This window comes from Diorhabda carinulata, chromosome 7, assembly GCF_026250575.1.
Source record: "Diorhabda carinulata isolate Delta chromosome 7, icDioCari1.1, whole genome shotgun sequence".
NCBI classification, from domain to species: domain Eukaryota; kingdom Metazoa; phylum Arthropoda; class Insecta; order Coleoptera; family Chrysomelidae; genus Diorhabda; species Diorhabda carinulata.
This window is the reverse complement of record NC_079466.1, coordinates 2,454,288-2,526,376: the sequence shown is the minus strand read 5'-3', so window position 1 is coordinate 2,526,376 and position 72,089 is coordinate 2,454,288. Positions and strand designations below refer to the sequence as shown.

Here is a 72,089-nt window from a genome sequence, read left to right as displayed (position 1 = left end):
AGGAAACTTATTTTGTTAAATCCTTGAATATTTTCATCAGCTACAAAATGAATCTTCAAGTTCAACATATTTTTAAGTAAAGTATTTCTATATATCTAACCAGAAACCTCATACCTATGGTTTCCACATTCCACACAAATACAATAAGCCTTTCTGGAGAGTCGTACTTATAATAATAAGGAAATGTTGTGAGTATTACAAGGGACTATTTGCCTTCTGGATATCTGGGCAAACAACATGTACCGAAATTAGATTAGATTAGATTAGATTAGGTACTCTCTTAGTTCAGGTAAATAGTGCGTCGAAAACTGTAATATGACAGCGTGCCAACAGACAGAAATCAACTTCCATAAATTTATTAAAAATAATCACAGGTATTCTATCAAGTATCAAAAGAAAAGTTATGAATGACGTATTTCAAATCAACCCAGTCTTATATATACATAAATGTGAACTCAACCAAAGATCTTTATTGCTTTTCATTCAAAATTGAATTTATCCACGAAGTAAGAAGGACTAATTGAGATCTTAGATTATTTTCAAGGAACTACATCCTTCAATCAAAATAGCACAAACACATTTAGGCAACACAATAACCAATAAAATTAATAAAGTAGAATAATGTTTTTGTATAAACTGATTCTATACGAGAAATCAAAACTAATTAACTGATGAATTATAGGATCATGATAATACTGGATAATAGTAATTATATTTTTCATAAATAAATGTTGTTGATCGTTTCAATTTTTTATTGCCAAAGAGCAGACATATGTGACAAATATAGTTATTCAAGCACTCAGTAATTAAAACTAGGAATCTTCAAATTTTACATTCTCTTACTAAGAATATGATTGAGTAGTTGAACTTTCAAAACATCACTGTATTCCAACTTCCAGCTCTGTTTGCACAAGTTTCGAGAGTGTATCAGAAATTTCGCTAAATGCGAAAATGTAATACGAATGTCTGTTAGGATGACACAAGAGTAGTCGGTGACGTTCACGTTACAACCCCTCTCGACTACAACATCGCGATGATGAGATGAGAGGGTGGTAATCCACCCCTAAGGGCTGATACCGAGACTCGACTCATTGTTAATATGAACGAAGAAAGAAATCGTTACTCTTTATTTCGCGCGATAACGTATCGATTTATCAAGGATTCGGGAATAATTATTTTTAACATGCTTTTGTTAGCTTGGTATGTATTTATGTGACGAAATTTTTGAGCGACATCTTTAAAAAAATTAGATTCAGTTGAAAATTTATTAATGACCTACGACAATACAAATATTTCATACATGTGTCCAATTATCTTCATTGGTATTAATGTTAATCAGCTCACTGTTAAATAAGTAAATAACAGAATCTTTAAACTTCATTTTGCAGCTTATCGAAACATCAGATAATACCTGGGATCACCAGGATAGCATGTAACGTAATCTCTAGACTAGATACTTTCTACCAATAACTGTAAACGATAAGATAAATACAAAACGTTGCAAACTTGCCAATGACAGACTTTTTGACACAAAACTTCTCAGGTCTTGGAGAACCAGAGTGTCGCCATTCCATCGATTGTTGATTTGTTTCTGGATCGTAGAAATATACACAAGTCTCATCCATAGTGACAATTCGGTTTAAGAAGTCTACATCGTTTTCAAATTGAGTACATATCGAACGCAATGCTTCTACCCTTGCACACTTTTGGTCAATATGCAAACATTTGGGGATCCATTTTGCAGCAACTTTTCTCATACCCAAATTTACGTGAGCTATATGATGAACGCATTCGTATGAAATATTCAGTGCTTCAGATATCCGTTTTAGTCCAATTCGACGGTTGGATAAAATCATATCATGTACTGCATCGATATTTTCGGGGACTGACACAGGAACTGGCCTTCCCGATCGGTCATCATCTAATGGAAAATCTTGCAGTCTAATTTTTCACGGTCGCATACGAAGGACAGTGATCACCAAGGGTATTAAGTAAATCGTAAATCTGCTTACCTCTTAACCCTTTTAAATTCAGGTACTTGATGATGGCTCGATAGTCCAAAAGACGTGTGAATCATCTAAAACGAAGCCTCTATTCATCTACTATAGATATTAATGTTACGCTATCACATATGGAGTAAACAAGATTCGTGTTATAGTACCATTGGAGGATTGGACAAACTGTGCAATTATTTGATGGTAATTTGTTGCAATTTGAAGGTAAAATATTTCGTACATTAGGTTGAGAACAACTATTAACCGGTATCTAAATATAAATGAAAGTTGTGCTATTAACACATTTGATCGTTCTTGGCAGTGTTGCCGGATTGGATGAAAGTATGATGTCGCCTCAACTACCATTCTATAGAAAGTTTGTCGATTGGTGGTGGCTATAACTGGATTCCAAGGGTAGTTATTATATGTAGGTGGGCAATACTTCCAGAAAATTTATTCACTTTTAACGTTAAACAGTAATAGTATTTCGTATTTTCTAACAACTATCGCGGTACGATTCGCTGGTATTTACCTGAATATATACAGCAACATTTATGGATTGTAATTCGAAATAATCAACTGGTATATCCCTTCTCACATGAAAAAATATTAATTGTGTTTAACCAGATTTTTATTATTATATGATATATGGCGCAACTACATTAGAAAATTCACGTTCTTGAGGAATTTGTTAACAATGATTACTTATGGGATGGTCAGATATACTATTAATTAATCTATTAGTAAATATGCTAGGAATTGGATAAGTTACCACACTGTTTTTGATGCTGATTTCTAGTTATCAATTTCTTTAATTTAGCATTTTGTTCGATTGAAGATGTTGATCGCCCAAGCGACGTATTTTTACCTTTCCCGCGCTAATCATTAATGCATATACCCATAAAGTATAGATATTTTAGGCACTTCTCTACCATAATGTGCTTTCGTCTTGTTCACTTTTAAACTTTTTGTCGTTCAGGCAATGAATACTTTCATCTGACACCGATTATTTTGTGATTGCACTTGACTCTTAAAACATTGAGTCAAAACTAGTATGAGACTACATCAAAACTCACGGGAAGCAAGCAATAAAGTTACTCTTATTTGGGTGGAATGGCTACCTGTAGCTACCTGGCTAGTAAATAGTGTGGGGTACACAAAAGATGAATATTATTAGCGAGATTTACTGCATTTACGCAGTAGTTCTTCTAACCTTATCTTAATCTTACCTAACGTCATTACGTGCTATAGCAATGCAATAATACAGTTTGACTTGTCTAGTTGTGTAAAGGAACAACAAAATAACGTATTCTTAGGAAATTTTCATTTGTTTTTTATATCAGAAGTTTTCAGTAATAGCGTTCTTGGGTATAATAATGTCATGTAAAAAGTACTTTATAAATCTGACTTGTTGTTACTCTACTAACATTCAAGGTTATTCAAATACATACTACAACGATTTTGATATAAATTGCTTATCAAGTGTTATTCTCTGTATTCTAATTGGCCTGGTAAAATCTGAATTGAATTTTTTATCTCAATATTAATTAACAAAGCTTCTTGAATGCATCAGAGATGAGCTCTTGGACTTTCGAAAAACTTGGGGCTGTATTGAACATATAAATTTCATCTATGCTCACATGGTAATGATAACGCTGTACATGGTAGGTCTCTTCAGGTAATTAATGTTAATAGGGACTCACAAGAATCCAGTTCAAACGTATAAACATATTATTCGATTTAATTCTTCATATCTATATTTTTCTTACGGTCTTTGTTTCATTTTTACTAAATGAATGTTAAATAACTCAAGTCTTATTTGGATATATGCATTAGTTTGTTGACGTAAATTCCTAAATATATAATAACAACTTCTAAATTGTTTATATATTTTATAAACATAATTTGATTTATAACGACCCCGTCCTCGGTCTGAATTGTAGGTAACTAAAATTAGAACTGTTTTCTTTTAAATACATTCGCTTTCCTAAAACTAGAATATGCATCTCTTGTATGAGATTCCAGCGCTCAAACTCATATTAGAAAAATGAATAGTATTCATAGAAAGTATTTTAAATATGTCTTGAATTGCTATATCATTTGAAAAGACATTCTTCTCAGGATGTCACCCGGTCACCCTTTTGGTCATCCTTGGAATTTTGCCAGTTAATACGTGGGTGTATAATTCCAGCGAAGTTTTCGATATAAACCTTATTGTTCAGTTTTCTCCTTTTAAGAAGATTATGAAAGACAGTAGCAAATTACAAACAGTCCACTATCGGCGTTATAGATAAGTATTTGAAAATTCTTTGATCAAGTTAAGTTAATTTTTGGCGAGTCATTAACGCCTGTTTTATCGATCAACTCACGCATATTCGGAATTTCCTCGTGTAATCTAATCAATTGTGAATGTTATTTGTTCGACCAGGTTTCAAGATTTCATATTATGTAATTCCTTTTCAGTTCCCCCATACGCGCATCCATTTCTCATCACCTCTTATTGATCTCTTAGGAAATGGCCTAATACTATTTACGGACGGTACGATTAAGTACAGTATCTTCATCTTAAAAATTACAAATTTCTCAGGATTATTACGAAACAACAATCTCAAATACTACCTGTGAAACTTGCATAAATTTGGCTCACACGGATTAGTGGTTCTTGATATACAGTAATCAACACCATACATAATCGGAAAATACTTTTTTTAATGTTTTATTTGTCATATCCAGATATATAAGCACAAGAATTTTCCTTTACATTCTTTATCTTTAAAGAATAAATACAAAACATACTTTGGAAATAACTATTTTTCTTCGGAAGAAATACTTTCAAGAATTTTGATCTCAAAAAGGAAAAAGAATCTTTAGTTGTTGTTGTGTTGCTGATTTATTGTGGTAGTAACAAATAATTTATAACATATAAATTTCCCTGTATAAATATCTACGTATCTACCTACAGTGAACCACCGATCCGAATTTAGGTTGAAGCTGTAGCCGACTGCGAACCGCCATGATTAATGATTTCTTGTCATCCGGGCCGATCCTAACGGTAGAGGCTTTAGACATGTCTTTCGGACCATTCTTGGAATCCCCTTTCCCTGCGACACTGTATTATAGAAGCCCACACCGGCTGCACACGATATTTAAATTTTGATATAAAAGACGAAGGTACTGACTGTGTTTTTGATTATCGCCGTTTTGAGCATGAGGGATTTCGAATAAAGAATCAGTGAACTAGACCTATACAGAAAGCGTATCTTGTCATAATGGTCAGAATAGAATTCTGCTAAGAATCAGAATACTGAGAAAACAGCACACTAATAACAGAATTAAAATGTTGGGTGGTTCAAACGTTGATAAAATGGATCAGAGTTAAAAGGAATAAAGTGTTTATTTAGGAAATTTAGGAATAAAAAGTTATTTTGTTCCATTTGTCACTTCATGCGATTCAATAAAAATGTTTCTGAGTGCTCCTGTATATTATGAAGTAGCATGGACAAAATATTATCTTCAGTATATGTTCATCAACTTTTTTACAACAGGTTCTTTCAATAAATATAGCTAGTGGGTTGTCAAGGTTTTCTTGGTAGTAAATGGAACAATGAAACAGAGAAGAATCTTTCTAAATATTTGTGTATATATAAATTTATCAAATTGCCCCAAGTAGATTTAACTTTCCTAATATTCGAGGTGCGTCATGAGTCAGGAATTGGTAACTAGCGTCACTTAGTCTCCAGGAACCTAAGGAGAATCTATTTCAAATTCCACACCATTGTACTTGGTGCTTATTTTTTTCAAATGGTGTGAAAATAGTATCCCGTGAAAGAGCTATTATTTGATCGTAGTCTAACCATTTGTGGGTTTTCTGATTAGATAAATATCATTATAGAAACCGTTCATAAGATGTTGTGAAATATTTGTACACAGATAATGCTGATCACCTAATACGACAAGCGATCTGAAAGGATTTCTTGTGCCAAATTCAGCGCGACGACAGAAGTCAGGTAATGACTAGAGATGAGTTATTCATTTTAAATTGACCCAGAGACTCGTAAAAAGCTTCAGCAATGAGTAAAAATGAGTGGGAAACGTTCAACAAAGTTAAAATTGACCGGATTGCGAATGAAAGTGATGTTTATCATTGTTTTAATATTAACAACCAAAGAGTTACTGCACATTTTTATGATAATCCTGTAACGCCTGAGGATACGTGTTTTTGCGGCTTGCAAAATTATACTTATAGTTTTCTCCTATTCATGAAGCAAAAAACCCGATAGATTAAATATCCTTCAGTATACTATAATAGGTTTTTTAATTACTGCTCCGATCAGTATCTATGAAGATGCTACATTCTAGTGTAAGTACCATGGAATGTTATCAAAATTATTGTTTGCTGCTTTTTTTAATGTGACTATATAACAATAAAAAAGTGTATATCCTCTCGATATGCAGATTTGAAGGGAACTATTTGATTTTAATAGTGTTATTGTGAATTATTATACGAAAAAAATAGATAATATTCTACTTTGAGATACTTTGAGAAGTAATTATAAGAAATAATAGTGGTAAATCAACCAATCAATTGAGTTCAACAATTTTTTGGAAATTGTTAAACCACTGACACTCTCGAAAAATTTCCTAAATGTCATAATTTTTCATCTAAAAAGGGAAAATTGAAATTTGCAACAGAAATTATCAGTACCGTGGTCACTTTGAGAACATTGATCAAGCCATAGTACTTGCCTAATATCCTGTTAAAAATTGGTAAAGTGTTTGATATTAGTAATCAAAGAAAACCCTTTTTATATGCAGTGTTCGATAGCACTATCATCTGTAATGAATAAAGAGGTAACTAACATGTTTTAGTCACTTCCCAAATCAATGAATCGTGTTAGTTTCGACTCAAAGTGGTTCTAAAATATCTAATCTCCAGCTCAATTACTTTTCGTCCTATAATATTTATTATATCTAGAGTGATTTTCATACGAGGGTGGTCCAAATGTAAACCGGAATTTTTCTAGAAAAATTTTATTCTTAAGTTACAGAGCAGTTTTTCTAGATAGTATCTGTCACACTCTATACACTTTTACCACCGCTCCGAAAACCTTTTTCGTAAAAAAATCTTGGCGTGTGACGTACCCATTCGCGCACGAAGGATTTTACCTTCACACTGCTTTCGAATCGCAGTTCACCAAGTGCTTCTTTTAATGATCAAAATTAATAATAGTCGCATGGCGACAAATCGGCATTATTACGAGGGTGGTCCAGTGTTTTCTAGCTTTCATTCAACATTTCCATCATATACTAAGCTGTATGCGGTCTAGCGTTGTCTTTCAGGACATGTTTTTTAGGAGGTTATTATAATACTGCGCATTCACAGTTCGTTGTGTAGTCAGAAGACCAATCGGGATTACTCCTTTCATGTCTCAAATTATGGTACACAGCATCTTCTCCGCTGAGAGTATAATCTTCGGGTTAACTGGCGCGCCTTCGTCTTTATTCCTCAAATCAGTAGACGAGTTTTCTCTCCGGAATATAGAGTGGGAAATTCTGCTCAAAATTCGAAAGTATTTGCACCAATCTGGCTAAAATTTTGCACTGATACATCCTTCTCCCTAGTGGGTATGCGTCACTTCAAGCAAGTGCAGCCATTTTTACGACACTAAATTTTTCACGATTTTATTCCAGAATTCCAGGTATATTTGAACCACCCACATGGCTATATCGCCAACGCTTGCTCATGGTGCTTTAGATAACCATAAACCAAATTGTTTTATTGGTATCTGTAGTATGTTTGATTATGAACTGCTTTCAAAATTAAATAAATTTCTTAAAATAACCAATATTATATCTTTCATGAATAATTTACAAATCATTTGAATGTGATATGTTTAACAATGTTTTACAAGTTTTATTATAATAAAATATCTTATTCTTCTTCTTAGTAATCAAGCCAATTTAAGCCATGATTGCAGAATATCTGTATTATAACATCTACATTGCATTTTTTTACTTTAAATCGCGGATGATCGTGGTGTTTATTCTATTTACCAGAAAATATATCATTTAGCAAATGATTAAATACAATTCTTGAATGGAATAATAATCCTTCAACCCCTGACTGACCGATACCTGACCCAGGGAATTTTTAGCTAACTTCTTTCAGGACTCAATCCTCTCCGATGTACTTAAGCGAACCTACACCTTTAATTTTATGTTTTGTATATATTTTCGTGGAAAGAACAAATAACTATATACAGAAATTATTTGGAGAAGCAGAGCTGAGCAAAATAATAAGATCCAAAAGAATAAAAGTAACTGGGCCACATCCAGAGAGTGCCAGATTATAGAACAAAAAAATGCTAGACATAGAATAGGGAGGAACAAGAAAAAAAAAAGACCGAAGAAGGTATGCAGAGAAGAGAAAGAGGTCTGCAAAACAAAAGCAAAAAATAGGAACGAGCGGAAGAGAATCACTTTCATGTTATGAGCTTAATAGGGCTGCGTGTTTGGTTATCAGTAAATGGAATATAGGGAGATAAAGCCATGATTTTACCGCAAAATTGAATCCCAGTTCGGAAGTTGTGGTCAAAATGTGTTGAAGAACATTTTATACGGGTTAAATATATAGAGTTGAATTGCTTCTCTTATTGTTTGGTAAGAAATTCATAATTCAAGTACCACACTTCAAACTTTCTACAGTAAAGTTTCAAGGTGACTTTCAATCTTTCGCTACGAGAGTTTTTATGGTTACTTATGTTTTCTTAGACGTGAACTTGATTATAAAATTTATCTCCCGAGCTAGGAAACGTAACCAATTTACGCGATTTAAATTTAACTTACTATTCGTAAATCTTCTATGGAACATTTGACGTTCCTTCAACGCATTTTCCACATTCACCATAAGTATAAGAATAATTTCAGCTCTTTGATGAAGTGTAAATAAAATTTAACTGAAATAAGTTAATTTTGGTGACAAGAATCAATTCATAGCTTCTATGATTTCTATTACTTAAAATTTCTGCCATCTGACTGTTGGATTTCATTTGTTGACGATCTTAAAAATGGTGATGTACCATCAAATATTTATGAATTTTCTATGGAGCCCTCTAAATGAAAAGTGCGGAATTCATTTCACTATCAATCTTTTATACTTTCAAACATAATTTCAATTTCCAATTAAAGAATCATCTTTGTATTTTGCATCAAGGCGTCTACAATTCAATTGTTGTGTACAAAATGAACGCTTATTATTTTCTTCTTCAATTATCTTTAATAAAACCCGTGAACAAAGATTAACGTTAATATTGAATAGCTACTATAATTAAGTATAGTTACGAGTATCGGATATTAGTATGCACATAGGTAACCTTGTAGATAATTGTGTCGTTTTTCAAATATTTTTTCATTAACGCTCTGTTACCAATCTAATTCAGGATTGAATTACGTTAATTATAGACAAACCTGAGCTATTAATTCCATTCACCAACAAAGATTGATAACTTTTTCGGTGAAACAAAAGTATCGTGATCAGTAATCATGCTGTGAAAAATTTTTAATAGTGCATTTATACTCCCAACTTGTCATTCAAATAGTCACAGCATGTCCAACGGCGATTTAATAATGGTACATTATTTTAATTAATCATTTTTTCAAGTGTACATTCTTAGTTTCGTATAGGGTCATAAAATTCCTCAATTTTTTACCAACAATGAAGTAGATAACAATTTGTTTACAATTACTTCAGGATTAAAAGGATACTACTCCGTTAAATTGCAAAGAACTTTGATTTCAGTATGAAACGGGACTGAATTTTTTTCTATATACTGCATGATGAGTAAATGTTTGAATTTTGCTGTATAATCCATTTATTAGAGAGAATAAATCGTGGTATTTTCCCCAGCAATAACAATATTCACTAAATAAGACTACCAATGATATCAAAAGAAAAAGTGTACCAGAAAAATATGCAGCTCAAAGTCAAACTAGTTATATTTGATCACGTTTTTGGAAGTTAGTGTGTTCACCACGAGATCATTGTGCCCGTTGTCTATAGATAGGAGGAAATATGAGTTAATCGATTAATGGTGCCATTTTTTTGATCATGAACATACTCACCTTGTATTCTATTATGCACCCTTGCATTCGAGCTTTATCTTACGGTATTAATATCAGTAAACTCTCTTAGTTACTTCTACTAAGCATGTAACTATGTATATAATAGAATGGAATGTTTCTTACTGACAATATAAATTTCAGTGTCCAAAAATAGCTTTGGAATAATTTACACGACTTTACATGAAGTTTTAGTTATCCAACGCAATTATTTAGGTTAATACAAACAAATATTTCTGGACAATATAAAAAAATGTCGGATGAATCTGTTTTTTTAATTAGAGCGACACATATTTCGCTGATTCTTGCCAATTTCCTATCAATGATGTTAATTATTTCGCGAGGATACTTTAGTTCATATTCTTGATTGTTTTTAATAAGTTTCTCGAATCTATATCCTTTATTCATTAACTTGACAATCACTTCCTAAGTTTGAGAAATGAGATATGCAAACCCTATTATAAAGTAATATTCCGCAGTGTCTAAAACTTCCAATTTCGAAAGTTGTCCCCGAATGTCAGCGAGCTTAACGAGGTTTGTGGCATGATAGAACCGAAAACGAAGCGAAAGCTGAAGGCAAGGGTATCAAACTCAACCCGTCTCATTATCCTTGAGTTCGTATGCAGGGCGCCATCTGATCTCTCGATAAAATATTACTGTCATTTTTCATCCTCCTTCAGCAGCCTTTTACTTGTCAGATAGACTTGATCATTGGGGTATTAAAAGAGTCCAATGATTACGCACTTTTATCATATTTTATTCAAATTTTTTACTACCAGATTTATTGATGAATCTTTCAAGTGTGTGCTATTGAAAATTATACGCGTAGTGGATTTTGGCTCATTAATTTTTCCTCGATATTGAACCTATCAAATAATTAGATGTATCATTTGTATAGATGATAAGTGTCTTTTTTTATGTTATTATTATTATAAAGTTCTCCAATAATTGAAGTTTATGAATCATCACTGGCGCAAAAAATTATATCTATTTCAACGCGCCTACTAAAAACCAATTATTATATTACGTGTAGTGAGACTCAATTTGAGCGAGTCTTTAAACTACAGCAAAGAGTTGTTAGATATTTATTCAAACTAAACCGCAGGGCTGACAGCAGGGACTTCTTTAAAAGATTAAAAGTTCTGAATTTTCCTTCCTTATTTACATTTGAATCCGTTTCTAATTCGTAAGGACGCTTCTCCAATTTCAGAAAGATCGCTGCACGGTTATCCACTTAGAAACACGGAACACGACCGTTACCTACCTACTCCACGTTCAGAATTATTTGAGTGCTCAATATTTTACAGTGCAACAAAATGCACAATCACTTTCCAATTGAAATCAAATCGATATCATCTTTTTCCACATTACCCAATAATTTAACGCATATTTAATTCTATTCTATTCTAATAATAATATTTAAAGTTATTTCAGAGTTATACGGTTCGAACCAAGGAGTATTGAACATAACTCTTTCAATATTAAATTTATTAACATCATTTAATTTTACACCAAAAAGGAAGTAGTAGCCGATAAAACTCGATACTCTGTACCGTTTACAGATTTGAAAATTATGAAGTAATAACCGATGCTGCTATAAAGTATTCACAAAGTTATTAATTATTTTTAATTAGTAACCATTATGTGTATTGAAAATTTTTCGTGGCGTAAATGAGACCCCATCATTGAAATGGATACATTCAAAAAATTGGGATTGAAGGCTTTCCTTTCTTGTAACGTATTGGATCATGTTTACTATCTATATAGAGACAGGATCAATTTTTTTTGTATTGTTGATGCGATGATTATTGTCGATAGGTATATTGTCGTGAAAAAATCTGCGGAGTTTTGATACCTTCTGTAAGTGTTTTCAATAAATAATTACAATTTATGATAATTTTCTTAAGAATGTCTCTTTATAGAGCACGGTTCCCTTGGTATGTACAACGATCTAAACATCTACTTATTTCCTGAACCATTAATTACATCGAGTTTACTGTAGAGTACCTTTTTGTTAAATAATCTAGTGAAAAATACAATTTTGCTATCTTTAGATTGTACAGGTTGCTCCTGTAAAAGTTACGGATTATTATCCTTTGGACATGAGTCGCCCCTGGCCTTCAGATAGTAGTGTAGAATTATTTATTCCCTCAAACACACTATGTGGACATACGCAATCATCCATTACAAATTCATAATGTTTGAATACATAATTTAGAAAATATACTTTAATATAAGTTCTGATTTTGCAACTTTAAATGCCTATAACTCAGAAAGAGGGGACGTATAACAATTCTGTATATGACAAATTCTTTGCATGTTTAACCGATTTCATTAAACTAAACTTTTTTCAATATTTTTCATTAATATTAGACGTTCCTCAGGATAACAACTTCACAATACAAAATAATTGGCAGTAGTAAGTTTTTTTGTGAAGTTCTTTTGTGAAACCATATAGTTATCTGCCCTTGATGGTTTTCAAAAAGGCACTTAGCTGGGAGTCGCTTTTTAATTATTAAAAGTTTTGATCCTTTTTTGTCGAGTTCTTTAGATACTTCAATCGAGGCAAAATAATTGGCAGTCATGATACGATTGAATCTACGCAAGTTCGGTAGCAAACAATAAATTTATGTCTTAATCGTATTAAAAATCAACTGGTCAATGCAACTAACTATATAGAATCTATATCTTTCAATTCAGATTTAAAATTGACGCTTCTTACTGTTAATAATCAGCATAACAAATAATTAGGAAGGTGAACTATTAGGTGGAAAATTAATAGTAGTTAGTAGACTCACGATATTGTGTGGTTCTAGTTGGTCCTTCTGCAGATCACTGCGTACAGGTTCTTATGCCATAAATCACTTTCTGCGATATTGTCTCCCTTATCAATCGTATATCTACGAATAATAAACTAGCAGTCAGTTCATCTTGCAATATGGGAGATTGGAATGTCGTATTTAGAAGATGTAGAATCCAAATCATCAGCACAACGGCACGGATTTTATTAACCATTTCTGGAGTGGATATAGTTTATGACAGGTCAGCTCAATGCACATTATCCCATCAGGAACACTTTCACAATATTTTATAGGTACATAACTTTTTTAACCCAGAAAATAATGTTCTATTTACACTATAATTTCTTATATGAATATTAAATATTCTCAATATTTACAATAATTACTTCATTCTCGCTCACTAGTGAATAAATTCATGCAAAAGTCACTTAGGTTATATGAAAATTACAAATAGTTACGCCATTCTGTATTTGTGTGGTATTATTAATTTATATACTAATTCAAGGGCCGCTTCAATATTCATCGAATTTTTCCTGCACCATGGAACCAGTTGGGCAATCCAAGCATAGACTAGAGACCGTCACAAATAATTAACTGACAGCCGATATGAGATAGATACCGTAAAAGGAAGCATGACAAGTGTGTGGGTCTATGACATGTGTGTGAAGCGCGCTTTTTAGACAGGTAAAAATAAGCTCCTGTCCATTGTTGTAGCTTTAATAAAAACACAAGACGAAGGAAGATACAGGCTATTACAAGACTAACATCTACCGAGCCTAGCGGTTTAAAGTGCTCATATTTCATCTTAGTAGACAACAGATACTCATATTCTTCGTACGAGTTGTTAAGTATACTGAAGGTGTAATTTTTTATCAGTTTATAATAGACTAGGCAATCAATAGTTGACAGTACAGACACCAGTGTACACATTTCAAATTTTAATTTTTCTAGCAATATGAATAGACGTACAACAGGTGCGCTACGATGAGTAACCGTGTTTGAAGTTTTTTTATTAAATTTATAGAAAATAAAATTCGAAATTGACATTATAAAACCAACAGGTAAAAACAAATTCATAAACTAGAGTACGTAGAAATGGCAATAGAGTAATTTCAATCAATTAATATATTGTATATTGAGCAAAATAATTTCCATTAATCAAATCTTATTGGAATACATATTCTAAAAAACATAGTAAAGTATGTTCATGTTATTTTTGTTACAATTTCTGCGATGTGGCTATTAAGGGATGTGGGATCAAGGTAGAAATCAAATTTCGCTATAATTCATGTAGACTATCTTTTCTTCAATATTATTACAAAATATGTTCTCAAATCACTTTCGTTTGTCTATTATACAGACTTGAACCAGAGTTTCATTTATTTTAACGTGAATAATTCTATAATTTTAAATAAACTCTTTGAACTCTTTGGAACTTAGGTATTATTTTTTTAGTATTAGATTTTAGGACGAAATTTTTCGCTCTGGACGTCTTGGAAAAATATCTTAGAATCAGATATTTTAGAGTCATCCTATGAATAGTGAAAATCATTCTGTCATTTTTACTTGCTTTGAAAATGGTTATTATAAACAAATAGTTTTCATTGTGAATTTTCCAGAAAAAAAGTTGGGATGTCGCTTTTTATATTTTCGTATTATATTTTTTTTCTGTATCTGTAGTATAAACTATAAATATATGGCCGAGAGCCATTTTTATTCGGATACACTGTACAATCAATTAGTTGGGCAGTTGATAATCATACAGGATATTTCTAAATTCATGCGACCGGCCTGTATAATGAAACAGAAATATTGAAAAAAATAATCGTGGTTAGTGCAGGAAAATTTAAAAAAAAAAATAAAAATTGAATTTTGTCACCACTTTTTAAATATATTTCTTATGTTATTGATTTTCTTACCTCTGCTGTCTGTTCTTCCTTGATTCTTAGCCTCATTCCTTATCAAGATTTAGAGAAACTGTATCTTCAAACAACGCCATATGATTCATGTTTTTGTTAAATTTGATTTTAATAAATGCAGATTTACAATTGAAGCCGAAGTGAGCCTAAGTATTATCCTATTCAAAGCCATTGAAAAATGATGGAGAATTATCAAAGTGAATAAAGATAATGAAAACTGCATCCCCATCGTGACTTTTCCGTTATTGTTAATTGTTAATATTGAATATCTCAGCAATTTGATCTTTTGGATAGTTATACAATTTTTTGCATGATACACAGAACACATACACGAACTTATTTAAGACTAGTCTCAGTTGGACTAATTTGCACTTCATATTTTGGATACGTAACGACTTGGTCAATGATAATTCCAGATTTTTGTCCTCATTTTTCCAAATTTTAGATATAGTTGAGATATGAGATTTTAAACATTTACCTTATTATTGATTTAATATAAAAACAAGACAGAAGTAACACTTCACAAATTATAGAAATGTAGTTTTTAATTATCTACGACTGTTGTATAATGTACTCATTATACTTTTAATTTTCGACCTTAATAATACCCATTTATCACGGCACTGATTATTGCATCATTAATCTGTGCTGTCAAATTCTTTCTAAATTTAGCTATATTATATTATTTTGCTACAAAAAATCGGTTTTCATAATTTTATCTTGTGAAACACTACCAAATATTTCCAATTTAGCTCTGTACAAAAAAACGCATTTTAAAAAGTTTAATTTTTTTAGACCAGATTCTAACCCGAGACTTTTATCGATCCGAGAATTAACACAGAGCAGTCAAAGACATTGAATGTGTTTGTCGTATATTTGTTTCTCCACGAATCGTGGTTTTTGAAGCAATTAAATTAAATAAATAAATTAAAGCACCTTTCGAAACAATATAAATTGGACTCAAACCTGCTAACATTATTGTATGCTCACATTCCTCAGAGTTTTAATATTTCATATCAAATTATGTTAACTGAAAGGAATATAAAAAAAGAAAGTAGTTTTTCTTCAATACCACCACAAATTAGAGAAGCTGCTGAATAATAAGATAAAAATAATAGTGTTTCTAATAAAGTAGCAAATTTTTCAAAAAAAAACTTCAACAAAAATATTCAATAGTCGTTGATAAAGTAAAGTGTTCTACTTTTTTTACTTTACTTTCACTTTTGCTACAAAAATCTGTTTTTATAATTTCCTCATGTGAAACACTACTGGATTAATTGAAGCACCTTTCGAAACAATATAAATTTGATTTAAGCTCGAACAAATTTCGATTTCTCAGTTTTTTAATATTTTATATCAAATTATGTTAAATTATTGCACAAAAAGAAAGTGGCTTTTGTTTAACACCACCAGAAATGAGAGAAACTACTGAATAATAAAATCAAAATAATAGTGTTTCTAATAATGTACCAAAATTTTCCAACCAAAATATCTAGTAGTCGTGGATAAAGTATAGTTTTGTACCCCCTATAATGAGTATTGGTGATTTATAACCTCCCTTATACACTTGCTAAAGACTAAATAATATGACGTGGTTTAAGCAGGTATAAGTAATCCAAATTAGGGATTATCTTGCAAATAACCATCAAATAGGTGATTTTTACTTCGAATTTCTTGAATGTTGCTTCAGTTTTTTTTTTCAAAATAATTCACCTTTTAGTAGTATATTTACTTAAGTGTTTGTCGGAGTTTCCACCTACAATATTTGAGAAAATAATAACAAGAAGTCGTTGTTGATAAAATGAAACATGTTAACCGCGATCTAGTTATTCGATAATTTAGACTGTATATATTATTATCGAGATCCAAGTGTGGTCCTCGCATAACAACATTCATTATCAATATTGAAATGAGGTGATCACAGGTAAGAGCATGTTTGTCGCCTTGTCCCAGCAGCTGACACGGCCACCTGGGTGCTAGAGCTGTGACACCGTCACCGTCATCGGAGCATCGTGCTGCCGGTGACTAGTCACACCCACATAGCGTATCATCTATTGCTGAGTCATGGGTGTTATTACTATATGTCAAGGGTGTAGGCATAGGAAGAGAGTACTGAAGGGATGATTAAAAATGTCATATAGCGTTTTACAAATTGTATCTAGAATGTTTTTTTTTTTCTAAATGAACTTGATTCAATTTATATTGAGGTTCGGCCAAATTCATTCAACAAAAATTGTCTCTTTTAATAACATAAAAATAAAAGAGAACATGAAGACGTCATTGAAAAATTTATATAATCATACAAAATTTTGGAATAATATTTATCCATTTATATAATGTGAAACGGTAAGAAAGACCAATTCCCAGATTTTGACTTAAGCTGAGGTCTTATTATTTTTCGCAATTTCTTGGCAACCATTTTATAGAGACTGCGTTTTACGTTTTTTCACAATACTACAAAAGGTATGCTTGGCCATCGGTATTGTGGAAGTCGTAATATGTTATTTTAGGTTTTTCTTATCGGGTGTAAATCTTCAAGATCCAAATATTCAAGGTAAAAAAAAAGAAAACACAATTTTTTATCTCAAAGTCGTTAGTACTCGATTTAAAGTTACCGTCAAATCGATATACACTACTTGTGTCAAAAGTTTTTGCCCAGCCCATAATCCATTCGTTAACTTTCAAAATAATACATTAAAAAATTTCTCTTTCATATCGCACCTCTGCTAAAACAGAGTCATAAGTCAACAAATGAGAAAACCTGTGTTATTGTACTATTGGTGCCAGAAAACTTGGCATGTAAATAGTTACTGTTGTGGTAATTCTGTCGGTTTTTGAGTTATGATCCGAAAAGAGAAAAATATAGTTAGGATTAATTTCAAATCCTTATTACTCGATAGTTTGTTTTTTTGAGTTATGACACTATTTGAGGGAATGTGCGATATGGGTCAAAATAATGTCGTACTAAAAAAACTAAAAATAATGGTGTTCATTAATTGTTTATTAGAGCGCCTGTTCTTATCTTGTCGGTGAGTGCAACAAGTTAAAACTTGCAAGTCCGGCTGATTTGTTCATTATTCTTTAACTGTGAATTATTTCCTCGGTGTTTATGATTTTGGTTTAGTCTCAGTTAACCCTGTGAGACGCAAGAACGTGTTATAATTTATACTTTTTGGGTAAAACCAAGGAACTATCAGTACCATTGCCGCCGAAGTAAAAATACCTTGACGTACCGTGGACTACATCGTGAAAAAATATTCATTCATCAGAAGCTCTGGCAATAGAAAACGTACAGATCGGCCTCTAAAAGCCATAAACGACACAACGCTAAACGTATTGTATTGATCAGTAAGCGTGATCGATGACTTACAGGATCTTCAGTACTGCTTCAGTGAAAATGCGATCGAGAGATGGCGTTTTTGGAAGGATGCATTGAAGAAATACTTTTCAAAATGTCAAAATAAAATACAAAAATTACAGTGGGCTGAAGAGCATAAAAATTGGACGCATGATGAGTGGAAGAGAGTTTTAGGGAGTAATGACTGAATGTTTGAGGTTTTTGGGTATTAGATAAGTTCGTTTGTGTAGGTCAAAGGAAGCACGAAAGTTCGATCCATGTCTAATCCTGACTGTAAAACACGACGGAAGATCGATGATGGATTGGATAAGTTTAGTTAGTACGTTCTAGCTAGCACCCGATCGACAGGAAATCAACCAACCATAAAACGATTCCAAGCATTCCTCGAAGCTTTACAAAGAGTATTTAAAAGTATTGGGTAGAAACAATGTATTAAAAGTAAAGATTTGGCTGTCACAGTCGCCCGATCTCCAACCGATTGACTTGTAGGACAAATTGAATATAAAAGTCAGAAAAAAGGTCCTATTTCGACTTCATATCTTGGAAATATCCTGAATAACGAATAAAACCGAATGGACGATGATTATTTGTAGAAATTATCACCGAAATAATAAAATCAGAAGGGGGTTACATCGATGAATCAAAAATTTAAATCATATAATTATAATTTATTCATAGTAAATACTTATCTATACATTTTAATTAAAATATGAATATCAAAATCTATCGTATTGTTTTTATTTGATATGCATCACGCAAACTATAGGGTGGGCAAAAACTTTTGACCGATAGTGAATTTGGCTGCAATAATGTTATCAACCAGACATTTTTCTGAAATTTTCCTTTATAGCACCAATTCGTTCAATACTTTTCAAATCAATATATCAATTTACTTGTCACATTTTTTGTCTCTTTCAATATATCTTCATTGATTTATACTTAGTTCAGGTCATAACAATATTTTTAGGGCATTTTATATGGGTTTCCCCCCAACATCACCCTTGTTACTACGTGCTTTTAATAACATACCTCCAAAAATTTATGAAAGGTATTCTCTCATTTTTTCTAAGGCTTATGACAATGTTCAAAACTTGTTACTTTAATTTCATACTACCAATTTCGTATTTTGTCAATTCAGTAGTCTATTATTAGTAGAAAGATCTTTACTCATCATCTCACTTACAACTAGGTACTTTTTAGTATTCTTTGACAATTACTATTCTATTCATCATAAAATAATATTTTCTTACAACTCTCTTATGTTGTTTTTGTAGTGTTAAGTGAATGACTTTGTTGTTTCTGTATTGAATTATACTTTATTATATACAAACAATACTTCACCAGATAATTATACTCGTAAATATTTCTCCTGTTACGTTACTTTGTTGATATGTCCCAAGTTATTTTGTTTTAGGTCTATGTGAGCTTTCACTTAAGTTATTTATCCATTGACATTGTTTTCAGGTGCGTTGTCTTGATATATAAATGATACCCAACAATTACCACAAATTTTAATAAACATGTGGCATAATTCACTAAATTGTATCACATTCCGCCATCTATTGATCATAGATAGAAGAAGCTAACGTAAACATCGTGTACAATCTGAGAAACGTCGACTCTTAGTTTGAACAGATTCGCCAATAGAGAGCGCTGAGTGAGTGAAAAATTTTGATTTGTACAAAATAAGTTACTAAAACTATATGCTCGTCTATCGAAAAACAAGGAGTGTGTGGGAGAATTTTCAACTATTATCATCTCATACATACTATAATAATACTTTGTATTGATTTATTAGTTTGAAGTATTATGAAGAAAATCATATTTACATCTTAGTGTACCCTACATTAACTTATTATGTTTATGTATAAACAGTACTTCAATCGCTGCTCCGTCCATTGGCGTAACTCTACCGTTCGAGGTTTGTGGTAATTTTATGGGACACCCATCCGTGTCCACAATAGAAATATGCCAAACTAACAATAGTATCTTTTACTGTATTTTTGTTTTATAATATTTGTGAATACAATTCTACTTGTAAGAGTTTAATAAGAAATCACTGTACTACTACTACTAGGGTGATGAAGACGCAAAAATATTTTTTGTTTCTTTTCTCTTGGGTCACCCTCCCATTTTGTTCTAAGTAATAAGAGAAACTTAAATTTCTGTAGAAAAATTTGAAGGGGTACGTAAGATTTAGAAAATCTATCATTTTACTACTATTTACTAATATAAAATGAGTCCATATATACAATGTATTTTCAAGACGTGAACAAATGATAGGAAAATTAGACAAAAAATTCAGATTTTCACAAAATTTATTTAATTGTCACAATTTTTAAGAAACTTGTTACATAATTAATATAAGATTATATTAGTTGTTTGGACTCCTCAAAAAGATTTTGATGCACAATTAACACTTAAAAAACTTATTATGCAGACAGCAATGCTGCTTTTTTGTAGTTCGGGAACTTTTGTCTGAAGGACTTCACAAGAAGCGAAATATACTGCTTCTGGTCTTCATTTAGGGTCAGTATTTTGTTGTTGTACTTTTCGATTAAGGACACCCCTCTCTCTGCTGTACCTTTGAAAACCTTAAATTATGTTACTATCTCCTTACTCCTAGTTGAGGTGCAAGATAACGTCTTCATTTCCTATTGTGCATTTTTTGGTGCAAAACTGTGTATTTAATACAAAGTATGATCTGAACATAACTTATCAGAGCTAGTCCTAATCAGATGTATTTTTTATTAATAACCAAATTCATCATTCAATCATCCAAATATTCAACAATTTAGCTTCATTCTTTCCAGACATCTCCTAAATTTTAAAATAATCGCAACACCGAATCATCATCCTTTTGGCTATTTTTTTGTTAATATAAAAGTGAAACGGGAAAATAGGCTTTACAGGCTTCATATGCCTAGGGAGTAATATTTTACTATTTCTCTTGATTCATAATCAAAATGCAACGCAAAACCAAGACCAACATTAAATTTTTTTTAAATCTGCGAAAATACTATCAGACACTTTCTATAGATTCTAAAAATTATTCAACTGTAAGATAGTGAGCAAAATTTATCATTTGAACGGTGTTTGCGTGTTTGTATGATTATTTCGTACTCATTATCTCGAATTATAATAACATCCACAAGTATGCTGCGAGAGATCGCAGGATCTTTAAGAAATACTACGAGGAATTAGTAAAAAGATGGTAATGTATTCAGAAAAAAGGAACATTTTGGGCTTTTAGTGATTGTTTTCTACACTACGACAATACGCAAGCTCATACGCGTAATTTTTACTTAAACTTGTGGCATCATATGTGTGTTTGTCAATTTCTAGAATTTTTTTATATATTCTTTGTCAAAGTTGTTGTTTATTTTGGACTTCTGAACTCTTATCATACAGTTTTCTACTCAATTTCGAGGAACGAATTTCTGGTTATTGTACCGTAGTGACAAGAGGCTAGACCAAGTCAAAATATTATTCGGTCATTGGGACAATGTGTATTAAGAAAATCAATTTTGGTAGACAGCTAACTGTATAAATATATGCATCAGAGGCCTCTCCCCTCACATGTCCGACATAAGAACGTGAAATATCTGCTTCGGTTACGTCACACCAGAACAAAACTCTTCAAATTTCTTTTTGGATTTGTATCCACGTCATTGGGAAAATTTTCTGTAGCATCCGGTTAAAATCCAACATTGCCGTTAATTTCTGAATATGATAAGGTGGAATATTTTTCGTTATCCTTAATCACAACTCTGTTATCCGCATCTTCTTGATGCCCGACTGCATATGGGAATTCTGCACAGCTGATCTTTAGTATACTATGGACATTTCTACCTTTTGCGATGCTTAACTCTCTATTTCTTTAGTTTTCGGTGGTGACCGTGTGGGATACCCGAAATCGGTGAGCCAACCTTTGAGTTGATGTTCCTGATTTGTCATTTGCTCATTCCACCAATCTATTTGACTGGACATTAGTCAAAACTTCAAGCCGCCCACTTTTGGGAAGGTTTAAGCATTCTCACATTTACTTGTTGTTTTATACAGAGTGAGTTTAATATATGGAACGCCTCAATTATCTCTGAAACGGCTTCTACGATTTTTATAAATTTTTGTACACAAGGGTCTTGTGATACAGCCGGTATTATGGTGGTTTTTACATTGTTGTCAGATCTTCTCTTTTTCCGGAAAAATAATGAAATTTGTTATTTCAAAGGGATCATCCTATATATTTTGTATTTTTAGAAATTCTTAAGAAATACTGATTATTTTTCAATACATTATAAATTGTACGTTTAGATGGCCACGATAGAATAAACTCGTTTAATTTTAATATTTTAAGATCGGAAAACAATGTAAATGGCAATCTAATACCGGCCGTATCACAAGACCTTTGTACACAAAAATTTATAAAAATTGTACAAGCCGTTTCCGAGATAATTAAGGCATTCTATACATGAAACTCACTCTACACGTCCACTAACAACTTCCCAAACACCATGGTTGCTCTGCTGAACAATAATTGTAATACAAACTTAATCAAATATCTGAAAGACACTCAACTGTATCATAAATAGTGAACAACTGACATGTCGCTAATAACTTTGTAGTTGATACGACATTAAATAAATAAATGAAAGAAATTCTTACATATGAATTTATTGATTCATTTGAAAAAAAAACACAGTTTTTACCCAGCCTCTTCATGTACGGTACTGCATCTGACGGAATGAGCAACAAATTGTTGATTGTGTTGATTCACCTGGTACATTGAATTTCCAAAACAGTTTTGATTATGGTGCTTTGAAAATGGAATATTTGCTGTCATCATTACTGTCATCTACCTTTTCGGACATGCTTGGAAATTTGGTGTTAATGTGGATTTTTTAGGTCTTAAGATTCATCTTATTATCATAATGAGTAGAATTTTCCACGTGCTGGTCTATGTGAATTTTTTTTTCTCTCTCTCTGTTTCTAGCGTATATATTTCTAAAAAATACTTTTAAACGTTTTATTTGTTCATGTAATTATCAAGAAAATAACTCATGTCGACCGATTTGGTACTTTTGTGTGGCTTAATGTAAACTGACGCAGAACTGACTTTGGACATCTAATAAAGATAACAAGACAACAAGATAAAGAGTCGACACAAATTGGTCTACTGCCTTTGCCGATCCTTAACAGAGCTCAGGATGACTAGTTTGAAGCGACTTATTTTGAATATCCATATATTTTCTTTAAACTGACTACCTGCTTCAAAATCAGTTTGTTGAGAGCTGAAATAACAATAATAGAGGATTTATAAAATTGTAACGCCTGCCAAAGTTACATAATTTGCTCCATTATGCACAACATGCCATTTATAAAGTGTATATGGAGATATTTAATATGCAAAATAAGTGCTTAGCATATTTGGATTTCCTTAATCATAATATATTTTCACTAATATTTAAATTAATATAGGGTGTTTCTAAATTAATGCGATAAATTCAGGAGGTGATTGCTTGTATGATATTAAGATGGGTCTTTCCTATAAAAAAAGTTTCTCAGCCCAGACATTTTCGAGATATAACTCTTAAAACTTGATGACTAAAGTTGAGTTTTTTTATAAAATTTTAGTATAGCTAGAAACTTGAAATTTTCGTGAGCTCTCAAAGGACTAACTAAGGGTATTATTCAATATTTTTGTTACATTATATGGAGGTGATATTAACAGCTTTTACTATATTTCATATCAACACTTTTTTTCAATATGAAATGAAATAAAATTATAACCTAAGCTTCTCTAGCTATAAGGAAAAAAATGAACACGATGATTTATAATTTTTCCAATAAATTGAGTGGAAAACAAGACAGAACATGTAATACGATTCACCCCCGTAAATTGTAACAGGAATATTGAAGAAGTTTCCGTAGTTAGTCTTTTGCGAATGCACAAAATTACATAATTTCATGTTTCTAGCATTACTGAAATTTTAGAAAAAAATGAGAATTCAATTCTAGTCACCACCTAGTGTTACATCTCATAAAAGAAACATTTTATTATAGTAAAAACTTAATTTCATACGAGCAATAACCTCCTGAATTTTGTCGCATGAATTTAGAAACACCTTGTATATTCATGGGTGGTAACAATGCATGCTTGTTTTGGATAATTTTCAATTTAATTTGATTCAATCCATTTTTCTATGTTTACCTGTGACATTACCTTGACATATCATATTATTTGTTGAAACCTTTGCCAATTTCTGATATTTTTCTTGTAGTTCTTAAAAGGTAGTCATTCATTGCCTAGAAATATGAAAACTGTTAAAAAATATTAGACATCATAGAAACATAGAATTTACAAATATATCATTCTATAGGAAAATATTTTACAAATATCAAGTAGTAGTTAATGAATATTTTTGAGAAATAGACAATTGAGTGGAAGCATATAAAAGACCGATTTAGTAGAACAATAAAATAATTTTGTGTTCATCTGTATCGTACCTGATTGTTTAAAAAGTTTTGTTATTCCATAAGAAAAGGACGATTATTTAAAATCATCAATGAACTTTGTTTAGAGATATTCTTAGATGTGGACATCTGGAAGACTGTCGAAATACGTTTCCACTAATGCTAGTACCTCTTCTATGGAAAATCTAGAAAAATTAAATATCCAGTTTTTTCCTTTGTACAAAAATACGTTGTTACTAAAAGGAGACGTACCAATTATTGTTCAATAAAGATAGATAGGAAAGTATGATTGGTAGAAAGGACAATAGGTAGTAGATACAAAATAAGCTTAACATTGTAATTATCAATAAACTTGAGACAAGTAAAGTTGGATATTGTTAGTCGTATAGATTGATTATGTTAACGCAAATGTTGTACTGTATTCCAGTGTTGTTATCCATCCAATATAGAAATAAAAACATGACTATAACATTGACAGCTGCGTTTGTAGTGATATTTTGTGATATACTAGAAAATATTTTAACGTGTTTACACTCCCTACACTCGGTTTATTTGTTGTTACACAAGCTTTTTGAATTCATTCCAACGGCTTATGGATTAACAATTTTCAACCAAACCTACACTTTCATTCACCTACTAAGCCAGTAGAATGATAAAAAATCTTACTATCCTCGTGACATACAATCTCACAGTAAATAATGTGCTTTGTTATCTACTTTGTGGTTATAAATTTAACTGATACACTCGACTACTTTGTCAAGTGTTATAGTTCTTCCAATATCAATTGCAGATTATAAAAACCCTTACCGACAATTTTGTTTGATCTACCATAGGCGTTGATACCTCATTCTATAAATTCTTTATTTTTATAAATATTTTTAAAAATATGTAGATCTCATGCGAGAAAGTATTCGTTAAAAGGCAATCGAATCATTATAAATTGGACGGCATTATCAGGTGTTTTATGAACCATTTTTCAAATTAATCATAATTTAATAATAACGCTTATTTTAGAATAGCAAATTTACTTTGTATTCAGTGTTTATTTATACCTATGACGACACGCAATATGACAGCCCTACTGAAATGTTTAAAGTACCTACAAAATTTTTTGAATTTTTAATAATATTTTTCAGTATAAATATTGATGAAAGAATTAAAACGAGAAGTGAATCTTAATAACAGTTGGAAGACGAATTTTTGCTGTAGAAAGCCAAAAACAATGTAAAAATGTAAAAGTATAGCTGCAGAATGTAGTGAGCGATAAGAAAAATTTGATAGAAGAGAAGCGCTGTGTCTTCTTCCGCGTTTTGAAAATACCAGGTTGCTGAACAGAATATAGCCGATAGAATATGAGGAGTAGATTTGTATTTATATCCTTCAATATGCCAATTAGACCAATAAAAATCTTTAACTGTGTTTGGAAATTATTCAAAAATTGTAATATTCGGATGGATTTTACCACTATGTTCGTTGTATTGGAACTTAAGCAGAGCGGTCTTCCATCCGTAAGATACCTGTAGAGACGAGCTTCTGATTTAATTAGCTACAAAAGCCCGGATCTACAGGGTAGATCACGAATGTGCCTTGAAATTTTCTTATACAATCTTGATGTCAACTGCATTATCTCTACATATATAACCTCTCATAGCTAGAAATTATGACAAAAACATTAACATATAACTGATAACATTTGATTTCCATTGTCTTTTTTCTATTTAGTCCAGGAGTCATGTACTGAATGAGAAAATCTGAAATTATTGATTTGTGTATTACCCATACAGATATACAAGAATTAGCAATATTGCTCGTTGTCTGTTGCTGTTGCCAGAAAAATCGAGTAAGAAATATGAAGCAACTTATCAATACTTGAAGAAATAGTGTCAAACAAAAACGGCTAATGTAAATATTGTTCACATTTTTAACAATTCTACTATTACTACCCATATCAATTGATACTAGTTTTTCTTTGATTAATTTTCACAAATTATTGTTTGTTTGACGTCGTTGATGAAGTGGTACGTTTTGCCTATGCTTGTAGTTGAAATTTAACGAATATAATGTGTAGTAGATAAGTATTCTATATGTTATAAATTGTAATTCAACATAGTGTGTCAAAATAAGTTGTTTACAATATAGAGGAGAAATATCTTTTATTATCATCATCCTACAACAATGTTTTGATATTTTTGACATCATCTATCCATCTTCAATCAACTATAAAAGACAAATTGATTGAATCGCTACAAAAATTAATGAACAGTTATAATATGATCAAATTACCGAATCGTGTTGTGATAAGTGAAATATTTATGGAACTGCTTCATATCCACATTAGATTCTTATGCTTAGAGGTTAGTTAATTAAGTGATTTCTGATTACTACACACCAGTAGAGTGCATGAAAAAATTCTATTAATTTTGAATTAATGTGAAAGTGAAAATCCTTTTCCATAATCTATGGCATTTAGTATAATCAATTGATCCAACATAAAATTGAAGTAGTAGATCTTCTCGATTAAGTGGAAGTGATAATCACCAAAAAGAAATTGAAATTGGGAAGTACTGGTATTATTTTAGAGCTGCTTATTACAGAAGAGAAAATGTCATTTGAAAAACCGCTGAATTGATGAAATTAAATATCAGAATATCAATTCGGGAAAATACGCCTTTGAATAATGATAGCAGATCGCCGCATTTTTTTCATAAACCATTGCCCAACAATATGTTTTAACAACTACATTCTTCCTGAAAGATATTTCTAAAGAAATTCTACAAAAATTTCTTTCATCTTCCACCATAAGCGCGTTTTCAATATAAATTCAATAGAAGGAATGAAAAATTCACTTTAATTAATCGACCGCATTTGCGGATTCGGGGAAATTACCATATTTAATTCAAAATTTAGAGGACCATCTTTGATCATTACTTTTGCGCATGTCATTAGTTCATTTATTCAAATCTGAATCTCGCCAAGCAACATCTGATTGATATTAATAAGGGGTACAAATCTGACCGCGACAAAGCCGATTTATATTGTATTAAATATATATTGAATCCAATACCATTGTATAAAGAATATTCTTTATACAAGGCCGATACTAAGGCATGCCTGACTAAATAAAACAAAATGAAAAACGTGTTCTGGCCCTTTGCAAAAAAAAATTTACCTGATGCCTTTCGGCATTCTATAGAATTCCTGACAGTTAATAAATGATGACAAATTACTTTGTAGGCCTATTCAAAATATTTTAGAGTCATTTCTCAAACAAGATATTATAATTAGATGATGGTTAAAAACATATTTGAAATTTCAAATTGTATACAACTTCAAAAACAACAAAATTACATTGGGATACTTCTAATATTTGTGCGAACCATATAGCAAATTGTAATCCATACTTATCTGAAAAAATATATATAATACCCATAAATCCACTGACATACCTACACTTAACTCTCAAACACTTTAATAAAATCATGCACAAACTGACAAAAATACTTATCTTACAAGTTCTGGTAGTGTTATCACAGAAATATAACTATGGTTGACATGATGATGACATAGCAAGAAGGGGACGCTAGTGACGACGCCGACGCCCCAATAGTGTCTATGAGTGCCGGATTCTGCGAGGGATGGAAAAGGGCCATGGATGATTCTTGCTCTCCTTGGACGTACACTGGTAAAATTTCAATTGGTGAATTACTGTTAACATAAAATCAGTTAAAAAGATCTCAATAAATTTTCAATGACGTCAATTCTATGACTGCAACAAAAACAATTTTCTGAATAGTTTCATAAAATAATTGCTAATTTAAAGGAATATGGATGAATGAATTCGAATGTTTTTGTTAATAATCCAATTTTAATGAATCTATTGAACGAGGTAATCATAAGATAACTTCTTTTAACCACAAAGCTCTATGGGATCTTGAACTCAATTCAAAAAATTAATTACTATTGAGATTTGAAATAAAAAAACAGGTAGTTCCTTCAGGAATCCTTGTAAGTGCAGTTACTTGATATACATGTTGTCGATCATTTGTTTGGGCGTATATTGGACCCCAATTGATTGTATTACGTATACACAATGAGCTACATAGGGACTATTATGTTATAAGGAAGACATTTGCTTTAGAATATGATATCACAATATATAGCAGACACCTCGTATATAAGTACCTATCATCAAGAAAGCTCCAATCAAAAAAATTATTGATAGAAAAATTAAATTGTTCGGTTTGACTTCCTTCTGTATCAGTTGAATCTAAAACACAAATAGTTCTCTGAATCTGATCCGTTCGGACAAAAATATTTTTGAACAGTCAACACTTCTAATGGATGGGTCATCCTCCATCTACTCCTTGGTTGGAATCCCGCAGATCAAAAATAAATTGTGAGGTCCACAACATCTGAAGAAGCGGTTGATGCGTTCAAATCACATGTTTTGGAGGTACCTCCATTGGAATAGGGGAAATGCTTCGGCAATTGACTCAAACGTATGTAAAAGTGAATTGATCTTATTGGAGAATATTATGAAAACCAATGAAGCCATACCCAAATATTTGTTTTTGTTTGACTCGATACTTAAGTATAAACTCCTTCATATTAGTCATAAAATGCTTGAAATTGGACTATCAGTAGTAGTAGAATAGGATTGATATTGGTTGACCAATAGACACAGTACACCATTAAATATTTTGAGTTTTTTATAACGTATATATAAGTGTAAAAAGGGGCTTATCGTAGTAGCGAACTTTTATTCCTATTAACAAAGTGTGTCAAGTAATATATCATTTAGAAAGTGCTTCCATTATGTATTATATTTTACATTTTGAATCATACAGAATTTTTAGAATTGTTGGAATTGTTAATTCTGAATATTACCTATGAAAAATTTATTGTTTCAAACAACACAAAAGTTTGGTTGAAGATTTCATAGTAGTTCTTGATTAATAGCTCAATTATAAAAATTGGTTGTTATACACCTATATTAGTTAAATCTGTAAAACTGAACTATCCAAATCATGAGAGTCTCGTCGGTAAATTACACGTTCCATTATAAAGTTTGAAGAAACTCTGCCTCAATCAAGAAACATGTTCATACACATTCCATCAGAAAAAACGATGTTCTTGATAATATTGTATTGCATGTATGTGCATGTATGTGCATTTGATAAACTTTTTATCATAGAAGGCGGTTTATTACAGTATTTCTTATAAATAATTTCTAGGAAACTCGATTTATTCATTTCTTGTGTTTCCTTTTGTTCTACAACTTTGTAGAATTCTATTTGTGGTATATAAATAAGTTAATGTAGCGCAGTTACTTGGTTAGATTAGATAGAAAAGTGTAAATAAATACGAAAAACGTTAGACAATAGGAAATTATTGATAAAATCGCGCATGTATGTGACCTATCAAGAAGTAAATAATGAAGAAGAGGTTTTTTCAGTCGATTCTTAAAAAAGTTTAAACCCCTTTCATAAGAGAAGATATAGTTGAAGAGTTGAACAAAAATAATCCGGATCCACAGTTCTGCGAACATTGCATCCAGCAGTTCCACCATTTAGAACAATTGTTTCTGACTTTACTCACACATTTTCAGATGAGGTTATACTCAAGCATCTGAAATTCCAAGGTTAGTTGAGTCTTCTTTACTACAATGAAACTCAAGTTTACTCTGGGTTAAAATTAACTTGTTTTGGTATTTTTCCTAAATTTGAACTAAGTGGATATATATCGGAGCTACAAATGTTACTTCATATATTCTATTTAATTTTGTGAAGAAACGTTGATTTATCGCCATGTGAACAAAAACATAATAACGAGAATTTTTGAAAAACTGATAAATGGAAGTTGATTAACTTTTAATTACTGGTTTTTCAGAATTATCAGCCCATTAATATATATATATTGTTATAGAAAATCGAGACCAGAAACATACTAAATCAAATAACGTTGTTTCTAGTTTTTCAATGACATTCATGGATAAGAAAATATTTGAAAATTCCATTACTGTCAAATTATCTCCGTAATAATCCGAAGATATTTACATGTTGTTCCTTCATTTGTGAATATGCCAGAAGTAAGATTGACGAGAAATATAACTGTCTTGCTTAAAGCATTAACTGAGCGGCTCCTACATCAATTTTTCTTTCTTTCTTATCCTTCTTCTTAATCAGATCTCTCTCATACATATGTGCCACACTAGATTTACAATAGTGGTCTAGTTTCCAAGAGAGTAAGACGTCACCAACTTGTTATAAAACAACATGAAATACTCTAAATTAGGCGAGTCAAGTATATAGTGTGATTAAGAGATTCTATGTAATTATCCAATTATTTTCAACATTCTAACAATATACTGACGTTACTGTTATCCAAAACCATTTGTCACCTTGTATTTAAATTTATAATACCATACTGATAATAATAAATTAGTTATTGGAGTTTTAAGCAATTCTAAATGGAAAATTTGACGTATACCTCACCAACAGATAGAAACCTCTTTTTGAGAGTGAGCCACCACCTTTTATGTCTCCGGCTTTCCAAACATTCTCTTAAAAAGATCTAAACACCTGCTCTGTTAATTTTGTTGTTTCTACCAAGGTTAATTAAGGTCGTTTATTTGACATATCTAATGTTGTATACAATTCCAGAAATGTCCTCTAGTATTTGGCTGGATCAATCCAGTTTTGGAATTAGGTTTAAGATTATCATTTTTATAGTAAACGCGATTTAAAACCCAGAAGAACGTTAATTATAGTCTATTTTTATGATTTAGAGAGTAATACAATAATGAAGCTATCGTAATCCATAGGTGTGTCAATTTTTTTAGTAGACCGTTAAAATATTTTTCCAAATTATATCTCAAATATTTTCCAATGAAGTATAGCAATTTCATACTGGTTACATAGGTATAAGGGTTTAAACATTAAGTTTTAAACAACCTCACGTTCATAAAGAATAATTTTAATATAAAAACTCACTAGTATATGCAGAGCTACTTGTTACAAATCCAAATCAGAAGATGAACTGTAGTAATCGATATTCACAATAAGTGGATTTTTTATTCTTCTTTAATGGTATGATTAAGTGCTTTACCTAGTTGTCATGCTTCACAATATTCAGTTTAACAATACTCATTCTGAAAGATTTATTTTTTATTGAAACTTCTCCTTTTATCTGTATCAATACCAGGGCAATCGTGATTAGTTATCAGTGATTTGGTGGAGATCTAGCCACTGTCATTTCCACTGTAGTTTCTTCAAATTCATATTTATCAATCTGCGCCCCCTTCTATTGGTAGATTAAAACTGAGAAATCAATTATTTGAAAAAGGCTGTCTCCGACTTGATATAGTTTTTTCTTGCTTAAATGCATTTTGTATATGTCTTTCATTGATCGATGTTTCATCTAAATGAAATATACTTTTTCCTTGGTTTCTTATTTCTTTCATTGTCCTTGGGTAATTTCTTCTCCATACCACAATATCTTTTCTTTCTATAAATATAAACTTTCAGGAATTATTTTTCCAGGGGTAACCTTTCAAGTTTCCATAGGGTGTTTAGACATATCATCTTGAACCGTGACAAGAACATTGACTACAGTCGCAAAGTCTTTTTTCAAGAAGAAGTATTTCTTTCAAATGATTCTCTATTTGAATATTTAGTGTTCCTGAATCTTTACGTGCAAATTTCTCTTGTATAATAACTCTGTAAATCGTGAATTCCCCAACACCAAGCTTACTACTAATTTCACTATATCATCATCACTTTTACATAAATTTTTGTATGTAAGTGATTTGAAACAATCAATATATTGATGGCTTATCATTAACTGTTGAAGCCGTTAATGTTGTCCTTCCAAATTTACCATAATCACACTAGATTGCATTCTGCACCTTGCAAATTCCGATTAAATAAAAATGTTAAAAATACACTTCTTGTATTCTTGGACTTCCTTGATTTAAAATCGTTTAACTTTTATAGGCAAATAGGTATTCATTGATATTGTGATACGGCTATGCAATTTTTAATACAGCTTATGGTTATAGGAGTAATATATTCGTCAGTTTGTATCCATGAATATTTGGTTTTTGAGAAACACTTCACAACTTTTCTTCTTCCACTTGAACGAGCCACTGAAGAATTTGAGTTCGTATCAATTATTGGATCCTAAACAAGTCATAGCCTTATGTGAGAGTGAGATTCGTTGGATAATTTTTTGGTAGGATTAGGGAAATTTATAGTAGGAAGGTTTGTTGGAGTTGGCTCAGATATAGAAGCTGTTCCTCCTCTGCAGAGCTGGGGATGCGGAGGTTGCGTGGAGTTGTGCTTGCTGTCCTGACTGGAAAGGAGAAAAAATGAACGACCATTGGCCAGAAGAAAGCGAAAAGAGAACTATGGTGTAAGTAAAAACGGCTGTTCTCGATTTGGTGATATTTATTTTTTTGTTTTCTTATTGTTTTTCTATTTGTTTTTCAATTTAAATGAGGGTCAGGCAGGTACAACTGCGGCAGCATAATTCCTTATCGTCCGCCATTTGGCTGGTGAACCGGTTCATCAGGTTACAGGGAAACCGCAGAAGGCCTACAACAACGACGATGTAATATACGGTTATACGCCTTTCACCGCTCCAATTGGACTATGCTTGGAGACGCCAATCCTATTGGCCAAGGACATCTTGCCATCTTCAACTAAAGTCACTATTACATCAAGAACAACATCGCATATCATATGTCGTTTCATATTTCCATTCTAAGCGGCAAAAATGTTTCAAAAGTATTTCTTGTTGTAATAAAAGTTATTTGTAAAGGAAAATTTATTCAACACAAGACGATACAACTCTCTTAAATCGACGTGCACTCATTTCTGTATCTGCACACCTGGCCACCCATATATTTTTTTATTAGTGTAGTTTTCAGTTGTTTTTATACACATTATTCTGTACTAGCTTACCATTTTATCCCAAGTAATTTGCCGTGTACTTACTCAACGTTATCATAATTTACAATTTAATATCTGTTCCTCTCAAGCTCTACATAACCATTTTCTGCCAGTACATTTATTTAACAGTTACTCAAGTTACTACCATATGCATATACATCAATATTAAAATTCAATTTATTCTAACTTTAATCAGTTGATGGTTTTTTACTTTTCGTTTTAATTGAAAAGATAATTGACTATTTTTCCAAGACATATTCGATAAAATTCATTTTTATATAATAAGCGTCAAATTTCAATCGAGATTATACGCAATTGCTGTGTTTACAAAAGCATGGCAATATCTTTACTTAACAGTGAACTCTATAATAAAAGCATAAGTAAAAAAATGGAATTGTGTAATAAAATGTTGGTGTAGCCTTCGAAAAGAATAGATAAAATGTTGAAGGCTAGGCAAATGATTTTCTAGCTGAGAAATTTAGGCTGAAGAGGATCATCAATGATATAGATCATAATAAACAGTGCTTTCACTTTTAAAACTAAGAGCATAGACAATAATGCTGGCTACAGAAATTAGATGGTTTCGGATGGAGATTATAAAAAGTGATTTATTTGCAGCTCAAGCACTGAACAAGATACTGAGACTTGTATACAAATTTTGCACCAACATTGGGCTAGAAGTGGAAATACTTCGAATTTTTCCTAATCTAACCTAGCCTAACCTAACCAGAAACTGAAAACATCATGAGACAGTTCGAAATTCGAAAGTAAATGAGGGTTGAATTAATATAAAATGAACAACAATTACTTTTGAGTTGGTTCTCGTTCTACGCCTCAGCTATACCCCCATCTCTTAAAAATAAAACCTTTCGTTTTATCCACAAATCCAAAGGCGAAGCGGAAGTCAACCAATCGAATTATTGGTAAAACAGGAAGTGCCAATGCGTGACATCTTCCTACATAAACTGATTCTACGACCTCTAGAACGCTAAACAACGTTTTGTTCTTATTATTATTCCTTTTGATAACTTTTACCTTATTTACTTTTCTTTTCGTCCTGATTTACTTTCTTCTATTTCCATTACTTCTTTGGCTATTCATTCTTCATTATACATACAATGATTTCAACGTAGACTTGAGGATTTATATTTGTCTCACATTTAAAATTTTTTCTACATCAGCACTTTTGTTTCATTTATATTGACCTCCACATTTTTACGGCCTCATCTGTTTACAGCAGGTCTGTTTTTCCTTCTGAATGATTCATCTTATCTTTATCCTTGACTTTATTTTATCCACTTGAACCATAACTTTTCTAGATAGTGAAGACTCATTTCTTCTCACAATAGTATGGAAAGTACAGGAAAGTTGATGTACTTTAGCAAAGTGAAGGGCTTAAATTTCTGTTGAATTTAGACATTTATTGAGCGTTTCTTCCAACTTTTCTTATCACAGCATTAAATATGTTGCTCCTCAATTAACTAAATCACTACTGAATTCGCTAATAAATTAATAATCGATTATTAATTGATTTAGTGACAAGATATTAAATATATTATTAATTGAAGAGGTATAAGGAACGTATCGCATGTCCTTTTGTAATAGCAGCAGGATCAAATAGAAACTAGATGGAAGAAATAGGAAAAATTATAACAACGTAATAATTACGAATTATGCTAAATGACTGAACAAATAAACGAAAACTGATTAGATAATATGTGTGTTTTTAGTGCCTCTACACATAATTTCAACAAAATAATACATAAAATCAATATTTGAATACTGTTTTCCTGTATCTTTTCGATTGAGGAAAAGTACTTGAAAATAGAAAAATATGAAAGTATTTTCATTATCAACTAAATTTACCTCCAATCTTAAAATCAATTTCTTCAGACGAGAGAGGACAAAGTTTCATTTACTCTCATTAGAAATTACCAAAAATGTTTGATATTTTGTTACAGAAATAATAATGAAATAAAATAAGGATACATTCAAATTAATATTGAATAAAATCCTGCAACACATTTTTAGCCATAATTTCCACTTATTCCGATAAATAAAAATTATCAACAATCCAATTGCTGTATTCAACAATACTGCTCTTTTGCTAGAACCATTCTATCAATGGAGGGTGATGTTGAGCCGTCATTCTAGCAACCCTTTTTTATTCGCCCCTTAGATGCGCATTAAACCAGTTTTAGTTGTGAAATATTCCGCCATCATCTGGCGATCAATACTCGGATTTTCGTTATATTAATTTTTATTTTGGATAGAGATGTACATGAAACTTGCGTTATTTAATAAACTAATTCCGTCGCTTTCTAAAAATGTATTTTTATTCATAAGTTCCTTTATATTATATTAGTTTCGATTCAAAATTTATGACAAATAAAGTCACTTTATTGAAATGATAAAATTAGAAACAAGAAATAATAATAATAATATATATTTTCCAAACTTTCAGAGGACGAGGGTTTTATTTGAAAGGACGTAAAGATAAATTGCACTAAATATACAATTATTGACGAATTAATTTTAGTTAGAATGGAAAGAGAATTGTCTTTATCGTACTTTATCATCAAATATTTTTTGAGAAACTCTAAAAAATCAAAGTTAAAAGTTAAATGTCTAGAAATATAAAGTGTGATAGGTACCTGAAACGGAAATAGCAAAATAGTTGTAGAAATATAATTATGTTCTTCAGTCATTTTTTTATATTTAGTCAATAATTTATCATCAGTGCGTATTTTTGTGTAGATTTACAACTGCGTTTATTGAAGTGTTTCTATTTTTATCAAAAAGATTTTTGTGTCTCTGCGTTACCCATATGAATAGGATCCATCACAAAACTGTATTCAATTATGGAATGTGATTTGTGATAGAAACATTATGGTAACCTTTGATATCAAGTATTAAGAAGTCTACAAAATCAAAATTACATGATTATCTCATAAATATGGATAGGAAAAGTTTCAACCTAATCATCGACTTCTTCATTCAAAGCTATAATTATATTTGATGAAACCTCAGTCCTCAGTCCTTGTTTGATTTGTAGATTTATTATTATATTTTTATTATATTATATTTATATTATATTTATACAGCAAAATTAAATTTAGTCTATTCAAACACCGTTTGTCGTAACCAGTTTTAATCTAGCACTGTAGAAATGCATAAACCAATGCCATCTATTTACTAGTTGTCAGAAAATGGAGATGGAAGCCACTCTCAAGAGACCATAATTCTGAAATTGTTTGCCAATGCGAATTAGAGATGTCGCTATATGAACTGTTTTCATATGCTTCATTCATGTTAAATCCATTTAAACTGAATATTTAAGTGGTAAAAGAATAAATTCGGTAGTAAAGAGACGACAGGGAAAAACAGGGATATTCTCGTATGATGTGATATATTAATGGGTGATAGCTAATTTATTATTCTATCATATCATAAAGTAAGTTCTATTCTGATTAGATGCCAATTTGAAAGTTTAATATTGTTACCAACGATCAGAACATTAGTTCTTCTCAGTTTGAAATTTCTTATTCTTCAGCATTATTTATTATGAAATTAGTATATCTATCTTCTGATAGACTGTATAATGGTCTGGTATTCATAATTGCTTCGCTGTCACAATACACTATTGCGAATTCTCTCAAATTTGAGGAAATACATAGAAGGGTGTCCCGCAAATCATCTTTGAATATTCCAATTGAACGCTCCCATTCACCACCTCACCAAGTTGTGGCTGGAGGAATAAATATCCAACGAATTATCCATATAATACCAAATTCTTCAGCTTTCTCCAAGTTGTCAACATTAGTTAAGGCATCATCTAAGCAATAAAATACTTTTGAACTATGACTTTAGGTGATACTTGGTCGACCCCTTCTTGCAAGAAATCTTTGTAATGATTGAGTGAATGCTTCTGTTCATAATGAAAAAGCCAGCTTCAAATAGATTGGTCCATAAATTGCACAAGAGATTGACACAAACTAAGCTTTTTCCCTTCTCTTAAACAAATGAGAACAAGCAAAATCTACTTCTAATACCAGTTGTAACAAATGAAAGTTCACATTAAAAAAAAATCTTGAGAAAAGTAAGTAAGAGTTTATTTTTGATACATAGAAATTATTTTCTGAAAATATCATCGTCCAATTGTAAACCGTTACACTCACGGCTTTCATTTAATTGAGTACTAAAATTACCTATGACGGTTCGTCAGGTATTCTCCGAGATGGCTGCCATTTCGTGACAGATATTTTCTTTTGATCGTAGTCGCTTTCTAAGCGTAAAGCATATTTGATATGACCCCGTAGGAAAACGTTCACAAGTGTTAAATCGGAACTGCGTGGAGGTCAACTTATGTCACCTCTCCTGGAGATAAACTTGCCAAGCAAAAAATCACAATCTCAGAGATCTATTCGATGTGTGCGAAGTTGAGTCCTTCTGTTGGAACCATGTTTTTTGAAGATAAAAAGTCGTCTAACATCTCTGAATGCTCTGAATTCATTGTAAGTGTGCTTTCTCTTTCATATTTCAAAAAAGTAAGTGCCTATAATTCCTCGCTCTGAAATCGGTCACTTTAGGATAATGTAAGGTTTTCTGATGTTTGTGTTTTGGAATAGTGGCACTCCAATAACGGACATTTTGCTTGTTTACGTGTCATCAAATAATGATGATTTATGTATGTTTTAACCAAGTAATACTTTCTACGTTTCCGACCGTTTTAGAAGACCATGGACGCTCGGATTTGGTTTATCCAATGTTGATCCTGTCTGTTGAACACCTCTTGACGAAAATTGAGAATATTGCAGAATTTTTAACGAGCTACAGTCGTCAAATTACCGTTTTTGTAAAGCTCACACACTTACAATGTACGGTCCACTCCTGAAAAACGCACCATAGCGACAAAATGCTGAGGAGGAAGGTTACCGATTGACATACCTCCCGTACCCCTTCGAATAGCAGCGGTCATGCAATAAGCAATACAAGGTGGATATTCTTTTGAGGCACCTTGTTTGTACTTTCGGCTTTTTTGGTAACGTTATATGACTAGCTTTTATATTTCTGTATTAAAACTTATTTTACAATTTAATATTACTGATATAATTGCACTTATACATTCTAAAAACCGAAAGTGTTGTCGTGAAAGGTTCTATTATTGTAGAATTTATTTAGAAATATATATTTTGATGTAGAAAAATTGTTTGTTGCGAGTCGCCCTTTTTTCAGAATTTTTTTTAACTGATTTCCGAAGTTATCGAATGCATACAATGTATAGTATCGACATAAACGTACAAGTTAAGTTCCAAAATTCCTTTTTTTAATACTTTTAATTATTTACACTTAACAAACCTTAATGTTAATATACTAAATCATTGACAACCATTGTAATTATTCTATATGTAACTGTATTTATAAATTAAATAATTTGGCTCGTTTTAAAACACTAATACAGTAGATAGTTATTTAGTTTGGGGTTCTATACATATAACCATCATTCGTCGCCTGTCACGATTTTATAGATGTAGCCAAATGTTCATGCAATATTTTTTCACTAAAATGAATTTTCAAACTATCAAATGCACACGTTCTAAATACTTTCATAATTAAAATTGTCATACAATATGAAGGCAATGTCATGTCATTTGAACCTAAGTAGCAGCTCTCGTATATATCTAGAAATTGCAGGGTATAAAAATAGACTTTTTTGGTAATTTATCGTTTTTAAAAATCCCGAATATTTTGAAATCATCGAATAATTGAAAATCGTGTTGTTACAAACATCCAACCTATGAATTATAGGAAGAAATTAGTAATAATGTGCAAATAATTTTTATCATAGTTGACACTTTTTTGCATGTGTCTTAATCGAATGCCAATTATTCATTAATTTGTGGATTAAGCATGTTGAAACCATTGCCACTACAAGCAATAGAAATTATAATATATAAAGATATTAATTTCATATATTCTTACATTTATTTTTTATATAAAATAAACAATTTTTTGCTTAACTAAAATTGCATTCGATTAACAACAATCAAAAGCTGGAAAAAGTCAATGAGATAAATACATATAGTCGGTTTTTGATATAGCATGAGGATAAATTATAAGTTACATTTAATTCCAGAAAAAATACGAATAGAAATAAAGCGCTTGATCTGATTGTAACATAGATTTTTTGATTGTATTTGCCAATATTTCTTTTAGCAGCCCTCAACATCATGCGTCAGGCTTTTTCCACATTTGCATTTTATTGAAAACTGGCAGAAGTGTATTTCAATATTGTTCGTGGTTGAAAAATAAAATTTACATTTTCTTCTCGTTTATCGTGATGCTTGATATGACAGTGAAAAATCTTGAATTGCGATATGTTGACTTCAAATTAAGAAGTGATTTTATTGAATTTTTCATCAAAAAGTAACAATAGATATTATGTTATTGAAAAACAAATAGCACAAGTTGAAACGTAAGCCAACGAATAAGGAATAAAACACTCGATAAGTTGAATAAATCCATTCATAAGAGAATTTACGAGTGATGATTTCACTCCACACTTGGCTGATTAGAAAAATGAAAACAGTTATTTATCACCATGTAAAACATTGTAGTCTCTCGGTAAAAACCCGAATTCGACAAAATCACATCTAAGGATCAACATGGATCGTGTTGAGCAACGACCGGTGATTGAATACATGCGTTTTAAAGAGTTAACCACAAAGAAAACTAATCGCATACATTAGGAACATTTGCAGTATCACTTGACTTTAAATGTGTCAGATAGTCGTGTTCAGATGAATATGCATTGATCTCGTTCTGAAATATCGATATGTTACCATAATGGTTTCTCATATGGTACACAATCTAGTTAGTTACGATCATATAAGGAAAAATTATCTAAAGAAATATAAAAATCACACATTGACAGTTAAAATAGATTTAATATTTGTTCAAACGAATTATATGGATAATAGGTGAGAAGACATACCAACTTTCCAGTTTTGTTTGAAATAAACGTTAAGATATAGAAAGTAATTTTAGAAAAGGCTGCGAAACGTTATGAAAGAAAAACTTTTACTGAGAAACCAAGTACCAATATTTGAGCGGAAGCATCTAGAGATTATAAGTTATGAGCATGTATGTCATTATATTTTTACATAAATAAATGGGTTTATAATTTGTTGCAAAATTCCATTGTGCCTTTAGTTTGCAGTAACTATTTTTTAATTGGTAAATATGTTCTGACAAGTCATCAAGAGCGATGGTCCTACAACTTAATTTTGACTGGAATCTATATTAATTTCGCCCCAAGTCATTAGAAATATTCGAAATCAATTTCACTCGCGTTTAGGATATTGTCAAATAGTTATTGGACAACATGACGAATGAGCAACAAATCTATGATATTATCATTTGTTTTTCATACTTTCTGTCACCATATAATTATTGAAAAGAAAAAATTGGATATTTGACAGTTACACAAAGCTTTAATCACCATATAAGTACAGGGTGTTCCGGGAATTACTGCAAAAATTTTGAGAGTCAGTAGATGACGAGAAAAAAATGCTCTGACATAGAAAAATTCTCATATAACTCGTTTCTGAGTTATAAGCCTTTAAAGTTGCGGAATCAGAACTTATATTTAAGTATATTTTTTCTAAATTATACATTCGAACAATATTAATTTCCAATGGTTGATTACGTATGTCCATCTAGTATCTTTGACGGAAGAAATAATTCTTCTCTACTATCTGAAGGCCAGGGGCGGCTCACGCGCAATGTTTAATAGTGCATAAGTTTTACAGAAGAAGGTACTCTCTGCTAAACTCGATAAAATTTACGGTTTAGGAGATATGTAGATCCTTAGATCGTTGTACATCCCAAAGAAACCGTTCGCCATAAAGAGACATTCTGAAGAAAATTATTATAAATTGCAATTATTTATTGAAATACATCCAGGAGGTATTAAAACACAATCAAACATATCTTGGAGAACTAATGAATAAATAAACATTTGTACTTCATACTATCGAAGCTCATATATATTAATTAAATACAATGAATTCATTTCTTAGAGATATCTTGAAAGCTTGTTATTTGAAACACCGGTAAACGCAAGAAACGAAATGATCGATAGCATAAACTTCCATTGTGATGATATAAAGCAGAATCTTGGATCGCTCTTCCAAGTTTAAAGAAATATCCTCCCTAGAATTACGGAAGTGTATAGAAGTGCAAGTTGCCGACTTCGAACTTTTATTATTGTTTTTTTTTTTGAAAAGTTGTAGGTTAACCAACTAATTTTTTTCTTATGTAAGTATGTAAGATTATGTTTTAATACATACCGTAAGTATTTTTAATAAATAATTACAATTTATGATAATTTTCTTCATTGTTTCTCTTTATGGCAAACGATCTAAAAATCTACATATATCCTAAACATACTACATGGACATACGTAATCATCAACTAAAAATTCATAATGTTCGAATGTATAATTCAGAAAGTTAACGTAAATATTAGTTCTAAATTGTATTTTCTTTATGTCACAGCATCATTTTCACGTCATCTACTCAATCCCGAATTTTTGTATTAAGTCCCGGAAACCTCTGTATAGTCATTAAAATGTTAGTTTGGTGATTTAACAAAATCAACGAAGAATCATATTTATAAATTGAGGCATCATCTATACATTATTATTACTGGTATATGTAAAAAGTCACATTTGGAAATATTAATCTGCGAGAAAGAAATTATTGATACCTATCAAAATTATTCCAAAGTACAAAATCTCTCCATAGAATGTGGTACAAGCCATAATTAGACAGATATGTTAACAATACGAATGTTAAAAATTTTTAATTATTGATGACCAAATGATTCATTAAAAACAGATATTTTAGAATATTGTATTCTAATAAATTACATTAAATAAATTTGTGTATTATCAAAAATTTCCATGTACGCCGCTGTTTTCAATTGTTGTAGAAATCTACCTGGTTCTTTTCTCCAATAGAAGGCAAGGGCGATTCCACTTTGTTATATCTCAATAGATGTCACTACATGTGGAGTTTTGATGTAAATATTGAAAATCATAATACATATTCATGATCTTCTTCAATAACCCGCTTTACTTCAGAAAGACAACGATTAAGTATTAACATTATCTAACTTAAAGTGCATGATGAGATTCTTGCATACGTAGACTTATTAGACGGGGAGCTGGCTACAAAAAACAGGGTCGATAAGGTGCGCGCCATATCACCTTGTAAACTGGCGGCCCTAACTTAATACATCACCAAACGCTACTTTTCAAGGTCAGCACAGATCGGATATGAAAATGCTAGCCGGTATTCCCGAACGAAAAAATTGGCTGAAAAACCCCATAACGGGCGCGTGTGAAACCCTTTGTAACGTGGGGTTTAAACCTCAAATAAGAGCGGCGTTTTAGCGCAAGAAGCTTTGCAGGCTGGAAAACCCTCGTAAGAAGTGATCGAAAGTGCCGGAAAACTCATCTGAAAACCTCAAAACGTGCGCTCGTTTTCGTTCTTAAAAACCGGCTAGCATTTTCATATCCGACCTGTGCTGACCCTAAGAAGTGGCGTTTGTTGATGTACTAAGTTGGGGACGCCAGTTTGCAAGCTAAAATGAAGCGCACCTTATCGACCCTGTTTTTTGTAGCCAGCTCTGGGACTATATCAAGTGATTTATAATTTTGCGTTCAAGAAAAATTTACAGGAGGATAAGTCCTGGAATAGGGTAGCACTGTTACTGTTTTGTGATCTGGTGATTATCTCTGGGAAAAGTTATTTATTTTGGCAGATATCATATTTTCAGGCTAAAATTCCTTATTCATATCCAATTTTCTGGAAAGATGCCACAGAAACAAAGAGAAAATTATTACTAATGTGTAACAATTGTGAGTAGGCGAAACCCCATAGAGATATAAGTTATAAGGAAAACTAAATCTGCAAAACCCCTTTTTTACAGAAAGAAAGTAATGTATTCCTAATTATTTTCTCATTTTTGTTAATAATTATTCGTTTGGTAAAAACCTTTTTTCCAAACTATGCATTGAATATACCAAGTGTGATAAAGGATATTTACTGCGTCCGAACATAAATAACTGAAGAAGTGAAATAGTGTATTTGAAAACAAGCGATGAGATACATCGACCTTAATTTCACAGGGGTCACATTTCACCATAATGCTGTTATCCACTCCTTCACCCAATGAACTTGAATAATTTTAGGTAAAAGAGGTGTCAAGTGATATCTGTTTAAAAATATTTTGTCGACGAATTTATGGAAATAAGTTCTGCGTTGATTCTCAAACACTAATTTATCTCTCTCTTTTCAAATGATCGTGGGCATTTCTGAGCACAATTGGATTCATAGAGATAGATTCAGGTTATGATGCACATACTTTCGACTAATTATCCCAAAACTAAAAGATTAAAATGGGGTAATTGAGCTGGTCACTTCACATGTCGTTCACTTTCAGTTGATCGATCTGGCAGAATTGACATTGGAGAAATTTTTGGCACACCAAAAGCCTGAGATACTTCACTTGTCAACCGGATATAGTTCATCTGCAAATTTCCAAAGCTGCCCTCTGAGATTCGTGTCATATGCTTACGAAAGAACGTGTTTCATAACTTTAATCAAGAAGTTTGAATATCGATGATTAATGTTTTAGTTAGGTAATTTATGACACAATTCCGTATATTATTATTAAACTTAAACTTAGACATGATAACAATTACTTACTGTACTATTCAACACTCATCTGTTGAAGAAATTTCGTGTTTTCATTTTCAAAATAATGAAAACATTTGTAATTCACAATATTTTACAGATTATTGAGAAAGAAAACTAGAAGATTTTTGAAAAAAGACTGTGTAGATCAGTGGGATGTAATTTCATTAATTATTTCAATAAGATTATTTATTAAGCTTGTCAATAATTATCACATATAATAATTTTATGGTAACTGAAACTAGGACAAGGCGATGATAATTTATATTCGTTTTGATAAGATATTTAAAAAGAGAGTCGATTAGAGATTCAATAAAGAGATTTGAACTAATCAAGACGTATATGATTACCTCTCCCCAAATCATACTAAAGCACAGGAAGGACATTACGAATACAAGTGATATGAAAACCAAGAGCCAAGCTCGCTACTATAAGGTATACGTTCATACACAAACAACTGCGCACAACATAAGGTTTCCTAAAAAGACACCGAATCTTGATCTTAAGAGAGCCGGAAAATGAGAGAAAAGTTGGAATCCCAGGTCTGGAACAATCGAAGACACTTATTTCACCAACTGAACCAAAAGTCCTCAAGGAAAGTTTGCTCACTGGACACTGTCCAATCAAATCACCAATATCGGTAATATTCCGACAGCCATTGTCTTTTCTCTTAAGAGTAGAAGAAACAACCACAGACCTCCATTTTAATTGCGAGTGTCTCCATCGACACTATTCTAACCAGGATGTATAATCCCCAAGAAGGTACATGGCCGATTAACGGCTTTAACGCTCTAGCTTATTCAATCTAAACTAATTAATACCTTCAAATATGTTCCCTTTGAAATCAAGATCAACCGGTTTTTATAGAAAGTTATTATTTCCGCAGCTATTTAGCGGCGATACTCTCCACCGTGTATACAGTGATTCTGAAAGGGTATTTATTGGAAATAAGTGAATCTGGGTAGTCAGAGCACCTTGGATCAGCATTTATTTCGGAAAAAGTTAAACTATAAAATTACTTCAATCTCAAGCAATTGTTAAATAATTTGAATCTTGAAGATCTAGACATCTAGAAATTCAGAGTGAACTCAAATAACATAACAGCTGAAGCTATTTCAGATTTCATAGAAAGGGTTCACCACCACCTAGGGGGTATCGTACCAATTAGATATCTGCTACGCTGACTCACTTAGCGATAACCCAGATGGATAAGGATAAGGGAAAAAATTGAAGAGAAATGAAAAAAAATACCCAAAAATGCAGAAAAATAGTAATAACCTGAAAAAGGGTAGAGGTCGAAGATCTGATAGTAAAAGGACAAAGAATAGAAGGAGTGACCATATTTGAATATCTGCTAATCAATTTCACGCAAGATGACATAGAGATAGCGAAATAGGAAAAGTTATATAAGAAATATAATGGACACTGAATGATAAAATATTCATACAAAAATAGTCGAAGACATAAAGATGAAGGTACACAACTCGATCAAAATAATTATATGGAAGTGAAACTTGGGTAATGAATAAAGAGACACAGAGAGAAATAACAACAGCAAAGATGAAACTACTAACGGAAATAGCAAAGGAAATGAGGATGCCGGAATAGGAATTAAAATAATTATCAAAAAGCTCAAATAGGAATCAATAGAAAATAAAATAGTTTAGAGATGTTTGAACTGCTTCAGGCACATACTCGTAAAGTGAAGAATACCACAAAACTTAATAAGAAAAGTGACAGAGACCTAGGAAAATTCTAACCAAATCAAATTGCCCGGAAAGGTTGGATATAGGAAAAAATAATAAATAAATGAATGAAGTGCTAAACGTCTAAAAAGAGTAGAAAAGTGGATAACAGGAATGTGTAACCTAAAACGCTTACAGTCTTACTTTGTAGAAGTTCTAGAGAAGAAGAAGAAGAAGTAACTTGCTAGAATTAAAAAGATTTCTTCATTTTCTATTAACAACAAATGTAAAGAAATAGTGAATTTAATGTTTTTTTTTTTATTGATCTTAGAGATGACATTTCTTTGGATTTGGAAAAAAAAACTGTTGAGGGCCGCAGTGACAAGTTGAGAAAAGATATTTCGATTTATACAACAGAAATGCGTCCCACGTAAAATTAATTCACGTTTTCAATACTAATAATTTTATTCTGGACGTTTCTCAGTATGATGAAAAGTCCATTAATTTGTTGCAAGTAGATTATATTAATTCGGCATTCAATTGCAATTTATGTTAAAATGTAATTTTCTTTATTTGGTTGCATTTAATTCATATTCGCCTTCATTACAATCCATTCAAATGATATTATTACCTTATTTCTATTAATTGGGAATCCAACTCAATTCCATCCTTCTGTTTTGATATATCCCTCTGTCACTATATCTCCGTTCTGAGCTTGTATTCTCCAATATTCCTCACTGAATATTCACAGTCTTACACACTGAGTTTAACCGGTTTCAATAAAAAAGTATATATATATATATATATATATATATATATATATATATATATATATATATATATATATATATATATATATGACTAGTTCAAATTGATTTTTAAATATGAATAAATTCAAATTTAATGCATCACCTTATTTCATTTATTTGTACTAAAATCTCTCTATCAAACGAGACTGGTCTTTTACTAGCAAAATATCAACTGAACGACGTCTAAATATTTCGTTAGTGGGTTACTCTCAGTTACTGTGTAATCTGTAAGGGATGGACTGTCAAAACCGAAAATTTATGAGCACATAAAGTCTAATGCCTTTTTTGTAGCACATTGTTCGGTGTGTGAACGTTGTAGTATTCTAGCAAGGGTGAATGAAAATATACCAGAAGTTCGTTATTCATATGTCTAACTTATACACGAATATTTTGATCAAATGGTTTGATGACAACCTAAAGATAATATAGATTGTAATATTGAGTTATGCGGATAGTAAATTGAAAAGACTAATTTCAGTATGATCAGTTTTTTCCAATTTGAAAAACTTAATTCGTGTAGCAGCAATATTTTAAAGCTTACCCTAACTAATAATGAGAAATCTATTAATAATCCAACTACATACATGTGATATTATATTTCTTAATATATACGAGGGACATAAAGGTAAAAAATACGGCGAGAGAACGTTTCTTTATCGAGAGAGACATTATTTATCTTTAAATCAAGTATCACTACATTCTATGTTTCATAAACTATGCTGTCGGAAATGTGGGACTTGGCTACTCTGATTTTTCAATTCCTATTCAAAATTCAACATATTTATTCGACTTAAGTTATCTTATTTCAAAACATACATAAAATTTTATGTTTCTGTAATAAAATTAGATGTGGCCTGCTGATGTCCATTTTTTAGGCCGCTAGGGTGCTTTCCAGGCACACAAAATAGGACCTGTGTAAAACTCCATCTTAAAAAATTGTTAAAATAACTTTACAGTTTTTTTTTATTTCGCAGACCTAGACAGTCTTCCAAAGAAATCGTTTAAATAGTTATTTTTCAACAAGAGACCTAATCTTGAATCCAAAAATACTAGTAGGACAGCTGATACCTCTAAATGTTTGATCCTGTCACAGGAAATGATTTATGTATATTTGCACCCTAATTTCTTTTAATCTATGATTTTGAGGGTGAAAATAGTTTACGAAATTGGTATAGATTCAGTTTAATAACTGATTGAACGCATTGACCAGGATCTAGTGGAATTCGAAATCAATCTTAGAATAAATGATATATTTATATAATTTGTTTATATTGTTTTAGGTTAAAATTACGAATAAAATGTAGTGTGCAATCTAAAGATAGCAGAAATGAATTTTTCTATCGTTTTTTTATCAAAAAGGTATTCTTTGTTCAACTCGATAAAATTTATGGTTTATGAGATATGTTGATTTTTAGATCGTTGTACATGCCTAGGAAACCGTTGGCCATAAAGAGACATTCTGAAAAAAAATTATTGTCAATTGTAATTATTTAGTGAAAAGACATTATTTGTTCAATAAATTGACAACATTAATATGAAAATATTGTTATAAAACATCCGAAGATTACAAATTTCTTAAGCACTTATTGGCTCTAACACAAGACAAAAATATTTTCAGGAGAGCAAAAAAATAGAGTTTGTTTATATAGCGTGATAATAATACTTGAATTATTTTTTCGAACATACAGTAAAATAGATCGATTTGAAGATTTTTCTATCAGTTTTATCAGGTGCATCCTCCGATAACTCTATCGAATGACATTAAAAAGTCAAAAAGCATTTTTAGTACTTTGCGATGAAAAAAACTAAAAATAAAAGTTTATTGCTGGAAACAACATATCTTGCCCATAATTATCAATGCATAAATAAGAAATTCAACGCCATTAACAACCAACTAACCTATAAATTTCAACTTATAACGACCTAACCTAAAAAATTTATTGTCATTTATATTATACCCAATGAATATTCAACTACATTCATAACGACCTAACCTATTTAAATTCAATGCTATTCATAAATTTGCCAATCAATATTAAACATATATAGTAATATAATCAGTGTACACTGCAATTACCCCAAAGAATTGTTATAAAGAAATTGTCCCGAAATCAAATTTTTCCTGCTAGTGCATGCGCTCTTACAAAAATTTATTGTTATACTCTTGTTATGGATTGATTTGGCATATCTAAAATATTGACTTGTTTAGTATGAAAATACTAAAATTCTTTCATTTTATCTCATTGGTATTTACGTTTCTATCCACTAAAATTTCACATGATTAGCTTTTATCGAAAAACAAATATACAATTAAAATGAAACGCTGAATAAAATGTCAAATATCGCCTTCAAAGTATTTGATTTATTTGGTTACACATAGATAATGACATATTTAAATATTGAGAAAAAAGTATATCTTTGCCCAAATTTGTTTATTTTGAAATAATACAACATAGCTCGTTTATCACTACTTGATTGAGAATGGCACATTGAGTTGTTTTTGAACAAACTTTTTTTTGTCAATGGTATATCTGAAAATTATTGTTAAATTCAATCAACACTTTGTATATGGACATTTTCATCATCTACTTTTGGAAAAAATAATATATTTGATTCTTTTGAATGCAATTTTAATGGTTTACAATAAAGTAGAATTTAAATAAATCATTGCTATGGTTGATACTAAAAATTTTCAAAATATTCACGTTAAAAACTATGGCAATTGTAATGATATTCGTCTAAAATTACTTGTTAATCGTTTTGTTTCCTCACTACGTAGCGATTGTCCCTTGCATTTTTTAGTATTCGACATCCAAAATTATTTTCCTACTCAAATTTCCAGTATCTTATATCGAAGAAACTGAATATATTTGACGTATCAAACATCGAAATTGATCACATTTTTCGTTGATTACAAACTTTCCTTGAATTTGCAATATTTCAGTGAATATTTCGATAGAAAAGTTGGTGTTTGTTTATATGCAATTAAGAATCAGTTTAATTATGAAATAATTAGCTCGATATTACGTTTAGTTGTGTATATTTTCAATATTATAATACGAACATTACATATTTCTCTGTATCTCGTACTACCTCAACAATTGAAATAAGAAGAATCAATTGAGTCATTGATGCTATCAAATTAATTGTTTGAAAATGATAAAAACAGACAATTTGTTTCTAATACGTGGCTATTAGAGTGACCATGAAATAAAAAACTTATCTTTGAGTAAGTAATGATCTTTCAAATTCATTGACCTTCCAATTATTGTTATCATTGAATCCATAGTAACTTCAAAGTAGTTTGATAAATGAAAAAATGCACAGAGAAATTACTATTACTAATTAATGTGCTACTCGACCATATTTTTTAGTGAGAATACTCAATACAATTCGTTTTTCTTTACAGTTTGAAGAACTTCTTGGATTCTAAGCTTCTGGGGGATGTTGGGACAACGTAGTTTGTATCTAATAAAAAAAGTTTCCATTATGTTGGGGCTAGATGTATTCATAGTATATGCTCCCAAACCCTATAATAGTATGATACTCTTTCTTACTTATTTGTAGGATTTCTATTTGTGGGGTGATTTAATAGACACTGTTTATTACGTTCCTAATTTATTTACACACTATACAATACACTTATAACTTATAATAATTCATTCATTACTAACACTCATCTAACTTAGTAATGTATTCAAATTTTTCGATCACTTTCTATTTCGGTATGTTAACTACGAATATTTATCATGAACTAACTAAACTGCGCTTCACAAACTCTTTATATGCCCCAGAAGAATTCTATAAACTTCTAGACAATAAAGAAGCAAAATAAAATAAATATACCTTCCTAGAAATTATTCAAAAGCAGCAATGTATACATAAAAGCTGACATGTTTGATTCAACAAATCGTCACTAGATTCCGATGTCCACATTTATCGGTGTGAATTTTTTCTTTGATCTTGTAGCAACACTTCTTGTACTTCCAACATTTCTACATCTATTCCATTTTCTCTTTTCTTCTTTATATTCTAAATTTCAATATGTTTTCAGTTTTTCTTTCCTTAGAATTTCTATATGGATCTTTTCGATCCATCTCGTTCTGACCCACAATCCGTAACGCTTGAAAATAGTCTCTTCACCTCTCTAGTGTTTTCAGAATGGCATGTGTTTTTCAAATTGTTGGTTGAATAATCCGATCGATTCCTTTGTTTTAGAATGTCTATTAAATTTCTTATAATCTACCTTATTTTGTTTTTTTCTCGTTTGTTTTCTAAACTTTTTTTCGAAAATCGGAGATCGGAAATATTACACCGCATTCAAAAATTTAGTTAATAGTTTTTCATATTTAATTCTAATTATCTTAATTGCAGCAAGTGGTTCAACAAGACAGTTGTCTTTCACAAATGCATGTGTCGATTATAAACTCATTACGTCGAGAAAGCTTTTTCTTTCGAAAATCACGTGCTTTCTTATTACTACGCAAAAATTTTCCAACTAATATTCACAACTAAAAAATTCGTTGTATTACTACCGATACATTTCTCAACAATCTTAAATGATATTTGGTTTGAAAAATATTTATTGATTAAGGTTTCACCCTCCTTGTCTCTTATATCAAGACATTCTTTAGACTTTGAAAAAATTCTAGTTCAAATAATAATTTAGAAAATTCTCGACGTTTCGGTTCCCAATTTGAAGTGATTCGATTCCGTAGTCTCAATCTGCCTACTCCACGCAACGAATCACCCCTTTTTTTGTTAATGCCAAGGCCTCAAGGAAATGAAAACCCGAAACAAAAAAATATACAATGATTAAAATAGAAATAAAAAGTAATATACTTACCATCGGGAACACGGTGGACACTAACAAAATCACTGCTGGTCTTGAGCTAACTGCCTGGTTATTGTAATTGTAGGGATCTATTGGCGAGGAGAGGTAATAAATGTGTGGAGTGTGGAATTTTAAAGAAGATCTTATTCATGGCCGAAGTGGTATTATAAAGAAGTGGATGAAGTAAATGTTTCTAGGTTGACGGTAATCTGGCCATCGTTCCTTGAGTTCAGACACTTTAAACTTTTCTCTATTGCAATAGCTTCTTGAATAATTCTGGACATTAAGGAGCGAAACGGGGCAATAGTTTTGGTTATATTGCAACGGATTTTTAGTTCGGTATGGACACAATATGTTGGGTAAAGGTGGAGGAAATATCGGTATTAGTGACAAACAACAAATGTTTTTTTTCCCTGACAGGGAATAAGTCGATTTGTTTGGTGATTATAGCAACGGTTGCAATCTGAGCAGGGGATTTCATACACTTCATGGTATACATTATATATTTTATTTTTGGATCTGATTAGGTGGAAGAGTATTTGGGCTAGATTGTGCAAATACCGTGTGGTTTAAAGATGCAAATTTTGTCTGTACACCTTTAATATAAGGAAAGGATATCTTCAATTGATTCTTTAAACCATTGGAGGATGACGGAGGTGCTGAAGTCGAAAAATTGTGGATGCTTCTAGGGAATTAGGATTCGTTGTAACTATTCTGAATTAATGTATGTTTAAAAAAATTGATTTCAGATGTGCGACTGGATTCTTCAGTTAACGATATGGATCGTGATAAGAGTGTATCAATGATAGAGTTAAGTTGGGCTGGATTATGATGGGATTGAACGTTGAGAAAGTTTTTTGATCATGACTTCATGAACTGCAGAGATGATTCTTCCTCAACCTCTTTATTTCCAAATTGGTTCATGAAAATGCTGGCAGTGACGGGAGAGAGGGGGGATCCCATGCCTTACCGGTAGAAATCGCCTTGGAAGTAGGATTTTTTGACGTAGGATTGGGATTGTGCAGCAAAGATTTTGGGGACAATTTTGTATTTAGAAGTATTGATAAGATTATTCATCTTATCAAGAAAAGAAGAAGTATTGAGGACGATCGTGGCATTAGCCTTGTCGGCTGCGAGGACTACAATATCAGGATCAATGTAAATATATTTGAGAGACTGCCGCTCCTAAGAGGTCAAGTTGAATGGAGAGGGTAAATGGAGGTGGTATTGATGTTCACAGGACCTTGGTAACATCCTGCCTGATCATTTCTGTTTGGTTGGAATGGAGTTCAGAAATGACCTCCTGTTTGGTAAATGATGGTTTCTATTGGTACGGATTTGGACGTAATAGCGTGATTGAAGCTTTTGGCAAGAGCCTACTTGACATATTGGGAGATGGGGTGTCGGAATACTGACCACTGAATCCTTCCCGAATATATAATATTAATTAATATTTCTATCAAGCGTCAATTTGAATAATGAATTTTGAGATCGATGAATTTAATGGATTTTACAATAAATAAAACAATTTAAAACCACCGCAAATCTTAACTAATTATTTCCCAGTCTATGAATACATAAGTATCTGAAAGCTTGGAATATATTAGAGTTAGCTCAGTTTGGTTTTTGATTTTGCCACATTCCGATTACGAAAACGCTATTGAATTATTTTTATTGATCAAGTACTTGTCAAATGTATACAGATACGTTTTGTACATTTCTAATGACATGATACGAAATATTTTTTGTGTGTGCTGTTAGTTATATACCTTTTTACTATTTTCCGGTTTATGTATAAAAAAATTTCACGTTTATGTGCAACGGATTGAGATCTGGGGATCTTGTTGGACTTTCTACACATCTATCTGCCTAAAAGGACAACATCGGACAGATCTTGTGAAATAAAAAGGCGTAGTACTTAATTGGAACCAATCTATACTTAGGACTTCTGTATATATAGAGTATGGAAACAAAATTTTATATTTATAATCACTGCATATGACAATTCGGCATGAATTCTCATTCTTTCAATCCCGACAATTTTCTAGATTTACTTCAGCATTAACGTAAACTAGTACTACTATATATTCAGCCTTCTATCAGTAATTCTTGAAGAATTATAAGTCGGTAAGGATCCAATTTATGTGCTTTATAATTAATGCTACTGAAGAACAGGTACTTTTAATATTATTAGATATATGCCTGGTACAGATATTAGAATACAAATAGTAGTACATTCATTCCAGTTTCTTCACTGATGGATTTTTTTTCAAATACCCATTTACCCCAAATTTTATTTTTGAGTTATTTATAGGAATATGGGGTATGGGTGGTTCAGACGGATATAATTCCTGAATATATAGTTAGTTTGTGGTACTGTTCTATCTACTTATATAAAATAGACACCCAAATGACTTTGTAATTTTTTTAGTTTATATATTTATATTATATTTCATTTGTTGAAGAATGAAATTATACAACCATATCCATTTTATTGTTATAGATTTAAAAATGACAGAACTGCCTTTTAACCATGTCAATGATAACCCAACTATGCCCAATTATTGGTATTTGTTGGACATATTGTAACATAAAAGAAATAAAAAAATGCAGGAGCTTGATAAAATATTCAAATCATCTTGGAAAGTTATTAGAACAACTCAACACAAAAATATCCCACTACGACTTTCGAACAAATAAAATTTTCCATTCTGTTTGTTTCTAGACTCACCATTCGTCAATCTTCGTTTTTTAGTATTCGTAATTTTTAGGAATTCAAGTTACCAAGTTCGTATACCACTTCCGATGATATTATGATTTTTTCAATCTTAAAAGTATCACTACAAAGTTGTGGTTGCAATTTTCTTGACTTCTTAGTTACTCAGATTTGAACACATAAAATCTTTTCTATTATGCTCAATATTCATATTTTGCATTGAGTGAATGAAAAATAAAAGAACAGTTTCTCATTGCTGAACTATATCTGATTCGAAAAAATTGATTACATTTTTCACAGTCAGTTTTATTTTTGGAGGTTTTATTGAAAACAATGAACATAACTCACCAATTTTAGAGGCATGTGAGACAGAACAAAAAGAAATATAAATAGTGGAGTCCTATAAAATAGTTCACTTTTAATCACTTCAAAGAAAAAATCACCAACATTCCAGGAAGATGAAGAGCAACTAACTGAATTTGAAGCATTTTTATTTAATAGAATAATACTATTTACTTTATAGGATCGTAAACTTTAGATTAGTTTAATGAGTCTAATGAATATTTAAAAGGTTTGTTTATAAGGATAATTAATAATAATGTTTTACGCTACTTCAATATCAGTTATATTCGTAGTTTCGGCAAATTTTTTTGGATTGAGTTCAGAGTATGAGAGTTAAATAATAGTTATTTCAGTTACAAAGAATTGTATTGCTAAAAGAAATTAAATAAAATTTGAGTATTTGGTATAAAATCTATCTATCTAGTGACGAGTAATTAGAGTGTAATGAAGACATTTTCGACCAGATAAAATTGAACTGAAATCAACATTTGAAACACGTGAAAAGTGTATCTCAAAACGATAAGAATTTCATTGATATTTGAATTTTTCCGAATTGTTTTTATGTACAGTTGGCTTCGCGCCCAAAATATTTCAGCTAAGAGTAAAAAAATGACGAATTTTGGAAAACTATCAATAATTTGAAGCTTGACGAAAGTCAACAAAGCAGAATACGTAAAAATATACTGAAAAATAAGAGGGTGAACATAAATTTTTACTGAGTTAAATCAACGTTAACAAATCAAAAGTAATAATTTTTGTACATCTTTTAATTTGATTTTGATCTATTTAGAGTTATTTAACATGACCTGTCATATTTATTTCTAATTAGTCACTCCAACTTTCCAAACAACACGTTCATTGATTAACATATCATTAAACAACAATTAGATTGTCTTAAGAAGCCACCTGTAACTATTGAAACTATTCATTTCTCAAAATGTCTAAAATATTAGATCGAAATTTGAAAGCAATAGTGAAGGTAGTAAATGGAAAGTCTTGAATTTTATAATCAAAACATGCAAACTTCCTAATATATAATCCTCAAACTAATATATTGAAATGATAGAAGATATTATTTGACAACTATACTGCCAAGTTGTATTTTTTTCACAATATCTTAAACATAATTTCAAGTAAAATGGGATTTTGCAGCAAGAGTTATTTCATTCAAATATTAGTATGATAATAAACAAATGTGAACTGGAAGATTCATAGCTAATCTTGAAAAGTAAAGAAATGATTATCTCAAATTTAATAACTACTAACATCAGAAGCCTGTTGTATGATCATAATATATGCTAACAAAGGATAGTACTTGTCTCAATATACACTAAATAAATGCCGATTCAATGCCTGAAGACATTCCAAATGGTCTTCTTTCGAAATGGATTCTATTTGCTCTGTTGTTGACTTCTCAATGTCAGGAATGCTATTGGAACGATACCTATTTAGCACATCTTTTCTTTTCCTCTATAACAGGAAGACTTTGATCATCGCCTCAAAAGCAATTTGAGGTACTGCAAGTTGTCAAGATAGAGAGAACAATTTTCAGCCTATTTTTGTATCCTTTTCTTGCCCTCCAAAATTAATAGTTTCTAATTAAGCTATTAACTGAAGAATTGCTTTTCCAAATGGACACGTTTGTCTTTTCTTTGTACATTTTCAGATGTGTTTGGGAAGGAATCAACGCTTCTCGTTCTTTACACACTTTTTTTCAACTTTTAAAACACTAGGTAGGTTGTGATTTTTATTGGTAACGCTTCAAAAGTTGAAAGAAAAATTCCAGTTCCTGCAACTTTAAAATAGTTTTAATATTTTTTCCCTTAAACTCTGTAAGTCGCTTAGAGTTATCATCAATTATTTCGAACCTTTGGAGGTTAGTTGATAGCTGAAAAGTGTTAATTCTTCCGAGTTATTTTGCTATATTTGTGCTGAATATACACGTTAAAGCCAAAGAAGGCTGTTACACTTTTAATAAATATTGGGTGCTGTTGCAGAAATTTGACCGGTTGGTTTAATAGACCATATTCTCTCACCAATATACCAATCACATGAGCAGTTGTTATTTTTGCTTGATAAATAACAAAGGCTTTTTAAAGAAATCTTCAAGCACCGCAATTGTTAAGTTCAAGACTGAAACAGTGGAATCTGCTAGAATCTGGAGTTGCTGTGTCCTTGAACGTCACAGTTCATAAATGTTGATTTCTGTTTTCTAAAGAGAACGGCCAAGTGTTCTGTAATGACCTCGAAGGTTTGATATTAATACTGGATCACCAACATAAGTCAGAGGAATGGAGACTTGATTGATTTTTCAAAGTTATTATAAAGCTGTTGCTTTGGTTGTAGGACTACAAACTAGCTAAACAAACTACTGTTGTACTTTTTTCGATAGTAGAACATCCGATTGTGAAATGTAGCAGCATTAGGGCCTCCAAGATCTGTTAACGCTCCTGGGCAAAAAAAAGAAAAATGAACCTATTGTTAACCACGAAACATAATATCAATAATTTTGCACATGAAATTGGGGCTAATCAAAAATTTTGTAAAAACCATGAACAAAGATTTAACAGGTTTCAAATTCTTAATACAAGAATTCACTTTTTGAGTGCGCTAAAATTAAGGAAAGTGTATTTGTTGGACCCGGCAGATCTCATCAGAAAAATGCTCAATCCATATTATAAACTGGGATATAATAAGTTCTTGAAAATATACTTTTTACAATCCCACTTGAAGTTTTCTTCCGGAAAATATAGAAGCTTTAGGAAAACATGTTTTTTAGTGCCGATAATAAAACTGGAACTTCATAGCTGATATCTTACGTATATATAACTTTTCAGTCAGTATATGGCAAATACGCTTCTGTGATATGCCGAAAGCCTCTCTAACTCTCTAACTGCAATTTGACGGTCATCTAGTACCATTTGGTGAACTTTTTCGATATACTTTGAGTCTGTTGTATTGTGTACACATTGTCTAACTCCTCTATCTTCGCTTAGCCGTATTACCTTTCAATAACAAACCGATATTCGGTTTTTTCCATTTTTAGAATCTCACTTAAACCGTTATCAAATAACACTTAAAAGGGCTGAAATTTTGATGTAAACGCATGCTCAAATTTAGAATATGAAAAGATAACCTGCCTATTTTAAGTTTCCACAATGTTTTAGACTTGTATAATTTAGCTGTTGAAGAAAATATAATTTGGTTCATAGCTGGAAAAATTTATATTTATTATAAAATGGGTATCTCAAGCTAGAAGCTTTTAGTTTACCTTAAGTCTCTGAAGATAATCACTTGTTTATCGAAACACGCGTCGGATGGTGTAATTGGAAGTGTTGGTGTAGTGGTGGTGTAAACAGTGTGTTTAGTACGATAAAAGGTAGAATATGACAATATTGATCAACATTATTTGACGATCTTGTTCTAGTCTTTGGCATCACAAATTATTTGAAATAAATCCCCTTCGACATTAGACACGTAAATATTTTTGTATGAACTAACAAAACAATCAAATACAAAAATCGCAAACTGAACTGAAAGATTCAAAAAACAAATTAAAATAATTCTAATATGCATTGAATATAACCCTGGAAATGGCAACTGTCAACAGTCTAAACCAAACTATACATACTTATAAACGATCATGCAGCTTTTTGTATATCAGAACTGAAAATGGTAAAAATATTGTTCAAATAAAGGCTTGAATACGTTGAACCCGGATTGATTATAAAATAACTCCGTTGCAATATTGATTTCGTCCATATTGAAAGCTTTTTCTTGATAGTTTAATTAACAGATTCGTTAACACTCTTTTTAAAATGCTAAAATTCAGTGGATGATAATATTTGACACAATAGCTGATATACTCCATTAGCAATTCTATCAGGTATTTCCTTTATTTTGTCGACACATTTCAAAAACGATGATAGTTACGTATCTTTGTAACTCGAGGCAGACAAAGTATCGTACACAATTGAAGTATTTCATATAAGTAGTTCAATGTGTAATGAACAATAAATAAAATGAAATATTATGAACAGTAATAGTGCAACACTCTCTTAAAAATCTAAATGAGCATGAGACAGAAAATAAGGTACAGTTTTTCGTTGTTACTTATATTTAATTTGAACGGTAGTGTAACATAGGTGAATTGCGAAATAAGTGCTGATGAAGAGGATGAAAAGATAGAAAAATACAGAACAAAAAGTTTAAACGTAATTTGATTTCAATTATGCTCTTACATATCTGATCTCTGACAGAGAAATAGGTGCGAAATTCTTGCAATAAATATATGCACTCGTTATCTTTTATCAGAAAATTATTTCGATTGAATTTTATATGAAATAACCAATAAATTTCTAAGTATTCTCCTTTAACATAACGCATGGTTTAGACAAGGCTATCAATTTAATCAGGTAACAAATAATTTAGCCGAGTAGCTAGTATCTACTCATCATTTTTCGTTCCAACAAGTTTAATAGTATCAATATGGAATGAAAATATTTTTTTAAATCTAGGCCCTTGAAGGGGGGAATGTACATAAGTAGAAGAGATCCGTTGGGAGCTTCAAATAGAATTTTGAAATAGATGTGAATATGTTGATATGAACCCAGCGTGACATATTGCGTGGTATATTGTGTTGAAATCTAAAGACTGCGACTAAGCACACATGTTAAGACTAAGACTTGGTTAAGTAGTAGTTTAGTAGTTAGCTGTACGTGGTGGAAGACTCTAATCGACTACAAAAATAGAATTGGATCCATTTACTCAACTAAGCTACTACACTGAACTATTTTATAAATTTTCACTATTTAGACGCACTAAATTACTTGATATTCTACTGAACTACTAACCGTGTCTGAGCAAGGCTTTACACCATCAATAGTTGAATACAAAGGTTGGAAAATGTTGGAAGAATGAAAAATATATATGAGAAATATTGAAATAGAATTTTTTGTACTACCAGTTCAACGTATTTTTCTCCGTCATGTTCAGAAGATATTTGTCTAATTCTACACGTAATCTACAATACCAGGAACTCATTTTTCTGTGTCACTTTTAAAAGAAAATAGCCACTTACCAATTATTCCAAGAGACGGAGCACCTTTCACGTTACTTTTCCTCAGTTTCGCTATTTGGGTTTCCATTTTAGGCCGTTTCAGTTGTCAACAGATATCAAAACTGCTTATTAAGAAAAAATTAGTAATGGAATTGTTGCCGGAACCCAATAATTGTTATCAAATGTTTTTAATATAGTAGATTAAAAATGAAACCATGATTTTCTATCAATTCAAGCTATAGGGCATATGAGATATGTGATGGTAGTACCGCGGTTGATACTTAAGTTTTGATATATGGCAGCACTTATGTGATAATGTCAAATCTGACATTGTCGACATAAAGTTTGACATTTTTAATGGTAAAACTACTCATGTCGTCATACGAGTGCTATTTAAGTTGTTTCTTATTTTAAACATTTATATTGAACAAAAAATGAAAATACATCGCAAACATATTCGTTCGAGGATTTTCTATGACTTTCGACGTGGATTAAACCAACAGCAGTGTGCCGATCAAACCGCTTCGACTTTTGATGATGAAGCAACATCTCGACCCAATTTGTTTCGCTGTTTTTCTGAATTCAATCGTGGTTGCACTCCACTACAGAACAAATTTGGGCCAAAAATGGCTATTTTGCCACAAAATATCTTGCATGAACATTTGGTTCTTAAAAAGATCTATCTATCTATCTATCGTTAGATACCGCACCGTACCTTGTTTAGCACTGAAACCCTAGCAAAAGTGTCTATTGGAGAATATTTTTAAAAAGAATGAAATCTTTTTTTTATCAGTCCATCACAAAACTTGAGTAGCAACCGTCGTACTATACAGAAATATATATTTATAAGTTTATAACCAGCTTAATATATTCTTAAAATTATCTATAACCCCCTTCTTTCGTATTTATTTTATACCTAGTAAGTCGTTTTTGTTCGTATTCTGGAGATCTAGCAAATCAAATTGAGCTATCCCTATAAATACTGGAAAAAAGGAAAAAGAAAGTGCCTTAGGTTTGGTGAGAAAATAGATCAGATCACTATCCTCATAAGGATTGCTAATTTTGTTTCGTTAATGTTCAAATCCATCGATGTCAAATGTTGCATATCATTGAGCAGCATGAGAAAAGATGTATGATATAAATATGGATAAAGATTTCGGTTGCGAAGTCCAAGAAGTTGATACTGAAAACCTTCAGCACTTGAGAAGAAGAATTTTGTACATCCTATATAGAATGCAAAGTGCTATATCCTGGGAAATATTAGTCGTAGCCACCAGCGCTAAAACTTATATTTTTTATAATTAAAAACCTATGTTTTTATTTATATAATATCAAAATACGAAATTCTATAACATTAGTACTTACATATCATAAGTTTGTTGAACAATTACCGAAGTAAAGCTTAAAACTTTACGACTAATAGTACTTACTTGGCCATCCTATACGAAAAATTTAGAATTTATTATGCATTTGATCAATAAATGTATATTATTTTGCAAGAAAATGTCTTGCGTCTCGGAACATTCTTGCATTTTATAGAAAAGCGAGAAAACAATGTTTTGTTACTTTCTGTAATAGCACCCGATATTGAATGAAATTTTATTAATTCTAGATGTCGAGAGAAAGTCTATCGATATAATACCATGTTTTTAGTTCGACATATTAGAATTGTAAACAAAAATGTTAACATACAAATTAATTATCAGTCATCGTATAATCATACAATCGATATCCACAATCGATATCACACTTTGTGGATAATTCGCACATTCACCATGAGTGAACAAGAATTTATCTTCTTATAATTTTCTAAGTCATTCCAGTACATAGTATATTTTAAACTTGTGAAATTTGAACTTTCTATTTCCACACTAATGTTTTTATGACATTGAAGGAATGGTAATAAATTTCCATAAGACAACAAACTATATAACTTGAATGGTTGATAGAATAAAGAGGCGGAGCTTTTTACTCATTATAAATACACAAACTCAGTAATTTGGTTTAAATTTGAACGAATATAATAATGTCGTCCGTATACGAAGAACAGTCTGGTCAAGTGCTGCTAACGGAGCCCTTTTCACCAAGTTCGAGTGAGACTTTGTCTCCTCCATCATATAATGCCGCTATGGAGAATAACTATATGATGCCTGTCAGCAACCAGAACAATCTAGTGAATCAACCAACACAAAGAGAAGCACAATCACTCAATAATTTGAGGGACGCTCACTTTGCTGGCTATAAGATTGAAGACCATCTGGTGAGTGTATATCAATATTAGTTTGTCGTTTCTCCTAAAAAATGTTCTATAATGAATCTAATAGAAAAGGAAACCGGATTATTCTTCTTCGTCACATCGCTATGATCGTGATTATTATACGTATAATCCAAGTTTCTGTTTATTAAGTAATAGTCACAAATATTGTAGTTCTAATATCCTTTCGAAACATTTTCATCATGTTTTACTCAAATCTATTCCATTTAAAATTTCATAGTTTGATTTTCTTCTTGTTCAGAAACTATTATTTGCTTCCTCTTCTTCTTTCTAGCATTAATGACCATATTGATAGGCTACTGCCTGTTCATTTTCAGCAAGTTTTTCATATTTGCATTCTTAACAATTTTACTGTCTTACTTTACATTCATTTTATGTTTGTTCTCGAATTTTCGTCTCTTTATCACCCACCTTCCTATGCCATATATTCTACTTGGTTCTTTAATATCTTCGCAAATAAGTAATCAGATTTGAATAATTGGAGGTGAATATTTTCGGTCTTTATAAGTGGAAACATCCTTTGATATGAAGTTGAAATTCATTATAATGTTAATTTGTGATGTTTTGTTATAATTTACAATACAACAAAAATTATAGAAGTAGAAATAATTATTGGATTATAATAAATTTATATGTAGCTAAATAAATTTGAATATCTAATGATATTTATATTCAAATATAGTTTTTCAAAATATCATAATAACAATGAGATAGTTTCAAAATATTCATCCAAATCCAAATATTCATTTGGACCTAAAAACGGCTTCTCAGGTAATGTAAACAGTTAACCAGTAAGTTTTTTGTTGATATACGAAATAATTATTTGAGATGAAGTATGGAACTTGCATTTTTAAGATAAAGACTGTTTCTTCTTTAATTCTAAATTGACGTTACTCTAATTCCACTATTAATACATAACAGGTAATACCAGAGAACACGTTGTTCTCGATCTGGCGTCTTCAGCGAACAATTCTTGGTTCATTTCAAAAGGCACACAAAGATAGGTCCTATACGTATATCTATAATTCTTCACTGTGCAGATGTAATACCAAGTCTTTGAGGCACTGGTGTTTCACTCCACCAGTCGACGTGGAGCTTCTTTTTAATATTGGTTTAGTTCCATCCCGGTGGTTAAGTTCCACCCAGGAGGTAAATCTTGTTGATATTAGACATACTAATGTACTCGTATTTTGATGTTTAAACATCATGATCTTGTTAATCAGTTCAATCGAAGAAATATTGTTTTTAGACACAAAGAGGCATTCAACCCTTAAAAAATTTCTTCCATTACTTACAAATTAACTGCAAACAAAACTTCTTCTTTCGTTACTGTACCTGTCTTCTAGCGTGGGCTATCTTTCTGACAATTTGGTTGAATTAGTGTCTACCGGTATAGTTGTTCAACTCCCTAATTTCTAATGTTTCGTAGCCATTATAGTTTTTTGCGCCTTTGATAGACCTGGTCGAAGAACGCTGTTTTCGAAACAATCAATTTGATCAGGTCCAAGAGTATTCAACGTCGGACTTGAGAATGCTCCGGATAACAAAGATTATCAATCTAGCAGTTGAGATTGACGTTTGGGTTGATTAACGAAATATTATGATTTAGGTTATGTAATTACAACAATAATGTGAGAAAATATCATTATTACCATAACCAATATAAATATCAATCCTCATATCTTTTAATAATGCTGATTTTTTTCCAATAAATGGTATATACCTCTAGGATTTTTTCCTAAAGTGAATGTATGACACAAGTTTTTTAGTTTCAGTCAATGGAAAGTATACATATATCTAGATGGGCGGAAAAGACGGAAGATAATAATTTGTCCTATGACCAGAACCAAATGGTTTTGAATTATGATAAACCGTACTTCAGCGTACAGGTACCATTCGAAGTAACACCTCCAATGTCAGATACGACGGGAATGACGAATTCCAAGGGTATGTTCATATTTCAAATTATTTTTTGCAGATCTTTTACTAAACAACTGAATTCTCAAGAGTCTTATCAAATTCATATCAATTTACAATCTACGTTGGAATCATAGATAGATCAGTCTGATTATTCTATCGTCTTATTGAGATATAGGAAGAATATTGCTAGTTTTGTCAAATTGGTTTCAAATGTGTCATTTCTAAATCGAAAAATATAGAAAATATGGAGCTCAACCAATACACATTTTGTTAATATTACTTACAAAAACACACTTCAAAAGTTACAAACAAAGGGTTAGATTTTAGTGTTGGTTACAGATCGTTAACTGAATAGATTGATATTTAACTGCTATGACAAAATATTTATGTGGTTATTTTTGACCTTCTCATCTACTCTTCAAGAAGAATAAACTCTTTTCTCCTATATTATCTTAGTTTTCTTGTTATTGAACATATGCAAGCAAGTGTTCAACCAATTAGCACTTTTTAACACTATTTAACGATCATTGTCTTTTTACAGATTGTGACAGGAGTCCCCGATCCATTCCAAGCCCAAAGGTATCCACTAATCCGAACAATCCAAAAAGAGCTCGTACTGCGTACACCTCTTCGCAGCTTGTAGAATTAGAAAAAGAATTTAACAGCAACAAGTATCTTTGTCGTCCCCGAAGAATACATCTTGCAACACTCCTCAATCTCAGTGAGAGACAAATAAAAATTTGGTTCCAAAACCGACGGATGAAGCATAAGAAAGACCAGAAAAATAAACCAGGTTCGTCGGATCAAAGAAGTTCAGCTTGTTCTTCACACCACTCTAGCTCTAACAAGATGCGAGGAATAAAAACCGAAGACTCGGTTATAGAAGATAGGTTGATCAACCCTCCTGTGCAGAATCAGTATATACCACAAACTTTGCCGAACTATAGCACTCCCCAGTACTGTGACCAGTGGGATCGAGACAGATCAAACTGCTCTAGCCACTATGTGGCAAACTATGGTTCCAATATGTATGTTGAACCACCATCAGAAAGTACATATTACAGCAACATGAATTATTATCCAGTTGGAGGCTATGAACCATATCCTGATGATCCTAAACCCTCGTACCAAGCTCTGTAATCCAGTATATTACCAATTCATATTGAATTTGAGATTTTATGGCAACTATTTTTTCAACGATATATAAAAGTATCTTTAAGTGCCTTGTTACTGGATGTAAAATGTTTATAAAATTTATGTGAAAGTATCCAGTACTTTAGATGAGAATTTGTAAAATTAAAGTATAAATCTCTTGCACCGCCTACCTCTATCTAAAGTATAGATTTCCTGGCCTCATTGTAAAGAGCAAAGTAATACTTTTCCACCCTAGGGGGAAGAGTGAAATTTACATCATGGAAAGGCTCTAATTATACTGACATATTGCCGCCTTATCTAAAAAATTAGGTTCCTCCTAATTTTTGCGCTGAGAACAGTTCCCAAAGCACTGAGCTTATCCACCTCCTTAATAGTTTCTTATGCCCTTATTGAGTTGTATCTTGTATATACCCTTCCCTTCTGTGGTACGTGTGGTGCAACTCAATTTGAGCGAATCTTAAAATTACGAAATAGAGCTGTTAGATATTTACTTAGACTAAATAGCAGGGCTCACTGCAGGGACTCCTTTAAAAGATTAAAAATTCTGAATCTTCCTTCCTTATTCATCTTTGCATCCGTTTGCCTAATTTTTAAGTAAGCTTCTGTAATTTCAGACAGGTCATTGCACGAATATCCACTTAGGAACCTAACCTAAACTACCTATTCAGAATTAGTTGAGGGCTCAATATTTTACAATGAACAAAAAATGCACAATCACTTGCCAATTGATATCATCTTTTCTCTACTCCCCAGTTTTAATTCTTCAATCCACTTCTTGTTTGAAAGATCCATGATTAAGTTATTTAAAAATGACTTGTTATTTGAGGGAGGCGGAAGAATCATATTCCTCCCTTGAACCTGAATATTTAATTATTTCCTAGTAATTGAAATAAGAACTATACTATAATTTATTGATATATGAATATATTTCGTTATCATATTTTAACGAGAAAAATTATATATTTTGTTTTTCAAAGGATGAACAATGTACATTCTGAATTAAATACACTGCAAATATATTTGTTGAAATCAATGTTTGGAGAGTAATTTGTAATATAAATTTTAAGTTTTAAGTAACTTTTGAGGTTACTTCACAGTACGAAAGTCATCGCAGTTCTCAACATTACCTTTCTTCAAGTCTACAAATTCTGTATGAGTTTTCATCTCAAAAATAATTCGGTAAAATAAGTGTTTGATTCTGTCATCATAACTTGAAGTGGTTTCTATTAAGTCTTTCTCCTAGGAACATCTCCGCGATCTTAGCACTTCGTGTCTGAAATTTTGACCAATTATACCATCTGAAAGTTCAAAATTTGATCATAAAAAGTCCGTTGGTTTTATCAATTGATCAGCGATAGAAATTCTTTTAATAAAGATATTTCTAGTTTACTAATTTTTCTTTAAAAATCGCGAAAATAAGTTCCAACACCCTAACCAATGAATAAAATTCGATAGTTATATATATTCAATTTTTTTTTCTTAAATAAAAATGAAGAAATTATTTTTCTCAACCCGTTTTGTTCATAGTGAGAAGCTATGCATAAGTTCTCACCGTGTTAAAATCAACCGGTCCGAAGAGTACGCGTTACGACAAAGACAAATTTTTCTTAATATTGAATTTTCATAGAAGATAAGCTATAATATAATCTATAATCTAATTATATATTGAGAGAGTATTAAAGTAATGAATCATTCGTAATCAACAATAGGCGTATCACTTCTTTTAGTGGACAGTTGAATTATTTTTGTTATCATTTTTTTTTTAAGTTGAGTAAGTAAATATTTATTTATGTATCAAGGCACTGAAGTCAAAGATTTTCCATTATTCGCTAAAACAGAACAAGATAGAATAGCTAAAAGTTTCTCAAATGTAACATCTTTGCAGCTGGAATATATTCAACTTTATTCTGCCTTTTCTTTGATATCGATGAATCATACGACATCAAAGACACGGCACAAGTTTCTCTTTTGTCAGATGTGTGTCCAAAAGAAGTACTACCGCACTCCGGACGGCTTTGAAGATAATTAATTTGAATAAAATTGTTTCTATAGCAACTGTTGGAAACAGGAAAAATAAACGGGCGACAACCATTCTCCAGAGGAAAATAAACTACGAAATTCAGAAGTTTCACTGCATAATACACCAAGAAGCGCTTTCTTCAGATTATGAATTTGTTAATAATATGTCAAAAACACTCTACTCGGTTTAAGGAATTGTTAAAGGAAATGGAGACCGAGCAACAAATGGTTTTATAAATTTTAAATCTAAAATTGTTGAGAGAAACCCAACCTATATTTTGCTCACTTTAAAATTTTTTAAGCAATACCGCGATAAAACCAGTGCAACTTTTGATACCAATTACTACACCACACTCATAAAAATAGTTAAATATGAATTTGCTGACAGATTTGAGCAATTCAAAATCAACAAAAGCACTCTAGCATTCATATTGAATCTTCTCAACAAAAATAATAACCCAATCTACATTCAGAGATGAATCTGGATGTCTAGAAATGCAATTTGTCGATTTAAATGGTCCACTAATCCGAAATGTAAATTGGTCGCCGGAAATTGTTTTCATATCGGAACCAAAAAGAAAAACAAATGGTTAAGTTAGGTTAGTTTTTTTGCTGATTTTCTTATGGAATATCTCAAAATTATGCGCATATTCCCTGATGGATATCAGTTTCTCAGTTTTAATATTGTAAATTCTTACTTTAAAATGCAGCTCTCTTTCATAACACCTCTATGATATTTATACACTTTTCAGCACCTTTTTGGATAGCGTAAAATTTTCTTAAATAATTAAACGCGCTCTCGTTCACTTCAGTTGACTTACATAGAACTTTAAATAAAAGCGAATTGAAAAGAAGCTCGTTATTTCAAATTTGATGTTGTATTGATAACAATTAACCCAATGTTCTGTTCCTGAAGTTGCAGGAATGTACTCAAGAAAACGCCGGCGATGGATTTACAGTCATTTGTAGAAACCTTTTCCTAAATACAGGTAAAGGGTCTATCTGAGCGACAAATTTAAATTCTTCCTCTGAACATACCCCTAAATTTCAACAAAAAATCTTTTCGGAATTGAAAAGTTGCACTTCTGGGTTCCTTGAGGTAATATATACAGAGCCTCTTTTTATAACTTAAAATCGAGATATCTCGACTCTAACTAGTCTATTGATTTTCTCTTTATATATTTGTCGATGAAAAAAAACAAAATTTTTAAAACATTTTCCTTTCGTTCATTATTCAATCAAAGGTGCTGCTTACATAATGTATAATATACATATGTATGTATTCAATGGCTTACAAATAGAAATTTGATGTCGACTGTGCACTATGATATATCTAATTCCAACTAATACATAGTCTTAATTTGTTTTAGGACCTCATCAAATTTACAAAATCAATTCGAACCCAAATGATTCGCGATTTGTAATTAAAATTATTGTTTGTAGACAAGTGATCGATATGAAAAAATCCGAATGTGTGTTGCATTCCCTGTGTCGTTAAGTTGTTATGCAAACAGAGTCACCAAAATTGATTTCAATACTTTTGTGGCTGAAAGTACACATAAACTAGCTTGACGAATATCTAACTTTCAAGTTTTACTATACAAAACTGCGCCAGCAAATCCGAATCAAACAGCTAGTACATTATAATAATGTTTTCTTCTTGAGCATCTTAAATTTTCTATTGAAATTTATTCATAAAAAAAGCATATCTCAACTTTTCTTTTGCTCAAATCAATATGTTTTGAGATCGACGGTTACAGATAATATTTGACTCTCCAATAATAAATAATCTGGAAAAAATATACAAATTAATTATTTCCCAATGAAGAATTTCTACAAAAAGAGATTAACCACCCCAATATTGTGAAAACTGATAACAAGAAATAGAAATATTTAAACCCTTATGTACCTGTTGGAAACGAATTTACCCCGATATAATTATCACGAAATCTATCAATAAATTTTTGTTATCTACCTGCTTCGTTGAAGGACGTGATTGGTGCATTAAATTTAGGGAGGAGATTTGCTGTCGGTTTGAATAAAATGTCCTTTGTTGTATGAAATGCGACAGGCCGTAGTTCATTTTAGGGTATAAAACTATCATATTACAGTCGACTATTATTAAGAACTACGTTTTGATTGAGTGCTAGTTAAATAATGTGTTCCAATAACGTGAATCAAAATGATGTGAGTTGTCGAGAAGATCACAGTCAAGAATGTCCGATATTATACTATTCCAGTTCTCCAGGAACTCCAGAAGAATTTGAAGAATATTTCGATTGCTATGTGAGCGAACTGGAGAGCAATGGTCATATAACACACCTTGGAGGAACGAAAAGAAAAAAAGATTCAAACAAATTTTCGGATTGTCGGTTTGTTGATGCGGGGATAAAAAATTTCAGGGTAAGTTTCATTAGGTAATTGATATATTTTCATAAAATTAAAATAAATTACTTAATCATGTTTTGTTATAATAAATACAAAAATAAAAATTTTTCCAATTTTATACGCATATATTTCATTAAAACTTCATTAAGTCATTGGAGTTATTTTCAGTCTACAACAAGCAGTCAAGAATTTATGAATTTCTAGATTGTTTTCCCTTTATTTTAGTTTTTACTAATGGACCGACACATGTTTCCTTTTACATTTTAGTGGACTAATAATAAATCAAATGTTCATCAAAATAATTGAAATTCTGATACAGAAAACTGTCGAAATTCATTAATGTGACATATCATACAAAGGTTAACTTTAGTTTCAGAAGACGATAACCAAGTTATCGAAACGCATCAGACATTGTAATTGTGAGTGTTGGTGTAGCGATAAAAGTAAACAATGTATTTTGAATACCTCCAGTTCCAAATACTCTAGCTTTGTTAACAAAAAAATTATTATTCATCGAATTAATTCTAAATTATAACCCTCTTTACATCTGTGTAAAGATATTTTGGAAAAAATACTCTGTATAGATCGAGAAACATAGTTCGATCTATTGAATTCAATCATCTAAATTTCAGTGTAGCTATGACAGAAAATTCAAACGGTTTGATATATTCAAAATTTACTTAATTTTTTGCAGACCCTTGGAATTTCCGAAACTCCTGTAATATCTGAGAATTATCAGACTGCGAAACTTGGTAATAAGATAGTTCTAAACGTTCCACTCACTGTACAGTCTATAAATTGTGGTTCAGGGATTTCTTTCGAAGGTATGTAGATATTTAAAAATTACATTCAATAACAATTTATTGAAGTACTCGGTAATAACGGTTATCTACAATTATATTAATTTCTAATATATAAAATCATAATTTTTTGCTATGCGATTTTTGTAGTTTTCATTTCACATATGGGTGATTCCGTTCTAACTGTGATATTCAATGTCCTGTATTGTTTTTTTGTACTAGTCATTAATTAATAATCAATTAATAAAAATTTTGTGTTAATTGAATAATTCTTAAGATATTTAAACATTATTTTTATACAATATAACTTGCCACTTAAAGAAAACTTATACTACATCACTTGAATGTCAGTACCGTGTCATGTCCATTCCTAGAATTTACCGATAAATTATTAATTTTTTTTGTCGTAACAAATGATTTAAACTAATTACCTTATAAATTCTAATGTTTATGATCAAACTGAGGAAAATTGATGCACTTGTTGTTTAATATCTTAAGTTACCATGTCAGTACCGTGTCATGTCCATTCCTAGAATTTACCGATAAATTATTAATTTTTTTTGTCGTAACAAATGATTTAAACTAATTACCTTATAAATTCTAATGTTTATGATCAAACTGAGGAAAATTGATGCACTTGTTGTTTAATATCTTAAGTTACCATGTCAGTACCGTGGATAAATGAGTCAGTACCGTGGAACTCAAAATCCGACATTTGTGTCTTGCTCGTGATACTTTGAAGTTGTAGTAAATTCCTCTTAGAGTTTTATTTTTACAGTAAAATAGATGAATAATATGCATAAAAAAGTTAGAAAAGTTAAATTTTAAAATCTTGAAATTTTGAATACAAAAAATCACAGTTAGAACGGAATCACCCATATAATATTACATTCTCCCTTCAAAAACAATATTTCCATAAGCCGTGAAGCAGTAATATTTTAAAATTAATTCCTCTTTTATATCCATTGACGTTATTATTTGGTTTACATAGAGTTTTATTACTTTTTACCTTGTCATCAGGTAGCGTTTTACTTCGGTTAGATTAATAACCAAACCTGAGAAACTCCGTCTATCTATGCGAGTTGCTTTTTGAGAGTCATTGAATTCACCCAACCACTATACCAAGAGGAACAAATCAGACAATTTGAATATTTAGGTACATATCTGCCTTATTACCATGTTCAAAAAAGAGATCTTAGAAGTAATTAGAGACGAACCCTTGAAGCGGTATTATAAGACAATACTAAATAACATGGAAGGTCTAATATAGAAAGAAAAACCAGACTATTGTATCTGAATGGGGAAAAACGTTATATATATCGTGTAATTTTCATTTTTCAAAGTATATTTTAAAAATGTTTGCCACATGAACAACGAAAAAAAGTCATTTAGTTGGGGCAATTATAAATGATTTCTTAGTGAATTATATGGGGTCAAATATTCGAAAAACAAAGTTCAGAGGAAAGAATTATCCAAACAAATAAATAAATTTCTGTCATAAAATTATCGTTATATTCTTAAATTGTTACAAATTCCTGTCATGCACATTTCAAACTCATTATTTTATTTGTTATTAGTAGTTCTCTTTCTATGTCTTCTGCACCATAGTTGACCTAATAACATCGCCGTTTTACAAGTACACGGTTCATTAATTTCCTAAAATTCTGTTCCAACGATAAAATTGTTTAATAATAATTAATATTCAATTT

The 72,089-nt window shown here is 31.2% G+C and overlaps 1 protein-coding gene across 1 annotated transcript; it reads left to right on the top strand.

Annotated features, from left to right (window-relative positions):
* The first annotated feature begins 61,849 nt into the window (after positions 1–61,849).
* LOC130896538 (homeobox protein Hox-B3a-like) lies at positions 61,850–65,158 on the top strand. The gene is made up of 3 exons (XM_057804721.1): positions 61,850–62,083; positions 63,874–64,045; positions 64,560–65,158. The coding sequence occupies exons 1-3, from the start codon at positions 61,850–61,852 to the stop codon at positions 65,156–65,158; spliced, it is 1,005 nt and encodes a 334-aa protein (XP_057660704.1).
* Positions 65,159–72,089: the final 6,931 nt, after the last annotated feature.

Excerpts from the sequence above, each read along its gene's own strand:
- LOC130896538 (XM_057804721.1), top strand. The coding sequence starts at position 61,850 with ATGTCGTCCGTATACGAAGAACAGTCTGGTCAAGTGCTGCTAACGGAG. Across the intron at positions 62,084-63,873 it reads ATAAGATTGAAGACCATCTG|TCAATGGAAAGTATACATAT; the intron begins GTGAGTGTATAT and ends TTTTAGTTTCAG. Across the intron at positions 64,046-64,559 it reads GGGAATGACGAATTCCAAGG|ATTGTGACAGGAGTCCCCGA; the intron begins GTATGTTCATAT and ends GTCTTTTTACAG.